The 72,089-nt window shown below is 36.2% G+C and overlaps 3 protein-coding genes, 1 long non-coding RNA gene and 1 other non-coding gene across 6 annotated transcripts; 2 read left to right on the plus strand and 3 right to left on the minus strand.

The window, feature by feature from the left end:
• Nucleotides 1-10,849: 10,849 nt before the first annotated feature.
• LOC112731415 (small nucleolar RNA R71) lies at nucleotides 10,850-10,957 on the minus strand. The gene has a single exon (XR_003167194.1). It is a non-coding gene; the product is annotated as a small nucleolar RNA R71 (small nucleolar RNA).
• A 13,592-nt stretch (nucleotides 10,958-24,549) lies between these two features.
• On the plus strand, nucleotides 24,550-32,427 carry LOC112727698 (coatomer subunit delta). 2 transcript variants are annotated; one of them, XM_025777563.2, is made up of 12 exons: nucleotides 24,550-24,684; nucleotides 24,839-24,889; nucleotides 25,568-25,607; nucleotides 26,287-26,510; nucleotides 26,940-27,179; nucleotides 27,274-27,436; nucleotides 27,614-27,918; nucleotides 30,087-30,282; nucleotides 30,377-30,530; nucleotides 30,834-30,896; nucleotides 31,002-31,098; nucleotides 32,133-32,427. In XM_025777563.2, the coding sequence occupies exons 2-12, from the start codon at nucleotides 24,887-24,889 to the stop codon at nucleotides 32,220-32,222; spliced, it is 1,575 nt and encodes a 524-aa protein (XP_025633348.1). In that variant the 5' UTR covers nucleotides 24,550-24,684; nucleotides 24,839-24,886; the 3' UTR covers nucleotides 32,223-32,427. The 2 variants fall into 2 exon arrangements, with proteins under 2 accessions (XP_025633348.1, XP_025633349.1); XM_025777564.2 differs by having other exon boundaries at nucleotides 27,036-27,179.
• Nucleotides 32,428-34,319: 1,892 nt separating this feature from the next.
• LOC112730237 (uncharacterized) lies at nucleotides 34,320-35,204 on the plus strand. Its single transcript, XM_025780335.1, has one exon. It carries the CDS (start codon nucleotides 34,320-34,322, stop codon nucleotides 35,202-35,204), a length of 885 nt encoding a protein of 294 aa, XP_025636120.1.
• Nucleotides 35,205-36,448: 1,244 nt separating this feature from the next.
• Nucleotides 36,449-38,096, minus strand: LOC140177334 (uncharacterized). The gene is made up of 2 exons (XR_011869163.1): nucleotides 37,129-38,096; nucleotides 36,449-36,975 (listed from the first exon to the last, which is right to left on the minus strand). It is a non-coding gene; the product is annotated as an uncharacterized lncRNA (long non-coding RNA).
• Nucleotides 38,097-39,705: 1,609 nt separating this feature from the next.
• Nucleotides 39,706-42,635, minus strand: LOC112727699 (large ribosomal subunit protein uL13w). Its single transcript, XM_025777565.3, has 4 exons — nucleotides 42,170-42,635; nucleotides 40,691-40,807; nucleotides 40,459-40,546; nucleotides 39,706-40,002 (listed from the first exon to the last, which is right to left on the minus strand). The coding sequence occupies exons 1-4, from the start codon at nucleotides 42,439-42,441 to the stop codon at nucleotides 39,859-39,861; spliced, it is 621 nt and encodes a 206-aa protein (XP_025633350.1). The 5' UTR covers nucleotides 42,442-42,635; the 3' UTR covers nucleotides 39,706-39,858.
• Nucleotides 42,636-72,089: the final 29,454 nt, after the last annotated feature.

Consider the following 72,089-nt stretch of genomic DNA (forward strand, 5'->3'; position numbering starts at 1 on the left):
TGCGTGCTCTGAAGTTTTTTCATCCTTTTGTATGAATCTTTTCACCTTTCCTATTGCTTTAATGTACTTAGGGCTTCTGCATGTTATTTCTCGTTTGTGCTTTTGATGATAATTTGTTTGATTCTGGAAAAAAGGTTGTGTCTTTGATGATTTCTGTTTGGTATGCTCGGTGTTGGTGTTTGTTCTTTGCTGATGATTTTTTGCTTGATTTCGAAAAGGTTTACGCCTTTCCGCTTGGCCATTTCTGATAAACTGTAGAAATAGTGCTTTCTTCTGATAAACTGTATGAGAGTGGACCTTTTGCATTTTCGCTTTCTTTTGTTTTCTTTCTGGATTTTATTTTGATGAGTGCTGAGATGTAGGCCGTAGAAATAACTTGAAAACCTTGCCTGTTTACTGCCTCCAAGGGATGCCCCAAGACTTTTTGTCATGAGTCTTGGGGTTTTCCCTTTTTTGTTTATCCGCCCGTCGAGATGATTTGCCCCCTGTCCGAGATGTTTTTAAGTAATCCATTTTTCTTTTCTTTTTGTAGGATTTAGTTGACCTCATGTCTTCCCGAAATAACGTTGTAGAGATGCCTTCCCAAGTCCCTGCGGGTATGGCCGATTGGGTGGACTCCATGGTTCTCATGTGTGTCTCGCTGGTTGATTCTGAGTTTTGTGCTCAGCTTAGGCAGTTTCATAGTGTTTGTAGTGATTCTGGTGATGAGAAGAACTACGAGCTTGTTCCTCCTTCTTCTGACGAGAGAGTCTGCTTCTCGACTCGAGTTGTTGACAATCGCCCCTTCTTTTATGCTTACGATTTTTTCTTTGGTCAACTGGGTATTACCCTTCCTTTTACTCCATTTGAAACCGACCTGTTATGGTCTTGTAATGTTGTCCCTTCTCAACTTCACCCTAATTCCTGGGGTTTCATAAAAATTTTCCAATTGCTGTGCGATGGTTTTGGTATTCCTGCTTCCCAATCTCTCTTTTTCTATCTGTTTGTCTTGACTAAGGCTGGTGTGGTAAAAAAGAAGTCGGCCTGGGTCTCCTTTCGTTCTACCCAGGGGAAAAAGGTTTTTTCCATGTTTGACGAGTCGTTCCGTGATTTTAAAAACTACTTTTTCAAGGTCCGAGCTGTTGAAGGAGCTCGACCCTTTTTTCTAGATGAGAATGACGAACCTGCTTTTCCTTTGGAATGGCAAAAAGATGTGAGGGTTTCCAAGTATTCGTGGGAAATGTTGGACGAGGCTGAGCGAGCCTTTGTGACTATCTTGGAAGAACGCTGGGGTCAACCTCCCCATCTTGACACAAAGAAATTTCTAACCAATCCTTCTCTTCTTCAAACTGAACTGGGTATCTTGTATTTCTTTTATTATTTTGTTTATGTTACTTGTAGATGTCTTTTCCGACTTATCCGACTTGTAGCTGAGTTTTCTGTTTTGTTTGCAGAGGCCATGAAGAATAATGAATCCATGAAAGCTTATAAGAAGGCACAGAGGGCGACTGCTGCCAGAAATGCTGCTGCCTAGGCGGCTGGGGAGGGATCCTCCTAAGTGCGCGAGAAGCCATCGGTGCAAAGTTCCGCCGGGGTGAAGAAGGTGATCCCTACACCCCGAGTTCGTTTGGCAGATCCTCACGTCACCTCTGCTGCTCCTTTTGTTGCTCGTCCCAATAAAAAACAAAAGACTGCTGAGCCCTTTGACCTCGATGATCCAGATTTTAATGCTATTGAGTTCGTGGATCAACAAATCGGTCCTTATGGCACTCTCTCCATGGACGATGTGTCCATCCTCCATCACTTGGAATTCATGGCCCGAAATCATGTGAAGATGGCGTACATGTCGGCTGCCATATATCAGACTGCTCAGAATCTCCCTCTCCACGCTACTAAAGTATTTATGGAGGAGGGAAAACAGGAGTTTGATCGAATGAAGGAGCTGAAGGAGGAGCTTGAGACGAAGGTAGCCAAGCTGGAGAAGGACTTGAAGAATGAGGAGGCGAGTTCCCAGTCATTGGTGGCTTCTTTGAGATTGGCTGAGGACGCAGTCCTGATGCACAAGGATAGTTATGTTACCTCTTATCGAGAGGTGCTGCGCCTGAGGGAGGAGCTCGACCATGCCCGGGAAGATTATTCTGAGCTTTAGGGTCATCTCATTGGCAGCGTGACTGCTGCTTACGAGAACTTGAAGGATCAAGTTCGGGTCATTGCTCCCGAGGCCAACCTCACCCTTTTTAACCTGGATAATATTGTCAGGGATGGCAAGATTGTCCCTGATAATGAGGGTGATGATGATGATGTCGTTCCTCCTGTGTCTTCTACCAAAGTGTCGACCTCTTCGGTTCCCCCCGCTGTGCCCGACCCGGATTGCCAGATCTTGAATCGGGAGGATAGAACTGTGGATGCTGTGCTGATCCAGACTCGCCCTCCTTCTCCTTGTCCTGATGCTGCCAAGAAAGCTCCTGATGCTTGTTGATCTTTTCTTAAAATTTTGTGTAGTTGGCCCAGCTTGTGGGCTTTTTAGAACTCTTTTATTTATTTGCTGATACTTCTTAGTTGCTTATCTAGCAACTTTTTATTTAAAAAACAAACAATAGCCCGCTATCTTTTTTATAGTAGTCTTTGGTGGCCTTTCGAGGCCTTATAACTCTGTAAAAAGTAGTCTTTTGACTAGGCATCTTTTCTGTTTTCTGCTGATGTCGAAATCTTGCGGCTCGACCTTCTTGGGTTGTTTTTGTCATGTTATTTGTAGCTTGAATCCTTTGAGGTCATGGTTGTAGGGGTCCAACTTGTTTCTTTGGTTTCTTTGCTTTGTATGCTTTCGTTGGTCCCCTTCTAAGCTATTCTCGTAATCCTGCGTCTTGGACCTTTGCTAGGTCTCCTTCAGGGATTACTTTTATGACTTTCCAGTTGTAGGAGTCCGACTTCATTAGGTCGGTCTTTTTTTTTAAGTTATTTGTAGTCCTCTTTCTTGGATCTTTGTCAGATCTCTTTCAGGGACTACTTTGATAACTTTTAAGTAGTAGGAGTCCAACTTGGTTATACCGGTCTCCTTTAAGTTATTTTTGTAGTCCTCTTTCTTGGATCTTTGTCAGATCTCTTACAGGGACTATTTTGATAACTTTTTAAGTAGTAGGAGTCCGACTTGGTTATACCGGTCTCCTTTAAGTTATTTTTGTAGTCCTCTTTCTTGGATCTTTGTCAGATCTCTTTCAGGGACTATTTTGATAACTTTTTAAGTAGTAGGAGTCCGACTTGGTTATACCGATCTCCTTTAAGTTATTTTTGTAGTCCTCTTTCTTGGATCTTTGTCAGATCTCTTTCAGGGACTATTTTGATAACTTTTTAAGTAGTAGGAGTCCGACTTGGTTATACCGGTCTCCTTTAAGTTATTTTTGTAGTCTTCTTTCGTGGATCTTTGTCAGATCTCTTTCAGGGACTATTTTGATAACTTTTCATTTTGGGCTGACTTTTTCATGTCGAGCCCTTCTAAGTTAAAGTAATCCTCTTTAATAGGGTTGGCCAGACCTCTTTCCAGGGTTTACTTATAACTTGGGTTGACTTGGTCCGACTTCTCAACGTCGGCCAGTCTTTAAGTTATTATTTTAGCAATCCGTAAGACCTCGTCAGGCTCTTTTTTAGATCACTTTCGATAACTTCTTACATTATTCTGTGTTCATCTTTGTCGATTTGTAGAAAGTGGTTTTCATCTCTAGATCGTCCTTTGGGTGAATCGCGTTTTCACCTTTATCGGACGGTTGTCTTTGTCGTGATCGTGCAGTGAAATGGTTTTTCACTTTCTGCCGATCTGTTGCTTTATGATCGGACGATGAATACTTCAGATTAATGCATCTTGAAATCTTTGTAGAATGTCTAAAATGTATTTTATTCAAAGAAAGAATGCAAATATATACATATGGGATTGTCTGAGTCTCAACTTGGTGCCTCATTAAAAAACCTTTTCAGGAAAAAGAGTGCGTCCAATGATGAGATCCTTTATCCTTTCTAACTGTAGTACCTTCTGAGGTTGCAGGCGTGCCATGACCTGTGAAGCTCTCGTCCATCGAGTTCGGACAGTCTGTAGTAGCCCTTTCCAAGTACTTCTACAACTCGGTAGGGTCCTTTCCAGTTTGCTGCCAGCTTTCCCTCTCCTGGTCGAATTGTTCCAATATCATTTCGAATTAGGATGAGATCATTCTCTGCAAAACTTCTTGGAACTACCTTTTGATTATATCTGGAAGCCATTCGGCATTTTAGAGCTTCTTCCCTGATCCGGGCTCTTTCTTGTATTTCGGGTAACAAGTCGAGCTCTTCTCTCTAAAGTTGGGGGTTTGCTCCCTCATTGTAATGAACTACTCTAAGTGACCCTTCTTCAATCTCTACTGGAATCATCGCCTCTATTCCGTATGCTAATCAGAAGGGGGATTCTTTCGTGGTGGAATGTGGCGTTGTTCGGTATGCCCACAGGACCTGTGGAAGCTCTTCTGCCCAGGCTCCCTTTGCATCTTGTAATCTCCGTTTTAATCCGGCCAATATGACTTTGTTAGCAGCTTCGGCCTGCCCATTGGCTTGTGGATGTTCGACGGAGGTGTACTGGTGCTTTATATTCAAGTCGGCTACTAGTTTTCTGAAGCCTGCATCTGTGAATTGGGTGCCATTGTCTGTGGTTATTGAATATGGAACCCGAACCTTGTGACAATGTTTCTATATAAGAATTTCCGGCTTCTTTGAGCGGTGGCATTGGCCAGGGGCTCTGCCTCGATCCACTTTGTAAAGTAATCTACCCCTACTATGAGGAATTTAACTTGTCCTGATCCCTGTGGGAATGGACCGAGAAGATCGAGTCCCCATTTTGCAAACGGCCAAGGCGAGGTCACGCTGATGAGCTCTTCTGGCGGGGCGATGTGAAAGTTGGCATGTTTCTGACATTGTGGGCATGTCTTTACAAATTCTGTGGCTTCTTTCTGTATAGTTGGCCAATAAAATCCCGCCCGGAGTACTTTTTTGGCGAGAGCTCGTGCTTCGAGATGATTGCCACAAATACCGCCGTGTATTTCTTCTAGCACTTCCTTTGTGTTGGAGGTTGGTACACATTTTAGTAGAGGTGTTGAGATTCCTCTTTTGTACAGGATGTTGTTTATGATGGTGTAGTACTGTGCCTCCTTTTTTAACCTCTTTGCCTCCTTTTCTTCTGTGGGGAGCGTTCCTGTTCTGAGGTAGTTGGCTATAGGGGTCATCCATCCTTGGTCCTGATTTGTTATGGTCAAGACTTTTTCCTCTTCCGAGATTGACGGGTTCCGCAGCATTTTCTGGATAAGGCTTCTATTGTTGCCCCCTGGTTTGGTGCTGGCTAGTTTTGAGAGTGCGTCAGTTCGGGCATTTTGTTCGCGGGGTATGTGGCAGATCTTATATTCCCTTATTTGTCCGAGCTGTTCCTTGGTTTTATCTAAATACTTTTTCATGGTGGGATCTTTGGCTTGGTAGCTCCCTGTTATTTGTGATGTAACCACTTGTGAATCGCTGTAAATGTTGAGTTTTTAAGCTCCGACTTCTTTAGCCAGCTTCAAACCAGCTAATAATGCTTCATATTCCGCCTGGTTGTTTGAGGTGGGGAACCCGAACTTGAGGGAGAGCTCAACTTGGGTTCCTTGGTTACTTTCTATTATCACGCCCGCACCACTTCCAGTTTTATTTGAAGAACCGTCCACTTAAAGATTGCATTCTGTGGGGGTTTCTAGGGCATCTGTGAATTCTGCGATAAAATCGGCCAGATACTGTGATTTAATGGCCGTCCGAGCTTCATATTGGAGATCAAACTCTGACAACTCGACTGCCCATTGTAAAATTCTGCCTGCTAGATCTGTTTTCTGCAATATTCCTTTTATGGGCTGATTAGTTCGAACCTTAATGGTGTGAGCCTGGAAGTACAGGCGGAGTCGTCGAGACGTTAGGATAAGAATATAGGCAAATTTTTCTATTTTTTGGTAGTTCAGCTCGGATCCCTGTAGTGCCTTGCTAATGAAATAGACGAGTTGTTGCCCATTTTTGTCTTCTCTGACTAGTGCTGAGGCTATTGCCCGATTCCCTACTGCGAGATATAATATGAGCGGTTCTCCTTCTCGTGGTCGAGATAGGATAGGTGGCCGTCCTAAGAATTCATTGAAGTCTTTGAAGGCTTGCTCACATTCTGTCATCCATTCGAACTGTTTTTCCTTTCTTAGAGTGGCATAGAAGGGGAGAGATCTTATCGCAGCTCCTGCTAAGAATCGGGATAGGGCGGCCAATCTCCTGTTGAGTTGTTGTACTTCTTTGACACAGGTTGGGGTTTTCATGTTGAGTATGGCTTGACATTTGTCTGGATTTGCTTCAATTCCCCTTTGTGTGAGCATGAAACCTAAGAATTTGCCTGCTTCTACTACGAAGGTACATTTTGCGGGATTGAGTCGCATGTTGTGTTTCCTTATCGTGTCAAATACTTGAGCCAAGTCGGATAATAATGTATCTTCGGTTTGTGTTTTTATCAACATGTCGTCCACATAAACTTCCATAATTTTTCCAATGTGATCTGAGAAGACTTTATTCATTAGCCTTTGATAAGTAGCTCCTGCGTTCTTGAGACCGAAAGGCATCACGATGTAGCAGTAGTTTGCCTTTGGTGTTAAGAACGAGGTCTTTTCCTGATCTGGTGGGTACATGGGGATTTGGTTGTATCCCAAGTATGCGTCTATAAACGAGAGATATTTATATCTAGAGGAAGCATCTACCAGGGCGTCAATACTTGGGAGTGGGTATGGATCTTTTGGACAAGCTTTGTTGAGATCGGTGTAATCGGTGCACATTCGCCACTTCCCATTTGATTTTTTCACCAAGACAACGTTGGCTAGCCATAGCGGGTATTTATCTTCTCTTATAAATCCGGCTTCGAGTAGTGCTTGTACTTGCTCTTCCACAGCCTGGGATCGCTCTGGCCCAAGCTTTCTTCGTCTCTGCTGTACCGGTCGAGATCCTGGGTGGACCGCCAACTTGTGGCACATTAGCTTAGGGTCTATGCCTGGCATGTCCGCGGCTTTCCATGCAAAGAGGTCGACATTATCTCGTAAGAATTGTATTAGAAATTCTTTTAAATCTCCTTTGAGAATTGTGCCGATATTAGTTGTTTTTTCCGAGGTGTCCCCGATCTAAATTTTTTCTATCTCGCCCTCTGGTTGGGAGCGAAGATCTTCTCGTCGTTGGACTCCGCCCAACTCGATTGCGTGGAACTCTGCTCCTTTATCTCTGAGGTTTAGGCTTTCGTTATAACAGCGACGTGCCATCTTTTGGTCAGCTTTTATCGTGGCTATCCCTTTTGGAGTTGGGAACTTCATACATAGGTGTGGGGTCGAGACTATTGCGCCGAGTTGGTTGAGTGTTGTCTGACCTATGAGAGCATTGTAAGCTGAACTTACATCGACTACGATGTAGTCTATTTTGAGGGTCCTGGATTGGTCTCCTTTTTCGAAGGTTGTATGTAGTGATATATATCCTAGTGGTCGAACCGGGGTATCTCCTAACCCGAACAGACTGTTTGGATATGCCTTAAGCTTTTTTTCTTCTAAGCCGAGTTTGTCAAAGGCTGTCTTGAATAAGATGTCGGCAGCACTCCCTTGGTCTGTTAAGGTGCGGTGTAGGTTGGCGTTTGCCAATATGATGGTGATGACCATGGGATCGTCGTGTCCTGTGATGATGCCGGACGCGTCCTCCTTAGTGAATGTTATCGCTGGGATGTTGAGTGCTTCCTCCTCTCCTTCGACATGATATACTTCTTTGAGATACCTTTTGCGGGAAGATTTGGAGATCCCTCCTGCTGCGAATCCGCCATGTATCATATGGACATGTCTTTCTGGTGTCCGAGGTGATCGTTCTGTTCGCTCGGTATCTTCATCCCTTCGTCTTTTTCTTTGATCATCATCTCGGGTGGCCAGGAATCGATCTAATTTTCCTTCCCTTACCAATTTTTCTATGATATTTTTTAAGTCGAAGCATTTGTTGGTGGCGTGTCCTTTGACCCTATGATATTCACAATATTCCTTCCGATTTCCTCCTCCCCTTTTTCCTTTGAGGGGCCTTGCTGGGGGAATTTTTTCTGTATGGCAGACTTCTTTGTATATTTCGACTAGGGATGCTCTGAGGGGAGTATAATTATGGTATTTTTTAATTTTCTCCCCTTGTCGGTCTTCTTTTCGTTTAGATTCTTTGTCTTTGTCACGGTAGGAGGCCCCCGATTTTAAGGTCTCTCCTAATCGAGCGTTTTCTTCCATGTTGATGTATTTTTCTGCCCGTTCCTGCACTTCGTCTAAGGAGGTCGGGTACTTTTTTGATATAGACTGGCTGAAAGGTCCCTCTCGTAGGCCGTTGATAAGTCCCATGATGGCGGCCTCTGTGGGTAAGCTTTGTATGTCCATGCATGTTTTGTTGAATCTTTCCATGTAGCTGCGGAGGCTCTCCTGATCTCCTTGCTTGATCCCTAGTAGACTGGGGGCGTGTTTAGCTTTATCTTTCTGGATGGAGAATCTGGCGAGGAACTTTCTGGCCAGATCGTCGAAGTTTGAGATGGAGTTGGGAGGTAAGCTGTCGAATCATCTGATCGCCATCTTCGTGAGGGTTGTTGGAAAGGCTTTGCAGCGAACGGCATCTGAGGCATCGGTAAGGTACATTCTACTTCTGAAATTGCTGAGATGATGGTTGGGATCGGTGGTGCCGTCGTACAAAATCATATCCGGAAGTTTGGAGTCTTTTGGAATTTTGGTTTTCATAATTTCCCTGGTGAATGGATCCTGTTCTTTGCGTGAGCTCTCCTCAGGAGTGACCCGAGGGGCTTTTAATTTGAGATCGGCTTCTAATTGCTGTAACTTGTCTTCCAATTCTCGACGTCGCCGTATCTCTCTTTGTAGATCCTTTCCGACCTCTCGTTGTTGTTGAGTTTCTTTCTCGAGTTACTTTAAACGGTCTTGAAGTGCATCTATTATCCCTGGATTTGATGAGTCTTTGTCTCCGTTGGATTCCGGAGTATCCTTTAGCGTGGTGTCCGCGTTCTTGTGCGGTGTTCTGTTTTCCAGATCTGAATTGTGGTCGTTGTCATGGCCGTCCGCCATGGTGTTGGGATGACTTCCAGGTCCCCGGCAACGGCGCCAATGTTCCGAGGGTTACCTGAAACTGGAGGTCGATCTCGGACGAGATCTTCTATACTGGTCGGAGCCGACGTGTCCGGTCGGTGGATGACGTCCGGAGCGGGTGCGTCCGATTTGCTGGATTGGCTGTACTGCTGATCCTTCGTCATCGAAAGGTGGGAGGTACCTGCAAGAGACTCCGATGCTTAAGTTAGCATGGGTATTAAGCAGGTTTTTTGTAGAATCAGAGTATGAGTTATACCTGGGTGCTCCAGTGTATTTATAGTGGTTGTAGAGTGACCTTTCTAGATAAGATAAGTTAGTTATCTTATCTTATCTTTATCTTTGAGTTGAGGTCAGCTTATCTTCAAGGGAACCGTCCTTATCTCTATAGGCTTGGACGGCCTGTGGATTTGGGTCGTGTTCCTCTATTTGGGCCCTTTATTGGGCTTTCCTGTCGATTTGGCCAACCTCTTTGAGAAGAGGTCGAATAGCCTGACCTGAAGAGGTCGGTCGCTTTGTCGCCAATCATCCCGGGTCGGGTAACTCGACCCAGGGTATGAACAGTTTTCAAAATCAAATCTTTTTAATTTTCTTTTCAAATCTTTTTCAAATTAAAATTTCAATCATATCTTTTTCAAATTCAATTTCAAAATCTTTTCTAACTTCTTATCTTTTTAAAATTGATTTTCAAATCTTATCTTTTTGTTTCAATCATATCTTTTTAAATTTCAATCATATCTGTTTCAAAAACAAATTTCAAAACTTTTTCAATCAATCTTATCTTTTTGTTTCAATCATATCTTTTTCAAAACTACCTAACTAATCCTCTCTCTCTTATTTTCGAAAATTCCCTCTCTCCTTTTTCAAAATTCCTTTTTAATTAACTAATTGTTTTAATTTTAATTTAATTTCAACTTCAATTTTCGAAATCTAACTTTCAATTTTAAATTTTTATTTTTAATTAAATTTCGAAATTTTCTCTCTCATCTCCTTCTATTTGTTTATTTATCTACTAACACTTCTCTCCCATCCAAAAATTCGAACACCACCTCCCTCTCTGTGTTCGAGTTTTTCCTCTTCTCTTCTTTACATTACATTCTTTTCTTCTTCTAATCACACAAAGGAATCTCTATACTGTGACATAGAGGATTCCATATTTTCTTTGTTATTCCCTTCTTTTTCATATGAGAAGGAGCAAGGACAAGAACATTCTTGTTGAAGCAGATCCTAAACCTGAAATGACTCTGAAAAGGAAACTAAGAGAAGCTAAAATACAACAATCCAGAGACAACTTTACAGGAATTTTCGAATAGGAAGAGGAGATGGCAGCCGAAAATAATAATAATACAAGGAGGATGCTTGGTGACTTTACTGCACCTAATTCCAATTTACATGGAAGAAGCATCTCCATCCCTGCCATTGGAGCAAACAATTTTGAGCTTAAACCTCAATTAGTTTCTCTGATGCAACAAAACTGCAAGTTTTATGGACTTCCATCTGAAGATCCTTTTTAGTTCTTAACTGAATTCTTGCAGATCTGTGATACTGTTAAGACCAATGGGGTTGATCCCGAGGTCTACAGGCTTATGCTTTTCCCGTTTGCTGTAAGAGACAAAGCTAGAATATGGTTGGACTCCCAACCTAAGGATAGCCTGAACTCTTGGGATAAGCTGGTCACGACTTTCTTAGCCAAGTTCTTCCCTCCTCAAAAGCTTAGTAAGCTTAGAGTGGATGTTCAAACATTCAGACAGAAAGAAGGAGAATCCCTCTATGAAGCTTGGGAGAGGTACAAGCAACTGACCAAAAAGTGTCCTTCTGACATGCTTTCAGAATGGACCATTCTGGATATATTCTATGATGGTCTGTCTGAGTTATCAAAGATGTCACTGGACCATTCTGCAGGTGGATCCATTCACCTAAAGAAAACGCCTGCAAAAGCTCAAGACCTCATTGACATGGTTGCTAATAACCAGTTCATGTACACTTCTGAAAGGAATCCTGTGAATAATGGGACGCCTATGAGGAAGGGAGTTCTTGAAATTGACACTCTGAATGCTATATTGGCTCAGAATAAAATATTGACTCAACAAGTCAATATGATTTCCCAGAGTCTGAATGGAATTCAAGCTGCATCCAACAGTACTCAAGAGGCATCTTCTGAAGAAGAAGCTTATGATCCTAAGAACCCTGCAATAGCAGAGGTGAATTACATGGGTGAACCCTATGGAAACACCTATAATCCCTCATGGAGAAATCACCCAAATCTCTCATGGAAGGATCAACAAAAGCCTCAACAAAGCTTTAACAATGGTGGAAGAAATAGGTTTAGCAATAGCAAGCCTTTTCCATCATCCACTCAGCAAAAGACAAAGAGTTCTGAGCAGACCCCATCTAGCTTGGCAAACATAGTCTCTGATCTATCTAAGGTCACTCTAAGTTTCATGAATGAAACAAGGTCCTCCATTAGAAATTTAGAAGCACAAGTGGGCCAGCTGAGTAAAAGAATCATTGAAACCCCTCCTAGTACTCTCCCAAGCAATGCAGAAGAGAATCCAAAAGGAGAGTGCAAGGCCATTGAATTGATTACCATGGCCGAACCTGTAAGGGAGGGAGAGGACGTGAATCCCAGTGAGAAATACCTCCTGGGACGTCCAGTGATCAACAAGGAGTTTCCCTCTGAGGAACCAAAGGAATCTGAGACTCATCTAGAGACCATAGAGATTCCATTGAACCTCATTATGCCATTCATGAGCTCTGATGAGTATTTTTCTTCTGAAGAGAATGAAGATGTTACTGAAGAGCAAGTTGCCAAGTACCTTGGTGCTATCATGAAGCTGAATACCAAATTATTTGGTAATGAGACTTGAGAAGATGAACCTCCCTTGCTCACCAATGAACTAAGTGATCTGGATCAACTAACATTGCCTCAGAAGAAACAGGATCCTGGAAAGTTCTTAATACCTTGTACCATAGGCACCATGAACTTTGAAAAGGCTCTGTATGACCTTGGGTCAGGGATAAACCTCACGCCCCTCTCTGTAATGGAGAAACTGGGAATCTTTGAGGTACAATCTGCCAGAATCTCACTAGAGATGGCAGACAACTCAAGAAAGCAGGCTTATGGACTAGTAGAGGACATGTTAGTAAAGGTTGAAGACCTTTACATCCCTGCTGATTTCATAATCCTAGACAATGGGAAGGAAGAGGATGAATCTATCATCCTTGGAAGACCCTTCCTAGCCACAGTAAGAGCTGTGATTGATGTGGACAGAGGAGAATTGATCCTTCAACTGAATGAGGATAACCTTTTGTTTAAAACTCAAGGATCTCCTTCTGTACCCATGGAGAGGAAGCATGAAAAGCTTCTCTCAGTACAGAGTCAAACAAAGCCCCCACAATCAAACTCTAAGTTTGGTGTTGGGAGTCTATAAAATTGACCTGATCACCTGTGTGGCTCAGTGAGAGCCCACTGTCAAGCTATTGACATTAAAGAAGCGCTTATTGGGAGGCAACCCAATGTTATTTAATCATTGTTTATTTTATTTTCTCTTTGTTATTTCATGATTTATTAGGTTGACGATCATGTGGAGTCACAAAAACTACAAAAAAATCAAAAACAGAATGAAAAACAGCATTGAAAACAGAACACCCTGGAGGAAGGGCTTACTGGCGTTTAAACGCCAGTAAGGAGCATCTGGCTGGTGTTCAATGCCAGAACAGAGCATGGAGCTGGCGCTGAACGCCAGAAACAAGCATGAAGCTGGCGTTTAACGCCAGAAACATGCTGCACATGGGCGTTGAACGCCCAGAATAAGCATCACTTCGGCGTTTAAACGCCAAAAATGCATGCAAAGGCATTTTGCATGCCTAATTGGTGCAGGGATGTAAATCCTTGACACCTCAAGATCTGTGGACCCCACAGGATCCCCACATACCTCCACTCACCTTCCCACCTCAGGATCTGTGGACCCCACAGGATCCCCACATACCTCCACTCACCTTCCCTCCTCATAATCCTATATCACCTCAATCTCTTCCCCATCACCTCTTCACCACTCACATCCATATCTTCTTCTTCTTCTTCTATTCTTTCTTCTTTTGCTCGAGGGAGAGCAACATTCTAAGTTTGGTGTGGTAAAAGCATAGCTTTTTTTTGTTTTTCCATAACCATTGATGGCACATAAGGCCAGAGAAACCTCTAGAAAGAGCAAAGGGAAGACAAAAGCTTCCACCTCCGAGTCATAGGAGATGGAGAGACTCATCTCAAGGGTCTATAGCTCAGTGGTAGAACATTTGACTGCAAATCAAGAGATCTCTGAGATACCTCAGGGGATACATTTTCCTCCACACAATTATTGGGAGCAACTAAGGATGGAGCACCAAGAGCATTCCATCATCCTCCATGAAATTAGAGAAGATCAAAGAGCTATGAGGGAGGAACAACAAAGACAAGGAAGAGACATAGAGGAGCTCAAAAGCACCATTGGTTCTTCAAGAAGAGGAAGACGCCACCCTCACTAAGGTGGACTCATTCCTTAATCTCCTTGTTCATTTATTTTCCTGTTTTTCGATTTTTATGCTTTATGTCTGTTTATGTTTTTGTCTTCATGATCTCTAGTATTTAAGTGTCTATGCCTTAAAGTTATGAATGTCCTAGGAATCCATCACCTCTCTTGAATGAAAAATATTTTAATTACAAAAGAACAAGAAGTACATGGTTTCGAATTCATCCTTGAAACTAGTTTAATTATTTTGATGTGGTGACAATACTTTTTGTTTTCTGAATGAATGCTTGAACAGTGCATATGTCTTTTGAAGTTGTTGTTTAAGAATGTTAAATATGTTGGCTCTTGAAAGAATGATGAACAGGAGAAATGTTATTTGATAATCTGAAAAATCATAAAAATGATTCTTGAAGCAAGAAAAAGCAGTGAATACAGAAAGCTTGCGAAAAAAATGGCGAAAAAAATAGAAAAAAAAGAAAAAAAAAGCAAGCAGAAAAAGCCAAAAGCTCTTAAAACCAAGAGGCAAGAGCAAAAAGCCAGTAACCCTTAAAATCAAAAGGCAAGGGTAATAAAAAGGATCCAAGGCTTTGAGCATCAGTGGATAGAAGGGCCTAAAGGAATAAAATCCTGGCCTAAGCGGCTAAACCAAGCTGTCCCTAACCATGTGCTTGTGGCGTGAAAGTGTCAAGTGAAAACTTGAGACTGAGCGGTTAAAGTCAAAGTCCAAAGCAAAAGAAGAGTGTGCTTAAGAACCCTGGACACCTTTAATTGGGGACTTTAGCAAAGTTGAGTCACAATCTGAAAAGGTTCACCCAGTTATGTGTCTGTGGCATTTATGTATCCAGTGGTAATACTGGAAAACAAAGTGCTTAGGGCCACGGCCAAGACTCATAAAGTAGCTGTGTTCAAGAATCAACATACTAAACTAGGAGAATCAATAACACTATCTGAACTCTGAGTTCCTATAGATGCCAATCATTCTGAACTTCAATGGAAAAAGTGAGATGCCAAAACTATTCAAGAGGCAAAAAGCTACAAGTCCCGCTCATCTGATTGGAGCTAAGTTTCATTGATATTTTGGAATTTATAGTATATTCTCTTCATTTTATCCTATTTAATTTTTAGTTGCTTGGGGACAAGCAACAATTTAAGTTTGGTGTTATGATGAGCGGATAATTTATACGCTTTTTGGCATTATTTTTACATAGTTTTTAGTATGATTTAATTAGTTTTCATTATATTTTTATTGTTTTTTAATCAAAATTCACATTTCTGGACTTTACTATGAGTTTGTGTGTTTTTCTATGATTTCAGGTATTTTCTAGCTGAAATTGAGGGACCTGAGCAAAAATCAGATTCAGAGGTTGAAGAAGGACTACAGATGCTGTTAGATTCTGACCTCCCTGCACTCAAAGTGAATTTTCTGGAGCTACAGAACTCCAAATGACGCGCTTTCAATTGCGTTGGAAAGTAGACATCCAGGGCTTTCCATCAATATATAATAGTTTATACTTTGAATAAGGATTGATGACATAAACTGGCATTCAACGCCAGTTCCATGCTGCATTCTAGAGTTAAACGCCAGAAACAGGTTGCAAAGTGGAGTTCAACGCCAGAAACAGGCTACAAACTGGCGTTCAACTCCAAGAGAAGCCTCTAAACGTGTAAAGCTCAATGCTCAGCCCAAGCACACACCAAGTGGGCCCCGGGAGTGGATTTCTACATCATTTACTCAATTCTGTAAACCCTAGTAACTAGTTTAGTATAAATAGGACTTTTTACTATTGTATTAGACATCTTGGGACGTTTAGTTCTTAGATCATGGGGGCTGGCCATTCGACCATGCCTGAATATTTCACTTATGTATTTTTCAACGGTAGAGTTTCTACACACCATAGATTAAGGTGTGGAGCTCTGCTGTCCCTCAAAGATTAATGCAAAGTACTACTGTTTTTCTATTCAATTCAACTTATTCCGCTTCTAAGATATTCATTCGCACTTCAATATGATGGATGTGATGATCCTGACAGTCATCATCATTCTCATTTATGAACGCGTGCCTGACAACCACTTCCGTTCTACCTTAGATTGGATGGATATCTCTTGGATATCTAATACAGGGGACCGAGTCCGAGATATTAGAGTCTTCGTGGTATAAGTTAGAACCCATGGATGTCCATTCCTGAGATCCGGAAAGTCTAAACCTTGTCTGTGGTATTCCGAGTAGGATCTGGGAAGGGATGGCTGTGACGAACTTAAAACTCGCGAGTGCTGGGCGTAGTGACAGACGCAAAAGGATCAATGGATCCTATTCCAGTATGATCGAGAACCGACAGATGAATAGCCATGCCGTGACAGAGCATCTTGGACCATTTTCACTGAGAGGACGGGAAGTAGCCATTGACAACAGTGATGCTCAACATACAGCTTGCCATGGAAAGGAGTAGGATTGATTGGATGAAAACAGCAGGAAAGCAGAGATCAGAGGAATGAAAGCATCTCTATATGCTTATCTGAAATTCTCACCAATGAATTACATAAGTACCACTATCCTATTTTATATTTTATTTAATTTTCATCCACTATAATTTCTTAATACAATTTAATCCGCCTGACTGAGATTTACAAGGTGACCATAGCTTGCTTCAAGCCGACAATCTCCGTGGGATCGACCCTTACTCACGTAAGGTTTATTACTTGGACGACCCAGTGCACTTGCTGGTTAGTTGTACGAAGTTGTGAAACAGATATAAGATCATGAACGTGTGTATTGAGTTTTTTAGCGCCGTTACCAAGGAATAGAATGATCACGATTTTGCACACCACACAGACAAGGTTTAGACTTTCCGGATCTCAAGAATGGCCGCCAATAATTCTAGCCTATACCACGAAGGTTTTAATCTTATATTAGAAACCCAAGAGATACACATTCAAGCTTGTTTACATGTAGAACGGAAGTGGTTGTCAGGCACGCGTTCATAGGTGAGAATGGTGATGAGCGTCACATAATCATCACATTCATCATGTTCTTGTGTGCGAATGAATATCTTAGAGAAGAAATAGGCTTGAGTTGAATAGAAAAACAATAGTACTTTGCATTAATTCATGAGGAACAGCAGAGCTCCATACCTTAATCTATGGTGTGTAGAAACTCTACCGTTGAAAATACATAAGTGATAATGGTCCAGGCATGGCCGAATGGCCAGCCCCCAAGTCTAAGGAAAAATGTTCCAAAGATCTAAAAATGATCCAAAGATGTAAATACAATAGTAAAAAGTCCTATTTATACTAAACTAGTTACTAGGGTTTACAAAGATAAGTAAATGATGCAAAAATCCACTTCCGGACCCACTTGGTGTGTGCTTGGGCTGAGCGTTGAAGCTTTCACGTGTAGAGGTCTTCCTTGGAGTTAAACGCCAGTTTGTAACTTGTTTATGGCATTTAACTCTGCTTTGCAACTTGTTTCTGGCGTTTAATGCCAGAATATGGCATAAAGCTGGCGTTAAATTCCAGTTTGCGTCGTCTAAACTCGGGCAAAGTATGAACTATTATATATTGCTGGAAAGCCCTGGATGTCTACTTTCTAACGCAATTGAGAGAGCGGCAATTGGGTTTCTGTAGCTCCAGAAAATCCACTTCGAGTGCAGAGAGATCAGAATCCAACAGCATCTGCAGTCCTTCTTCAGCCTCTAAATCAGATTTTTGCTCAAGTCCCTCAATTTTAGCCAGAAATTACCTGAAGTCACAGAAAAACACACAAACTCCTAGTAAAGTCCAGAAATATAATTTTTATTTAAAAACTAATAAAATTATATTAAAAAATAACTAAATCATACTAAAAACTATGTAAAAACAATGCCAAAAAGCGTATAAATTTTCCGCTCATCAGCAATGCACCAAAATGCGACAACATGTGTAACAATGCCTGTGAGGTATGCCAGAATCAAGAAAGTAAAGGCTGAACCGATTATCACACTACTCGAGAAAGTTAGAATGTATGCCATGAGGACAATTGCTAGGAACAAGTTGAAATTGAGGAAGTTAGATGTTCTTATATTTTTTGGGTGCATTTCATTGCTTTGAAACAGGGATGCCCTGTGTCCATACTTGTGCTGCATTGGCTAAGGTAGACAGGCAGACTGAAATTTTTTGTCATAAAATAGATGCATACAATGATAGATATGCATTCCATATTAACCTTATTTCTGGCCAGAAATTATGGAAGAAGTCAATCTACAACAGACCAAAGCACCCAAATTTAAGAAGATTCTGGGAGTACCCAAGAATAAATGAAGAAAGGATATTGATAAAGGCCCAGTAGGAGGCAAGAAGCAGAAGACCACCAATACAAAGAGGGTATATAAAGAGGATTCTTGTCGCCATTGTGGTGGTAAGGGTCATGACAAGAGGAATTATGCCAAGAAGAAGGTTGACGATGAGGCTGCAGCTGTTGTATCTGGTGAAGCTGATACAGGTACTCAGTAATAACCTCCACCTACTGCAACTGATGTACAAGATGAAGGCAATGCTACTGGGATTGAGTTTGTCATGAGTCAACCCATTGTGTCAGAAAATAAAGACTCTTAACAGGTTTTCAATTATTGTTCTCTTTTCTTTTTGCTTTATATATTTTCTTTCATCGAATTAAATATTATTCTATAGGTTGCAACAGTTGTTGTGCAATCCTAGGAAAGGGCAGCAAAGCTTCCACAAAAAAGAAGACAACCTCGTCCCTCAACTATTTCACCATCACCAACTGCACCAGCTTTGATTCATCCACCAGCCACCAGTGCTCCTCTATCAACTATTTTAACTGCTCTTCCACCACCCACTGTTTCAGTTTTAAATACTCCACTACCAACAACTACTTGTATTGATCTAATGGTTGGTGTATCTGTAGCTACAGCTTTAAGGTTGCGTAACATCCTGCGGTTTGTTTCAACCCTGGGGTTCAAACCACCAAAAAAATCCAAGAATTGAACATTTAGATATTTTTCGGTTGAGACATTTTAGTTTTAAACATTGAATTTTATAGTTTCTGAGTTTCATGTATGTGTCAGGGTGTATGTGTTTTGGTTTGAGTTAAATATTCTATGTTGTTTTTTTATAGTGTTTAGTTTGACATAGACAAGTTTGAAAATAGTTAACATTATGTGAATATTATCATTGAATGTTTAAAATTTTATTATTTTTCTTTACCTTCATATTCCTTCATTTTTAAATTATAATTAGCAACAACAACGACAAAATAGAACATTGTGTTATCATTTCTATTCATTTGTTCACAGGGTACAACAATCACAACCATCATATTTAGGCTTTTCTATTACACAATATCCAAATGGCCTTCACCACTTTTATGCTACATAGACAATAATCACAATTACTGACATAATAATAATAATCAACAACAAACAAAATGCCAGTTTTAGATCCCTAACTTCAAACTCCAAGCTTCCAATCTTTCAGGCAAATTTCATTCTCCACTCTTCTATTTCAAATCCAAGATTATATCTGCTATTTACTTCTTCTTCATCCTAAACTTTGTCAGCCCACATAAGGAGACCACACCACCTCTTGCCGACATTCTACAACCACATTTCATGCCCATGGAAAAGAAATGTTACAAATTGAAAGAGCAACGACACTAGCTATATACATTAACAAAAATCACTTACATTGTAGTTTGGACAACTATAAAATAGTCTCTCTGGGTTCGCATCTGTTCCTGACCATTTGAGGACGGGTCAACTGTAACACCTTACCCTTCAAAGTCTTATGCTTAAGACATAAATCGATGAGGGTTTGGTGCTATGACACAAGACCGAGATATAAATACTTATGTATAGAAGAAGATATTAAACTAGAAGCCTATAGGAGAATTTAAACCTCGGATAAATGACAATTCGCCAATCGTTCACACTCATTAGCATACGTAAGTGCATCGAAAAGAGGTAGATAATTAAAAGCTTAAGGAAAGAATAAGGGTAAAGAAACATATATAAGTATATATAAATATCTACTAGCCTCGGCCCGCGAAGATTAGCCAGCTAGAATTACAACAATAAAATAGTTAATATACGTAACCTATCTCTCCAAGAATACATCATAAGCCTCTATAGGCAAGTATTTAAAATAAATACATCATATAAGTTTTTTCCAAAAGGAGAGATTCTAAAGTCAAAACAAAAGCAAAAGTCTTCTTCGCCATTTTTCAGATAAGACTCCTGCTCAATGAGAAGAGTTGGGACCTGCATCTGAAAAATAGAAATAATATATGGGTGAGAATCCAACCCACCGGGTTCCTAGTAGAGTAAAAGTGTCGAATCGATATAATATAAGGTAACAGAAACTCTCAAGGCAATCTTAATCTTCAATGTTTTATTGATATAAGCCTAAGGTTCCCACTAAACCAGAAAATGGCAACTTACCTAAGGGATTTTGAACTATGCATTTATTCTCAGTTTTCCATAAACTTCCAATCATCACATCAGGAACAACCCTCAGTATCACCATTTCCAACATAAGGGATCTCTTAGTTTTTCAATCACATACAAAACAATACAAAGAATACAAAAATAGAGAGAACAGATAGAGCAATTAGGTCAAATAGCATATAGATACAATTAATCAACAAGGCAAGCCAAATACAAGATAGAAACCCAATCAATACACACAAATGCAAATGATGCATGTTTATCCTATGGCTAATGAGCTCATCTATCGGTTATATAGCCAAAACCCGACATGTTCAATAGCGAATCCTAGACAGTCCCTCGGTGCGTGCATCCCAAAGAGGTATTCACTTCTCTTGGAGAAATTATCCAGAAAGGTCTAAGTGTTCGGCCACATCTTACGACGAAGGGTCAACAAAGTCTCAAAACTCAACCAGGACCAAGTGGGGTGAACCAGTGCATCTACCTAGGGAGTTTCAGTCTCAACCCGAAGCAAGTGGGTGAACCATTGCATCTACCCAGGGAGGTATCATATCAATCAAACTTATTTGCATCATCCAATCATATCAACTAATTCTTTCAATCACTTCCAACTCATTTTGACTCAATAATTTTTTTTCTAATACTTTTTATCCTCTAATCCATCGTCTCTATACTCATTATAGGGGTTAGAAAAGTTTACAAGTTTTTCGGGAAAGCCAAATAGTAAAAAATAGAGTTTAAATGAGAAAACAAGACTTGTGCGTACGCATCACCCTTGTGCGTACGCACAAATCAGAAGTGCATCCCAGCTTGTGCGTATGCATGACTAGTTGTGCGTATGCACAACTTGTAAAATTTCTCTCGTGCGTACACACGACCCTTGACACCTGTTCTAACCTGTGCGTACGCACCACCATGTGCGTGCGCACACATACCAGAAATTTTGGTTTTTCTGCAAACTCTCAAATTTCAGATTTTTATACCCAATTTCAAACTCTCATAACTTTTTCTACAAAATTTTGATTTCCTTAATTCTTAATCTAATTTAAAGCTCTCATCACCACCTTTAATTTAAGACAAATTTTATCCAAATCCAAACTCCAAGCACCAAGTTATGTTCCGTCGAAGTTGGCTAAAAATATATTTTTACCAAATTCACACAATCCTTCAATTTCATCAATTCTCAATTCAATTTAAGTCTAAACCATTTCTATACATCCAAACACTCATTTATCAATCATCAACCATTCCAAACCTAAATCAACCCACTTCCAACTTATTTAACACCTTTTACAACGAGCACACACAACACTCATATATCAAAATTCACCATCAACCAAGAATCAATTATCTCATTAGCGTATAACAATTCACACAACTTATCTCCACTTATCAAACAGGGAATTTCTCACCCTATCACGGCATCCGTCCCAATTTTCTCACCAAATTATCATCATAATCAATAGCACCACCCAATTCACAATATCACAACCAATTGAATCATGCAATTATCCAACATATTACAGTTTCCACTAAACCAAAAAATCAACCATAACATTACATGGTATTTACCCGAAACTTAAACCTATACCTTAATGTTGCAATTTTAAACTTTTCCTTCCAAACTTTCCAAGCCTCAAGTTGGTTCACACTAATGTCCAGGTTCAAATTCCACAAATCCACCGAATCAAGCTTCCAATTACTCAATCTAACACTATATCATATAATTTGCTACAATGTTAAACCTAGGGCTCATATAAATTGATAAACCAAGAGGAAAAAAGAGATCCTTACTTTTTACCCACTGAAATTTGTAATGGAAACCACCAAGAACACAATTTAGAAAACTGCTATAACATCAAAATCACCAAAATCTTTAATACCTAAGCTCAATACACAAAATCAAATTTGAATGAGAAATTGGAGCTAAAATTTTGAGTTACTCACCAAACTAATCAAATAGAATTGAAGAGGAGGAGATAAACTTTGCGTGGCCATAAACGATGCGACGATCGGAGTTTCGGAACAAAAGTTATTTAGGTTTGAAGTTGAGCTAAGGTTTTCTTCTCTCTTTTCTCTCTTCTCTCTCAACGTGCTCTCTCAATAAAAAAGGGAGAATATGTGCTGAAATAAGTGTGTCAAGAGTGTGGTGTAGGTTTATATAGTATGGGCTTGGGCTTTGGGTCTAACATGGGGCTCCTTTGGTGATTTTTGGCTCGTTTAACCTAACCTTGGGCCAAAACCTTTAAGATAAATATTTGGGTTCCATTCTAAATATTTTTTTATCATTTTCACATTTTTAATTTTTCTCTCTCGCAGTACCAGACAAATTTAAGCTGATACCAAAAATTTTAACGCTGGTACGCATTTTTTCCAAAATCATTATATTTTCACGCTCAATTTAATTTTCTTAATTCAAATTTTACCAGTTAAATTTCTAAATTATAAATTCTAACATTTTTACATATTATGGGCGTCTTAATCCCAATTAACGTAGTTTTTATTAATTAATTACTTAAATTTAATTTTCTCGGGTCTTACAACGGCTATCATACCCACACTTATCTAAAAGTCGTTCGTGACTATTTCTAGCGGTTCTCTTCCCTTAGCTTTTCTCAAATAGTCTGTTATTGGAGCTACCAACAAGGTTGCTACCTCCACCCATCATGATCCATTCAAATCATGCTTAACAACAGCAAAAAAGAAGAAGAGCAGAAAAGAAGAAAGAGAGTAACTTCTAATAGTGGACACAACTATCTGAAACTCAAATAGGGGATTAGGGATATAAACCACTACAGGGACTAAATTGAGTTAAATAACGATAATAGTCACGTCATATAGTCATTACTTATCCAGCATGGCATCCCTCCGTACATGTCATCACTCTGTTAAGGAATATTTCCTAAAAAGTATTTCAGGAACGATCGTGAGTCACTTTTGTTAAATTCAAGGACGATTTTGGGGACAATCTAAGTTTAAGAACGACTTCGATTTGCAAGTTCAGGGACCACTTTAAGATTTAACTCTATTTAAAATTATTAATTTTTGCACATCACAAATGCTCAAAATGAATATGCTCACTATAGGTAGACCATAAATAACACACTTAGGCTGCGTTTGGTTAGTGTATACCAAAGGACATAGACACTGAGACATAAATAAAAAAGACATAGACATAAAATACATGTATACATATTTTATGTTTGGAACATAAACACACAAGACACATAAATTATTAAAAAGTCTATAATATCCTCATCATCTAATTTCACCACCACCATTACCAGACTCTTCATTAACCTCAAAAAATAATTAACAAAAAATTTCAATAATTTCAACAATAAATTCAATCATTAATGGCAGCAAGAATTCTATTTAATAATCAATTCATTAATTTTTTTTAAGAAGAAAAATTAAAACAAATTTAAAAAAGAGTGGGCAAAGAAAAAGAGTAGGAGAGATATGGCAGTGAAAAGGCGACAGGGGAAAAGCGAAAGTAGCGGACTCGAAGAGGGAGAAGAAAAATAGCGAATCTGGAGATAATATGAAAAACGGATCTGAAGACAACCATGGCAAAAGGCGCGGCGGCGGTGATGGAATAGAAACGAAGAACGAAGAACAAAGAGAAAGAAAAAGGAGGGAAGGAAGAAAGGCAACGGTTGGTTGGAGAAAGGGAGGAGAAAGGTGAAGATGGTGGTTTGGGTGTGAGGGAGAAAAGAAAGAAGAACTAACGGAGAGAGAGGGAAAGCGTGAAAAATGGAAGAAGGAGAAAGAAGATCTGTAAAAGACATAATTGAAAAAAAAAAGAAAAAAAAATTGTGTCTATGTCTAAAAATTTGTGTTCCACCCCTTGTCCAATACACAAATTTTGTATATTTGTATACTTGCGTGTCCATCCGTGTCTACTAAATATTCGTGTCTCAGCCAACAAACAATAAATATGTACCACCATGTTTATATTTTAGTGTCTATGTCTCTCAAACCAAACACTGCTCTAATGACTAATATTTTTTTCTTCTTCATCTACCATATAAAATAAAAATATTTAGATGCCACTAAATTTAAAAAAAAATAAAAAAGATGTTTAGCATTTTTTTTTTTAAGCAAAAGTAAAATTATTAAAATATCAAAAACATTTTTTTTTACCAAAGATAGGAGACTCAAACCCGTAACCTCTTAATTGAATATGGGGAGATTATGTCATTTGAGCTATAACTCATTGGCATCAAAAACATTTTTTTAAAATTACAATTCTTATTATTTTTAAAAGACTTTTTTTTACTTAAATTTTTTTTAACATAAATAAAAACTATTTTTATATTATTAACCCAAATATAATTAATAATTAAAAAAATTATATAAAATATCCAAATATTAAGTTTTTTTTTAAAATATCTTTTAAAATAAAACCACTTAAATAATTTTTTTAACTCTCACAAACAAACTCTTACAAAAGAAGTCATATACTCCGAACGTGCAACAACCCCGGTGTTTCTTTTTTGTTAAGTTATTGTATCTAAACTCAGTGTATGATTTGTCCGACTTTAATTTAATTGCGTGTTTCAAGTTCCCAGATCCGCATTTTTCTAATTTTCAGATTGTGTTTTTGGAGTAACGTTCTCTCTCTCTCTCTCTCTCTCTCTCTCTCTCTCTTTGTGATCGTGTCTTCCAATTCTGCGTGCGTCACAGCATTTTTGATAACACCATTTCGCATTACATCATCTGATACTGACTCTCTTTGGATTTATATTTTTCTCTTTGGCAGCTTTCAATTCAAGGCAAGAAGCACATTCCGCATCCTAAAGATTAAAAGATGGTAACACTTCTTATAACTGCATCTCTGGACTTGTTTGTGTTTTTACCAACTGTTTAATTGATCATTGTAATGTATCTATGTATTTATTCAAATATTTTTACTTATGTTATTTTCATAGAATTGTTTCGAAGGTCTTCTAGCTACCCTAATTTCGTTAAGGTACTGATGAAGTGTTTATTTACGTGTCGGTGATATGGAATTAACAATGTACCTTGTTATACAGATTTATTTTTATTATTTCTTGGATGTCTACTGATAAATTTGGATCCTTTGTTGTTTACCACTTTGATGTCGAATTTAGCTTTGAATCTTTAACCGACTCGTCCAAGTTGCTCGAGTTGATTGTATGAGCAATTTAATTGCTGACTGAGTGCAGCTAAAATGGTGACATTGATAGTTAGAAGAGCAAATTTCAGCTATTATCCTAATAATCATGGATAGTTTAGAGTAATAGTTATTTTAGATTAGGCTAATAGGCGACCGCTTTGGGAAAAAAAAAATTACATGGCTGTGTGCCTATCTTCTTTTATTCTTTGTTTTTTCTTTTTTATCTCGTTTTCTTTTTTTAATGTGAAATTGAGAATGCTATATTATATTCTTGTTGTCTTTTATGTGTTCTTGACTTCGGTTTACTCCTTTTAAATAATTATTTCAAGTGTTTCTCTTTTAATCATTCAGGTTGTCCTTGCTGCATCCATATTGCACAAATCTGGTAAAGGTGAGTACATTGTGGCCCTCCATCCCCAGGCTCTTTCCATAGTTATTTTTTAGCTTATTTGTTTGCTAGTTTATCTGGCTTGCCTCCTATTTATGTTTAGAACCTGAAACATGTGAAAGCAATTTTTGTAACAATAACTATCTATATCTAGACATGAGTTCATCTTCCTTTACACTAATTGAATTTTGAACGGAACCTATCATTTAGCATTCAGGAATCAGGATACTTAAGAAAGTAGGATAAGTATCTACCTTTGGTATTTGTTTTGTGTTCCGTCATTGCTGTTTGTTTCAATAATATGGTTTAGATCATGGTATTGAATGTTTAGAACCAATGTTTTGGATAAGCCTGATTTGGGGAACATATTTTGTTAAATGATGTCTTCTATCCCTGTAAACCATCTGCTGCTAACTTCCATACCTATTTAAACCTTTTCCTACTTCCTTGATTCAATCTTTTACCAGTGAATAAATGTGTTTCTTAATGTTACATCTTGGTAATTTTGCGGTTGTTTTGTTTTTCATTTTATTTTATATTTTATATTTTGGGTATCCTAGATTCATTTTTAGTTTGCAAACCGCAGATAAGTCCTGAATTGATGTTGAGTCTGGTATTGCTAAATTATTTTGGATTCAGCATCAATGCCCTTATGCTGATAAGCCTTTTACTTCTTTTGCAGTTTTGGTTTCTAGACAGTTTGTGGATATGACTCGCATGAGAATTGAGGGTCTTCTAGCAGCATTTCCCAAGTTGATAGGAACTGGAAAACAGCACACGTATGTTGAGACTGAGAATGTGCGTTATGTTTACCAGCCAATGGAGGCACTGTACCTGCTTCTTATAACAAACAAGCAGAGCAACATACTGGAAGATTTGGATACTCTAAGAATTTTGTCGAAACTTGTATCCTTCTTCTGAACCTATATGTTTGGTAGATATTAAGTATGTCTTAAATTTCAATTGGTTAGTCTTCTGGATATGTGCAATGTCAGTTTTGTCCTTTAACTTATACAGCTTGTTCGCCTAAATCAGTTATTTCATTGACTTTTTCTATGCCTTGTATTCTAAGTGTCCTCTCTTTCTGTTGTTTTCCCTTTTAGTTCTAACTTTTAATGGTAAAATATTTTGGTACATGACTTTGCATTCTTACTTCGGAGGTTGCATTTAGTAACATTAATCTTTATAGTAAGGTTCAGAATGGTTCACATTTGACCAAATGGTTTTTGGGATGGGAGGATATTTTAGCTTTGATCTCTGATTTGGAACCATTGATGAAATTTCTGTCAAAATTTAGCTTACAATTAGTTTATTCCTTAATCCTTAACATTTTAGGTACCTGAATATTCTGACTACTTTGAAGAAAGTATTTGCAAATGTGCATTTGACCTGATTTTCGCATTTGATGAAGTAATCTCTCTTGGGCACAAGGAAAATGTGACTGTTGCACAAGTTAAGCAATACTGTGAGATGGAGAGTCATGAAGAGAAGCTGCACAGACAGATGAGGGAGGACAAGATTAGAGAAGCAAAGGATGAAATGAAAAGGAAAGCTAATGAGATTGATAAAAACAAGGTATGACTGGATGTGATTTTCTTTTTAATTTTTGTTTATTTAAATTCTAATAGTGTGCATCATTTAATCAAAAGGCAATTCATGTAATATACAGATTATAAAGAACAGAGGTGATAATTATAAAGGAGGGTTTGGCCCATTACAGTCAATGGGCTCGGGAATATTTGAGAATAGCTTTAATGATACAAGCATCTCCAGCAGTGGAACTGGTTCCAGATTGAGTTCTGATGTTGATTCCTTTTCTACCAAGTCTAAAGGTCTGCTTTCATAGTTTTCATGAATGCTTCTAGAATGCTTCAAAATATATTTAGTTAAAAGGACATCGAGCATCATCTAGTTCGTAAATTTGCAATGTATTCTATGTTTGGATTTACATGTTGCACTATCAAGAGTTTGTTCTTTTCATTTATGTAATCCCTTTTTCTGTTCCTTAGCCCGCCCAACTTCAGCTGCCACTGCTCCACCAAAGGGTCTTGGAATGACGCTAGGTAAATCTAAAAGGACAAACCAGTTTTTGGAATCACTGAAAGCAGAAGGTGAGGTCATTGTGGAAGATGTTCGGCCAACGCTTGGCAAGTCTCAGGCAGCTGCTCCACCACCTACTGATCCCATCACTCTAACGGTTGAGGAGAAACTAAATGTCACACTAAAAAGAGACGGTGGAGTAAGTAACTTTGATGTTCAAGGTTCATTGTGTCTTCAGATTCTTAACCAAGAAGATGGACATGTTCAAGTTCAGGTATCACTTTCTCTGTGTGTGTCTCAGCCTCAATGTCTGTCCACTGGGCTTGTTTCCTGCTGGTTTGACTAATCTAAATAGTCTTTTTGAGTAATTAATTATTCTGACTTTTATCCAGAAACAAGAAAAGAGAAATTACTTATGCTTTTTCACTAAATCTCACTGGTAGTCGTGTAAAGAAGTGCATGCAGGGACGGATGTACGTGTGAGGTTGTGGGGGCAAACGCCAATTTGAAATTTTTTTGAGTAGTATATGATAATAATATTTATTTTTTCCCACTAAATTATTGAATTTGGCCCCACAATAATTTTTTATTTAATTTTTTGGTACTTCATAATTAATTTAAAAATTTCATATTAGATGTCATTAAAATGATAAATTCTCAATTTAAATGAAATTTGTGTTTCTTTTTTCCAGAAATCGACTCAAAAGAATATTATTTATCTTTTTTTTATATTACTTTTAATTTTTTTCGTAACAACTGCATTAATTGAAAGAACTTTTTTTACTATGAATCTCAATAAGAATTGGCTTCTAATTGTATGAGAAAAAAACTTCTAAATAAGAATTTATTGATATATATATATATATAAGAGTAATACTATACATTCAAGTCTTTCTATGAACTAAGTCTAACCAAGTTAAACAATAAGATTTAGAATAATGCTAGTCATAACTGATTTTTGTTATCTTAGACTAATTTGGTTGGATTTGGTTAACAAAAAAACTTAAATGTGTAGCATTATTCTATATAAAAAGAGAGATATTTCGATTGTATTGTAAAAAAAATTACTCAATTTTTTTTTAATATGAAACCTAAATAATAAAATTCTAAATTATATGTTATTATTTAAATTATTATTTTAGTGTTTTAATTTGTAAATTAAATATTTTAAAGACTAATCATGTTATATTATATGTACATAGAAAATAACTACTTGTATACATATTGAAATAAAAAATATAAATTAAAAAATATATATATAAATAATGATTAATGAATATTTTGATAGCTAATTTTTATGTACACATAATATTTTTATTATAAAAATTATTATTATATTATATATATTTTGCCCCACTATCAAAATTTTCTGGATCCGTCACTGAGTGCATGTGTAACAGTTATTCCACTCGGTAATTATTTTGCTCTCTGATGTTGTTTAGACGGTTTCCTCATTCACTGTTGTCATGTTTGGCATACTTTACAAACGTAATTAGCAGTGACACTTTAAGTAAACTATTAAAGGGAGGAAGAGAAGGGAAAATAAAATGGGAAGGGATCAAATAGCAGTGTAATTATGTCAAAAGAATTAATTCTAGAAGAACAAATGTTAAAATAATTGCGTTGTGTTTTGTCTATAGTTTGAATATTCTAAAGTAGATTTAAAGAGTTATTGTTTTCTATATAAATAATCTAAAATTACATTTAGATTTTAGAGATATAATTATAAAAAAGAGATATAGCATAATTAGGCTGAGTAGGTGAATGGTTGATACTGTAGAGGTGATAATGAAATTTCATCTGATAGTATTTTCACTTTTTAATGGACAAAAGAATCTTCATATTTACTTGGGTTTCATCAAAAGTAGTCTTGAAATTTCCAAAAGTAATTTTGAAGATCTAAAATAGAACTAAATACTAAATGTTACTGTACATTGTCATTTTATTACTATCTAACTTATGTTTGGACAGCCTAAAACATTTAGATGGACAAAAAATAGAAGAGGAAGATAATGAGCGTTAAAACTCCTATTCCTATAGAGTGGTAACAATGTGAGTCCTTTGGTTGATCATCAAATTGCTTTTTAAAGCATTCCTATGCTTTGATATGAAATCTTTTATAAATGAACACAAAAAATTAAGATATATTTGTATAGTTCAAGTGCAGTTTCCATTTTTCAAAACTTTATTCCTCTGTTTGCCACTTGAAGTTATATTTGAAGTGATTCTCCCTGCAATTTTAAAATGATATATGCATCAACTAAAGTTGCTTTTATTCATGTCCATTCATTTGTACCATAATTCCAACATATGTTGTTCTTGCTCTGATTGTCTTTTAATTTGTCTCATTATTTTCTTTCATGACTGGTTTTGAATGGATACATTGATAGGGGAAACAATTCAAAATAGTTGATAACATGCATTTGTGCGTTGTTTTAACAGGTTCAGACTGGTGAAAATCAAGGTGTTTCATTCAAGACACACCCCAACATGAACAAAGAATTATTTGCCAATGAAAATATACTAGGCTTAAGGGACGCCAATAGGCCTTTCCCTACTGGTCAATCTGGCGATGCTGGTATTGGCCTTCTTAAGTGGAGAATGCAAAGCACTGATGAGAAAATGGTGCCACTCATAAGTCAGTTATATCTTAATATCTATAATTGATGTGCTTTATTATTTGTTGTTCTGTGCTCTAAAAACTTATGGTTTGACATGTATGTCTCTTGCAGTAAACTGCTGGCCCTCCTCTTCAGGAAATCAAACTTATGTCAACATAGAGTATGAAGCTTCATCAATGTTTGATCTGCAGAATGTTGTGATCTCAGTACCTCTTCCTGCTCTTCGAGAAGCACCATCTGTTAATCAGATTGATGGAGAATGGAGGTATGGGTTTTTTAAGGCTTCATAATCCCAGGGACAACCTTGACTTGTGTGTTGAATTGAAGTTTTCATTGCATGAGTTTGTTGTTTCATTAGAAATGTTTTTTGGTTTGTTTTAAAGATTTGCAATCCTTAAAGAACTGATTAGATGCACATGAATTAGAGTGATCTATAAAGCTAATGTTTCTATCATTGGAGGGCCCAAATCATCACTATATGATTTTTCTCTTTTTGTGGTTCTAAATGATTTTATTGTGATAACAATCTTGCTCCTTTTACTTTTCCCCAATAAAATTGGCTTTGCAGGTATGACCCAAGGAATTCCATTTTGGAATGGTCTGTTATTCTGATTGATAATTCAAACCGCAGGTATGTTGCCATTAAGAGTGACATTTTATTAAAAAATGAATTATGCTATGTTATTATCTTTGTATTATCGAATTTCTTTCCAACTATAATAACATTATTTGGCAGTGGATCGTTGGAGTTTGTTGTTCCACAAGCAGATTCATCATCTTTCTTTCCCATAGCAGTCCGTTTTATGGCCACTAACACATTCAGTAACCTGAAGGTTTGTTTCGATTTTATGTTTTCCGCATCTGATTTTAATTGTTGCCTTGGATATATCATCTTATTTCAACAATATGTCAAATTGATCCAATTGAAACTGATACATTTATATGACTGGGAAGGTCTATATCATGGATTAATAGTGTATCTTTTCCTACTTTCCTTCAATTCCTATTTACCATCATCATCTTCTGTATTGACTTCTTTCTAACTCTAGGTAATATAATATAGCCTCATAGAAATCTTCTAACTGATAAATGAAATAAAAAGTTGATATAATTTGTCTTGAAAATTTTAAAACTAATGAATTCTTTTTATTTGCTTATTTGAGGATGTATAATTTCTCATCATTTTATAGTTGGCACACAATAGCTGAAAATTGAGGTTTAAATAAATGTTTTGTCCTTGCTTCCTAACATATAACTTTACTCCCTACAAAGTTTTTATTTTGGTCTGATCTAAATATTTTTTGAAGATCAGCATAAATGGCCTTTGAAAATTTTATAATGTTGTTTTCATCCTTGTTCGCATTATTTGGGGACTTCTCTTATTTTGTGTTGTCAATTAATTCATAATATGCACACTTATGAAAATTTGGAAATTGGGACTAGAGCCAAAACATTCTACAGAGCAAAACAGAAATGAAGTATATTTATAAGAGTTTGATTATTATGCTATGCCTCGATGCCGTAAGAGTTTATATTGTCGTTCAATTATTTTTTGGTTTTTCACGGTATCCTCCAACCCGACAGGCTAATAATTAATCTGTCGCAGATTGTAGCTCCATTTAAGCGTTTGCCAGCCAATGGGTTGCTACGTTATTGTCATTCAATTACGAGTATTTGTAGGTCTTAAGTTAATGGATGGTTGATTGGAACACTTCCATTATGTGAAGCCTTTTTACATTGATAGTACATCGATATTAAATCCTACTTTTTAGGACCAAAAAGATAATTAAGCTGAAAACCCTGATTTAATGGTTGGGAATATTTTCATTTGACACATAACCCTCTCCCTTGTGTGTTCTGTCTGCAGGTTACCAATATCATACCAGTAAAGGGTGGTAACCCCCCCAAATTTTCTCAGAGAACGCAATTGATCACAGAAAACTACCAAGTTGTGTGATTGATATTTTAGTCCAATCTACTCAATAACAGTTTTCTTTTACAATAGATGATTCATGATTCATACTTAGGTTTTCACTTGCCAAGAGAAAGCACAAAGTAGGATTTATTGCAAGTAATGAGAAACTTAGAATGTCTCTTTTGTATGTAGAGGCAAATAATTATTCTTATAGCTTATAATTCAAGATTCATCTTATATGCCCAAATGTCTCCATTGCTTTTTATCTTAGGTATAATAGATTCTGTCATATAAATATTTGTCAACTAAATAATTATCAATTTAGTTCATAAATTACTAATCATGATTATGGATTTCTTGTAAAATTTACATATTTGTTGAGCTAATAATAGAAATTTGATGGATTAATAATTGAGAAATATTATGAATATGAATGTGAATAGTGAATTTTATTTTAGAGAAAAATAAAAGTTATTCATATCCTAGTCTAAAAAATAGCCCGACCCAAAATGAGGATGGTCCAATTCTCGTAAGGACTCCATCTCTATCTATCCGATCTCATAAAAATCGAATTGAACGGTGCCAATCCTGCTCTACCTACGCGAATCAATGAACTAACTCTAACAATTTCTCCCATACTTTCAAAAGGGATATCTCAACAACCCCGAGTAGGGGATGATTATCCACTATCAAAGGTGGAACTATTCCAAAGGGTAGTTAGAGACTCTATAATTATAAATATCCGAACTCTCTCAAGTATACTCAGAACTCAAACTATTAAAAACCTGCTTAAACTTTTGCTAATTTAAGCATTAGAGTTCCTTGCAAGTACCACCCCCACCTCCTCACAAGGAACTCGAACGGCAGCATCTCGATACTAGCTGAATTCGGATGCTGCCTCGAAAGAAGTTTGGACCTCATGTCCAGGTCCAAAAGCAATCCAATTTCAGGTAACTGTCGAAACATTGGCGTCGTTGCCATGACTTGAAAGGCTACACCCAACCATAGCGGACGGTCAGTTTGAAGACAGACGTACAACATCCAAATCAGAACCGAAACCTCACAACGATTATCGTGCAATAGTAATACCCCCTCGACAAGATAGAGCGGGTGGTACTAGTAGGGAGGGAACGTCGGAAAATCCTCACCTAAAAGAATCAAGTCAGAGATACATCCACCAGAGAATGAGGAGCATCTGCATCCGACAGAACTCATTGGACACCAAGAACGACCGGAACAGCTCGAATAGGAAATAGAGCGACAAAGAAAAGCTGGGAGAGATCTAAGAAGAGAGGTATGACGATGAAGAAAACTAGAGAAAAGAACTTTTGAAGTTAGAAGCCGAATTGCAAGGTCGGAATAATCAAGCGAATCGGGAAGAAATCCATTTTGGAGGGGAAGATCTATTTGTTGAGGAGATCATGCGGGTCAAAGTTCCTAGAAATTTTAAAAGTACTAACATAAATCTCTATGATGGAACAATCAACCCGAGATACCAGGCCACCTGAGTAATTTCAAAAGTCGGATGTATTTGACTGATGCTTCAGATGCAACTCGTTGCAAAGCTTTCCCAACAACGCTGACTAAGACAGTGATGAAATAGTTTGATAGTCTGCCACCCAAGTTTGTGACCTGCTTCGACGACCTCGCAAGAAAGTTTCTTACTCGATTCTCCATCCAGAAAGATAAAGTGAAGCACATCCCGAGCCTTTTGGGAGTCAAGCAAGAGGTCGGAGAAACCCTCGTTTATATGGAAAGATTCAACAAAGCTTGTTTGGAAGTCCAGAACCTACCCACAAAAGAAGTAATAATAGGACTAGTCAATGGTCTCAGAGAAAGCTTTCTCCCAATCCATATCAAAGAGGCACCCGACCTCCCTGAACGAAGAGTGAGCAGAAAAGTACATCAACATGGAGAAAAAATGCCCGTCTAAGAGAACTTGCTCCCAAACAAAATCATCCTTATCAAGCTCAGGACAAAGAGAAAGAAGCAAAGAAAAGGATGGGTACAGCTCGCACAAGCCTCGAAGGTACCATAACTACATCCCCTATGAGTTTCTTTTGTCGACATTTATAGGGAGATCTACAACACTAAAAAATTTCCATTTCCTCGCCCCATAAAAAACAAGGCGGAAGTTGGATGGAATACTGTGAATATCATAAGATATATGGGCATTCCACCAACGATTGTTACGACTTGAAAAATATAATAGAAAAACTGGCCAGAGAAAGTCGGTTAGAAAGGTACCTGGTAGAAAGATCTGACGATCAGGGGAAAAGAAAAAAAAAAGAAGAGGAAGATAGAAGTCAACGAGATCAGCCAACACGAACTCCTGACAAACACATCCACATGATAGTCGGAGGATTTGTGGGATGTGGAGTAACCAAGTCTTCCTGCAAAAGACATTTGAAAGGAGTTTATCAAGTTGAAGAAAAGGATGAAGTCCCCGAATTGCCTATTATTTCCTTCACAAAGGAAGATGCACAAGAAATAACACTAGGGCATGATGATCCCGTTGTAGTCACAATGATACTTGCCAATACAAATCTTCACAGGACTTTGGTAGACCAAGGAAGCTCGGCCGACATCTTGTTTACGCCTGCCTTGGACAAGCTGGAATTGGAAGAAAATGAGTTAAGAGCATACCCTGACACTCTTTACGGGCTGGGAGACACACCCATCCAACCTCTTGGTTTCATTCCGTTGCACACCACTTTTGGTAAAGGAATGAAATCTCGAACTTTGAGTATAGACTACATTGTAGTTAACGTAGCCTTAGCTTACAATGCCTTGATAGGTCGGACGACGTTGAACCGACTTGCTATAATCGTCTCTACTCCTCATCTTTGCATGAAATTTCCGATTTCAAAGGGAATAACCCCCATAAGAGGAGATCAAAAATTGGCAAGGAGGTGTAACAATGAAAACTTGAACCTGTGCGGATGTACAAAAGGAAAAGAGATCAATACTATTGAACTCAGAGGTGTCCAAACACGAGAAAAGTTGAGGCCACAACCTGATTGAAAAATAGAAGAAGTGCAAATAGGAGACCAAGATGGAAAAACTACAAACATAGGAGCCAACTTGAACGACAAATTGAAGACAAATCTTGTCAAGCTCGTCGTCTATCCGAGCTCATGACCTATACAACAAAAACGACAAAAGCTCAGCCTCGAAAGAACACAAGTCATTGAAGAACAGGTACAGGCTTTGTTAGATGCCAGGTTCATAAGGGAAGTGATGAGCGAAATTCGAAGCCCATGGATACTAGCAAGTGCACTAGATCGTATAAGTAATACCACAGTGAATGGATATCGTTCCCACGAAGATTAAAGGATTGAACAAGTAAATTTCTGATTAAAAAGCCTAATTAGATTAATAAAACCTGATTGATGATCGAAGAGGGCAAGAGAGTGTCTTGCTGAGAGCCTTGAGAATCTTGAATGTTAAATGCTTGGATGCCACGAATAGTGAGCTTGAATGATGAATTAAGAGAAGACAGTAATGATGAGAGCCAAGGGCTTTGGAGATGCTTATACTTTTAGGAAAACCAATCTTGTTTATTTATCTTGAAGTTTGCAAAGATCTTTCACGACAAAATCTTTAGTAACTAATTTCAAATTCCTTGACTCCTTAGTTTCTCAAGTATTAGTTAGGCGTCAATTAGTTAATCAAGAGATTAAGCACAAAAACTTATTTTAAATTTAAATAAGATTTAAAATTAGTCCTTAGGTCAAATTATATGTCACGTATTCAAGATAGTCTTGTCCAGTTAAATCTTAAAAGAAAATATAATTTTCAAAAGTTGTTTTAATCCGAATTATATATTACTTATTCAAAATTAGAGTGATTGAAAATCATGTATGTGTCACACACTAATTGAACTACTATTTCTAGCCGAATTTAAATAGTCATGTGAAAGAGTTTCAAGCTTTGATTCAAATATCAAAATTTTCAATTATACTAAAAGAATCCAAGAAGAATTAGCTTATCTTTCGATCCACTAATCCGAATGAAGAACGAATAACTCAATCATGAAATAGATCAATGCAAGACTTCGAAATAAAATAAACGTAAGTTAATTATCCATAGAAAACATAAACAGAGCTCCTAACCCTTTGACAAAGGATTAATTACCCATGAAGAAGTAAGAAAAACAAGAAGAAGAGCGGTAGTCCGAGAACTTGATGATCTTCTCAGTGAGCTATGCTCACTTATTTATAGCCTAAATTCTAAAATTCAAAAATAGTAAACTAATCATATCCTTCAGAGAGAGATAAGATAACTACTTATTTTCCGGAGAAAAAGATAAGATACTGACTTCAATTTCAAATTCAAATCAAAATCTAAACGATCAAATCTCTTATGATTCTAGACAGAATCAATAAATAATCTTCTAGAGTCTTCAATCTTCTGGATGTGATTAAGACTTCTAATGATGTGAATAATTAAGTTTGGGTCTTAATTTGTGGAATCTTGGACGTTGAGAGTTGTAGTTGATTCGGGCTTGTATTAGTGAAAGATTGAGCAAAAAACCCAAAATTTCACTTGCATGAAGGAGATCCGCCAGCCGTGGATCACTGGCCGCTGGGCGTGTATCAAAGGAGTGCTGGGTCCGCCGGGCATGGATCAGAACTGTTGGGCGTGCATGCCTTCCGCCAAGCGTGCGTGTGTTATACACTGACGTGTATGTCTTCATTTTCCTTGGGCCACGCTTCTTGGGCCAAGCTGTTATTTCTTTTATGTTTTTCTTGTGAAAAAGCCTTATTTTTGCTACTTTTTGAGTCCAAAATTCCTGAAAATATAAAAACACTATTCAAACTCCAAATATTTGATTATTTATTAAATTATATTAGAAAACATAAGAAATTTAATTAAAATCTAAGAAAATAAATAAGAAAGAATTTAAAAACAGCTTAAGATGATGTGTCATCAGGAAGTAAAATACCCTTTATGGTTGGCAAATATAGTGCTTGTGAAGAAACAGAATGGAGAATGGAGAATGGAGAATGTGTGTCGACTATATCGACTTTAATAAGGCTTGTCCTAAATATCCATACCATCTTCCTAGCATCGATGCATTGGTGGACTTGGCTTCAGGATATAGATACTTGTCTTTTATAGACGCTTATTCGGGATACAACCAAATTTCGATGTACAAGCCGGACCAAGAGAAAACATCTTTCATCACTCCAAGAGATAATTATTGTTATGCGGTATAATGTCACTCGAATTAAAAAAGTCTGGAGCCACTTACCAGAGGTTAGTGAACAAAGTATTCTCCTCTCACCTCGAAAAACTGATGGAAGTCTACGTCAACGATATACTTGTAAAAACCAAGGAAGAAAACAGCATGTTGTCTGACCTCATAGAAGTATTCAACACAATAAAGCAGCACGGGATGAGATTAAATCCCACAAAATGCACTTTTGCAGTAGATGCCGACAAGTTCTTGGGATTCATGCTCACTCAGAGAGGCATCAAAGCCAACCCAGAAAAATACAAAGCCATCCTGGAGTTGAAGAGGCCGACCTGTTTAAAATAAGTCCAACAATTAAATGAGGCTCTAATTGCTTGAGCCCGACCTATCAAAAGGCCAGTCTTAAGTAGGGGCACTATTCATATCCTAACCCAAAAAATAGCTAGGCCCAAAATGAGTAAGGCCCAATCCTCATAAGGATTCCTTCTTTGTCTACCCGACCTCATAGAGGTCAATTGAACGACGCTAATCTTGGCCCTACCTACTCGAATAAATGAACTAACTCCTACAATCTCTCCCATACTTCTAGAAGGGAGATCTTAACAACCCCCCAACAACGGGGACGATTGTTCACCATCAAAGGTGGAACTACTCTAAAATGTGGTTAGAGACTCTACAATTCTAAATACCTGAACTCTCTCAGGTATACTCAGAACCCAAACTACTAAAAACCTGCTTAACCTTTGCTAACTTAAACATCGAACTTTCTTGCAGGTACCACCCCCTACCTCCACAAGAAACTCGAACGGCGGCACCTCGATACTAGCTGAAGTCGGGCACTGCCTCAAAAAAAGTCTGGACATCATGTTCAGGCCCAAAAACAACTCAATTTTAGGTAATTCACGGAACAGAAGTCATGAGAGCATAGCACCTCACCTTAAAGAGATAGGTGAAAACCACTTTTAATATTATAAAAAAAAAAAGAGATATAATTGAAAATATAAAGAGAAGATGAAATATACCATTTTCTTGAAGTAATAGCATATATAGTCTCCTAAAAAAATAAGGTGCAAGTTCATAATATAATGCTGTAAATTAAAAATAATTAGAATATATATATATATATATATATATATTATTGCTTTATAGTAATAGTTGATTTCGTCAAAGACTTCAATGTATTTTTTTAGTGGAGTCCTTGTTGATTCTTTCTCATTTTTGAAAATATATATGTATTTTAATAATTCTCAACAAATTTTAATCATCATATTAGTTCCTAACATTTTATTGTTAAAAAAAATCAATTTTCACATCAAAATTTGATAAACAATATATATATATATATATATATATATATATATATATATATATTAACAAATCAATCTCTATGTCATCAATTGATCAACAGCAAACTTTTATTTCAGGCATTATTGAGGGAAAAAAATGATGAATGAAAATGAAACTTCACCCTAAAATAACACGAGATAAAACCTATTTTTAGTATATTAAGGAGTAAATGTTCTTAAGGATAAAATAATGTATAAAAAAAATAAGGGAGGGTATATGCAAAACTAGATTTGGCTGTGAGAAACAAAAAGTATGTCATTCTTGTTTTTGGATGCAAAATATTCTCATCCGTCTCTAGTTTTTTTTATTTGCACTTGGATTTCGATCTGAAATGTCATGGATATTAGACATCGTAGTAACTTTACGTTGTTATTTTCTGTTGGTGAAATTAATGTTTTTCTTCATTGGAAATTAATAATTGAAAAGATAATTTTTAGACGAATGTTGCGACGGATGTGTACTATTTGAACTGTTATTACCCACTTAACGCAACCAAATTCCATGCCCAGACATTTAAAAGTTTCTTTTTAAAAAAATGGACAATTTGGCGAGGGCATTTCCATCTAATACGAAGAGCCAATGAGCTAATTAATATTAATTAACAAAACTAGTCCAACAGAAAATACCCCAACTCAATTTGACTCCAAATGAACAAAACTAATCCAAAGGCAATACCCTAAATCATCTGTCCTCCTTTCCCTTCCGCCATAACCAACCCCATCCGACATACACATCAAAATTGTGCATCCTACAAGTGCGATCAACTACTTTTCATAGCAAAAATTTTCACTTTTACCATTTTATGATAAATTTACTATTGTCCCTCATATCTACCTTGTGCAATGGACATTCAATGTTTCACACCAAATTCAAACTAATATTGATAGTAGCCAATCAAAAATGGTCTAAAGGGAATTGATAATGATATGTAGCATTCTTGAAGGCGTGTGTACCATATAACCCAGTACGAAACGAAGATTCTACAAAAGCAAAAATAAATAGCTTCCAAGATTATCATATCATATTCCAGGGTTCAACGACAAAATCAACAGCCAACAAAATTGAAAAAGGTAGTTCAATTAGGTATACCTCAGAAAAAGAAAAATAATCAAAACACTAGAATAAGACTACTCAGTACTTGACTGGAGAAAGGATATCAAGTTGGGACCCAAGCTTCTCCTCAGCAACCTTCTCAGCTTTCACCCTCAATTTGTTGAGCTGCTTCTTTCTCTCGTACAACAAATGTGCCTTCTCCTTTCTCTTCTTCTCCAGCTCCTGTGATTGATAAGATGCAAACATAATTCTTTCCCTTTTTGAAAGCAAAAGATTAAAGCAAATAGAACATTCTTCCATTCAATTTTATTTGTCAGTCACTACTTAAAACATAACTGAATAAATATATCTGGATAAAATTCTATCTATCTAGTTACATTGATTTATGTATCAAAGTGTTGATGTCGGTTACAAATCAAAAGGAAATGGGAATAACAAATTTCAAACAAATAATTTCCATTCACGTTTGAGCTGAACAAAAAATGTACATAACAAGGCAGAACATTTTTCTTGATTACACATTCCAAAACTATTGAAAACTCATTGCAATAAACATAAATGACGAATAAAAATAGCAAATCTTGGGGAAATTGAAGTACATCAATTTCTAGGGAAATGGACAAATAAAATATGAGAACAAGCATAAAGGAAGCAGATGCTCAGAAAGCAATGACTTACAGTGATGGTATCGTAGTAGTTCCATCCAACCTCAGATGACAATCTACCAAGCAAGCAGAATTTGTGTCCCTTCTGAAGCCTCAGAACCCTGATTCCATTTATTAGTTTAATCATCAGTATTCATAACAGGAAGGATAAATAATTAAGAAAATTATGAGTAATACTTACTGAACTGTAAATTCTAATTCATTATTAATTTATTATCAAAACTACAAAAAAGTATAGAACTTACTTCAGAGCATCAGGGATGACCATCCTCTTTGTCTTGTCATAGGGAGGAGGGATTCCCTCAAAAACCTTCAAACGAGCAAGTGCAGCTTCCCCACGCTTTGTCTTGTGTGGTATCATACTACAAAACAGAAATTTCACCATCTCAGAAACTTTTCTCACGAGTAAAATAGATTATAGATTCTTCTTTGATAACATAATAATTGAGTTACTTCCCAAGAAATTTTCAGCAGGTCATGATTTGAAAAAAACATATATATTAAAAAATGCATATCATAAAGATACATAAGCTAACAACAGACATTTTATACAAAACTAACCATGACCACAAGACACTACCGAATCTACCAGATGCTCTCATCAAATAACCAACCATAACAACTACCTCCCAATGACACAATATACAAGCTCAAATACTACCGCTTCAAAACCAGGTTTCTTTCTGACATTATTAAAACTTTTACTTTTCGAGGGTGGCTTATGAAAGCTGTCTTTTAAAAGATAGCATTTTAAAAGCTGCAGCACTTGCATTTGGTAAAATCAAATTAAAAATGACTTTTAATAACACAAACAACACAATTATATTTGGTAAAACAGCTTTTAAAAATTAAAAAGATTATAATAAACATATTTATAACGAAAAAATAATTTCTTTTTTCAAATTATTTAAAATTTAACATAATATTTTAAGATAAAAAATTCATAATAAACATAAACATAATAAATAAACTCTTTATTTTTTGACTTTAAAATTTTATATAAGTATCATAAAAATTTATTTTATCCTAATATGTGATAAAGATGTATTTGTATTGAAATTTATGAAGATTAGGTTGAAAAATAAAAAATACATGAAGATTGTGTTAGAATTTGTGAAAGTTGGGATGAGAAGTTAGAAATTTACGAGGATTCCAATGGCAATATAATGGCAGAAAATATGTGAGTGAAAATAAATAAAATTTTGTAAGCCGTAAAGCACCCCTAACTTTTAAAAGCCCGGAAGCACAAGTCCAACACAAAATGAGGTGCTTGTGCTTTACCAAACCAAGCCTTAACCAGTATACTTCTACAGCTTTTTTTGACAAGCAAAGATTTTGTTTAGCAAAATAAAGAATTAAAAATTGAGAAACTAAATAGATCATCTACACACTACCAAACAACCAAACCAAGAGCAATCTCTGTATATAAATAGGCATAAAAGAAAACTCTTCAACGTCAAACCACTTTCCTTCAACAGATTCCGTTAGTCCAAATGCAACAAAATAATCTAAGAGAAGAGTATAATCATCCACGGATCATTCATTCAAACAATAAAAACCGAAAATCAAATGCCAAATAGTGCCAACAAAAATGCATTCTTCCCTTCAAGTTATATAACTTCATTCCATAAACTCACTCGATTTAAAAACCTTCAAACAAAAGGTAATTATAAACAAAAACTGCCAAAACATTTGAGGTGAAACTAGGAAAATGACGAGTTTACCCTCGAACGGTGCGCCAGAAGATCTTGGAAGGAGCACGGAAATGGATGGGACCATGAGAGGGCTTAGTGTTCATCCTCTTACGGAGGAACCTCATGTACTTCATTTTCTGTCTCACGAGCCCACCGGAAATGCAGATCTCCTCGCACCTAACCACCACAACCTTCTGACCGTTCAGAAGCTCCTTCGCCACTATTGATGCCAGACGACCAAGCATGTGGTGCCTTGCATCCACCACCACCCGTGATGCGCATATCCCTGAACCCGACACCATTGTGGCCTTCTTCTTCTTCTACCTTCTTTCTCTTGAATGCTGGGATGCGAGAGAAGAAACCCTAATTCCTGAAAGGCTTTTTATTTTGCTGCAGCTGTGGAGTAAAATATATATGAGTGAAGGGGAGAGGGGGAAACGAGGAACTAGGGTTTTAGGCTTTTTTTTTAGTTTGGGTGGGGATTGTGTGTGTGAGTATGTTGGGCTTTTTTGTTTTATTTTCTTTACTGGCAGCAAGCAATAAAGCCCTGCTCGATTAAAAAAAATCAATTTTAGATAGGGCTGCACACGGATCGGATCGGATCGGATACGATATCCGCATTTTTTTAGGCCGGATCCGATCCGATCCGATCCGCATATTTGCGGATCGGATCGGATCGGATATTGGGTATATCCGCATAATTAAAAAAAAACTATTTTAAGATTCTATTTGACTATTTTTACAAAAAAAATCCAAAAAATTCATTTTTTTATCTGTTTAAGTCTATTTACTCCTAAAATATTATTAATAATAGTTCTTTTGAATAACAAAAACAAAATAATAACACAAGATTTAAGTTTAATTATTCTAAGTTGAAGTACAACATAAAAAATTAAAAATAAAATATCATAAAATTCATAAATAACACACTAAAATTCATATCACATTAGGGTTTATTTTCTTAAACTATGCTATTTATATGTGATGTGCGGATATGCGGATTTGCGGATCGGATCCACGGATATCACTGCCAAATCCGCAATCCGATCCGACCATAGTGCGGATCCGATCCGATCCGATCCGATGGCTCTGCGGATCGGATAATATCCGCAAAATTCGGATCGGATGCGGATAATTACCGCGGATATTATCCGATCCATGTGCAGCCCTAATTTTAGAAGGGATATGACCATTTTTAAAGGATGCTAATTTCGTGAGGAATTCTAAATCAGTTTTTAAAGAATTGTTAAATATATTAGTCTTTGACTATGTTTGCGTATTAGACACACATTTCAAATATAATATTTACTGATATTCGTTCGATATACGTATTTTTTTGTTTAATTGTGTATTAATAAAAAATAAAAAAAATTTTTAGACATATTTAAATACACTAAAATATTATCACGTATTAGCATGTACATCATTATTCTTAATATGTATTTTTGAAATAAATAGAAATAGTATATATTATTAAATTATTAAAATAAAAATATTTTAAATATTTTATATGATTAAAAAAATATATTAATAATAATTGAAAATAATTTATATTTTAATACAATAAAATATCAAAATATTATTATAATTTATCTAAAAAATATTTTATGTTTTATTATATGTCGTGTCTTGTGTTGCATGTGGTATCGTATTCTATGTGTGTTCATGTCGGTATTCATGTATCATAGATCTTTGACAAATTATAATTATTAAATTAATTTTTAAAATTCATTCTCTCCACATCAAATTGTTTATATTGATGAAAAGATTGATTTATGAATATTACAAATTTTTAGAGATTATTATATTAAATAACAATAAAGATAAATTTGACGTGAAAATTAATTTGTCTAAAAACATATAAGATTAAAGATTAGTTTGATAATTAAAATTTGTTAAAAATTAAAGTGTTAAACTCAAAATTCTTTGAGAATTGAATTGAGATATTAATCTAATTTTATAGACTATATAAACAAAAGGATAGAAAAATTTCAAATCATAAAACGTAATAGGATTTTTTTTTTAATTTTCTTTTGTCTTAGGCATTTTAAAATTTTTTTATTTTTAAATGTTTGAAAAAACTATACGTATTTTTTAATTTATGTTTTTTTAATGATAATAAATTTTTTAATGTATGTAGTCAATTTTATTTATGAATAGAAATAAATTATAATTGTGGACAAGCTTTGGTTTTGATGTTAATAAGTAAATAAAAATATAAAGTGCTTCTCTATCTCTCAAAGAAAGAAGGATATTGATATGTATTCATGAATATGTGGGGCCTTTTTCAAATTGTATTGCAAGGGTGGAATCTCTTCAAGTTAGACACGATTTTGGTAGTGTATTGTAAACATGAACGTAATGGCATATATTTATTGTTTGTTTGTTGAGGAATAAATTTTAATAAATACAGAAATATGCGGAAGCATATAAAATATATATTTTATTTTTTATGTATTTTTTTAAAGTTGTAATATTAAGACAAAATTTATGAGATATGAATTTTTTTTTTTCTATTTTTAACTAATTTTTAAAAATTTAATTTTATTTTTTATCTAAATCTAGTCCTTTTTATTTCTTCTCTTCTTTTCTCTTTTTCAAATTTTTTTTTACTATCTCATCTACCGTTGCCTTTTCCATCCGCCATGGTCTGCTCTCTTTACTATTTATATAGCAGTAATGATCTCTCTCTTCTGTTTGCTGCACCATTCTCTCTTCTACCTCTCTTTATTCTCTTTCTTCATCCATTTTCTTTTTTCTATTCTCTTTGTCTTTGTTGCATAATTGTTCATATTTTCTTTCTATTACCTTGTTGTCTTTGTTGTATAGTTGTGCCTCTCACCATTTTTGCTAGTGTTGTGGTTTATTCGTCTCTGCTTCTACCTCATATACCTTTTTTTTTCTTCTTCTATGTTTACATCTGTTTTATCTATCACTCTTTTTTCTTCATGTCTGCCTTATTTTAGATCTATACCGCCTCCACCCCATTTTTATCATGTCTCATAGATTCGTATCGCCATCATTTTGCCACCTCAACCTTTATCTGTTCCTAGGGGCGAGTGGAGGCCTCGGCCCTCTTAGTTTTTTTTTTAAATAATAGTAATAAGTTATTAAGTATAATTTAATTTTTTAAAAATTTATTTAGTATTTAGTCTAGTATAAATAAAAGTCAAGTCCAACTTAAATATTAATGATTTCCAATATCTAAAAAGTAAGTAACAATATAAAAAACCAGTTATGCTACACATACAAGTCTTTTTGGTTTACAAGTCTTACAAGTTGGGCCAAACCCAACAGAAGCTACACTCACCCACAAAAGCGTATTAATATGCGCATCACGTTTTCAAAGCGCTCCCTCACTATTAAGAACGACTCTTCTTCTTCTTCCTCAATGAAAATCATAACTGTCATTTTTTTTTTGCGTTTCTCCTCCTCCTCCTCTTCTTCCTTCTTCTTCTCCTTTTTCTTTGTGTTTCTCCTCCTTTTTCTTCGCGTGTTTCATATTCATCATCGTGTTTCTTCTCCTTCTTCTTTTGATTTTGCAATATTATGTATTTTTTCTTCTTTGTTTGATTTTTTCCTCCAAAAAAAAATTATGAGAATATGAAATAAGAAGATGAAGATGAACAGCAGAAGATGAGGAGGAGGAAGATGAAGAGTTCTGAATTATGCAGAACTTATCAGAATAAAAATACACCCAAATATCTTCGTTTTACACCCAAATTTGCTGCAAATACAGAATGAGTTATGTTACATATACACTAAAATCAACCACCAAAGTCAACCACCAGTATAAAATACATACTAGAATACAAATAATATATTGAAAATAAATTAAAGCATACATATATTTATACACAAATACATTGGTGGTTAATTTTAGTGACTGATTTTAGTGTACAAATAGCATTTTTGTACAGAAAAATATTTCCTCTAATGCTGCATTTTTTTCTTCTTCTTCTTTTCCTTATTTCTTTCTTTCTTTTAGTTAAATGAATGTAAGTTCATCCTCTTCCAAGTAATTTTGCAGCATTATGTGTTTCTTCTTCTTCTTTGTTTGAACAAGAAGAAACCTGAGAAGGTAAAACAAAAAGAAAAAGATGAATAAGAAAAAAAGAAGAAGAAGATGGTGATAATGATGAAAAAAAAGAACCAGCAGAAGATGAGGAGGCGGAAGAAGAAGAGTTTTGAATTATGCAGAACTTATCAGAATAAAAATATACCCAAAATTTCTTAAAATACACCAAAATATCTTCGTGTTACACCCAAATATCTTCGTTTTACACCCAAATTTGCTGCAAATACAGAAATGAGTTATGCTATGTGTACACTAAAATCAGCCACCAAAGTCAGCCATCAGTATAAAATACATATTGAAATACAAATATACATTGAACATTAATTAAACCACACATGTATTTATACACAAATGCATTGGTAGCTGATTTTAGTGGTTGATTTTAGTGTACAAATAGTATTTTTGTACAGAAAAATATTTTCTCTAATGCTGTATTTTTTTCTTCTTTTTTTCCTTATTTCTTTCTTTCTTTTAGTTAAATGAATGTAAGTTTATCCTTTTCCAAGTAATTTTGGAGCATTATGTGTTTCTTCTTCTTTGTTTGATTTTTTGTTTTTATTCTTGTTAAGAGAGTAAAACAAGAAGAAACTTGAGAAGGTAAAACAAAAAGGAAAAGATGAATAAGAAATAAAGAAGAAGAAGATGGTGATGATGATGAAAAAAAAAAGAAGTAGCAGAAAATGATGAGGAGGAAGAGAAAGAGTTCTAAATTATGCAGAACTTATCAGAATAAAACTACACCCAAAATTTCTTAAAATACACCCAAATATCTTCATGTTACACCTAAATATCTTTGTTTTACACCCAAATTTGATGCAAATACAGAAATGAGTTATGCTACGTGTACACTAAAATTAGCCACCAGTATAAAATACATACTGGAATACAAATATACATTGAAAATAAATTAAACCACACATATATTTATACACAAATACATTGGTGGCTGATTTTAGTAGCTGATTTTAGTGTACAAATAACATTTTTGTACAGAAAAATATTTCCTCTAATGCTACATTTTTTTCTTCTGAATTGAACCACACCTCAGCCACTATTGGATTCAAAACAATAAAAAGGGGAGAAGACTTGTAAAGACTTGTATGAGAAAAAAGCTTGTATGTGGAGAACAAACTGCTCATCAATACCATAAAGGGGCTGCAAAATACACCATATTAAAACAAGCATAAACTATAGAATGCAAATAGAACTATAAAACCATCATAAAAAATAACAAAATTCAGATTCATGAATCATCATTAAACAGAAACTAAAACAATTCAACTAAAAGAATGAGACAATTCACCCTCAGTAAGATGAAAAGTCATAAACTGTAAATACACCCAAACTTTCCTAAAATACACCCAAATATTCCCGATTTACACCCGAACATTTGATATAAAATGCAGAAAATTCATTAGAACTAGTACATTAGATTCAATTCAAATAAGGAATAATAAACAGCAAATTTTACAGACAAGGTTCATGCATTATTCAACTACACAATTATAAACTACTAACTGGATTCAAATTCAAATTCAATTATTAACTGGAATTAAACCATACCTCAGGAACTTCGTTAGATTCAAATTCAAAATCCACTTCGCTCTGGTTCAGTTGATAATCTGAAGTTGAATCATCCATTATCTTCAAAACGATTTCAGAGCTTAATTTCAGAAACAATGGAAAACGAGAAAAATGAAGAAAGAGAACAGAGAGAGAAACTTACGTAAACGGCAAAGGAGAAGGGAGAGAGAAACGCACGAAAGAGATCGAAGAGAGAAGACAAGAAAACGCAGAAGGAATTCAAAAAAGGAAACGAAATCCTTTCGAAAAAGGAAGTTATATATTTGCGCGTTGATTGATTAAAAAATCTGTTAAGGAGACGCGTGAAACATACATGCCATAAGAGGCACGTTTTAGGGATTAGGGATTTTCAGGACTTGTACAACTTGTATAGTGAAAAGGCTTGTATGTGGAGATTAATCCATAAAAAAAATCTGAAAAAGATATTATTACAAATATTTTTTAATTAAATAAAATTTTTCAAATCCCATAAAATGGATTTTATGATACGAAGAATCGATCACTTCATTAGTACAAAGTACACACATATTTTTTATACTTTAAAATATATTTTCTATTAGTATATTTTTGTAATACATCTTACATTATATAATTTTTTGTATAATTTTTTAATATTATATATATTTTTAGCCTCATAATAATATTTCTGGATCCATCCTTACATGTTCCTCCCTCTCACAATTTCAATCTATGTTTTAGGTTTTTCTTTTAAAAAAAATCAATTGTTTTAATTGGATATTGATTTTAGTATTTTGTTTTAAAAAATAATTATTGAATTGATTATTGGAATTGGAATTGTTGATGGTAGTAATTTAGGCTAATATTGAAGAATTCGTAGTTGTGGCAATAGAGAAAAGCAATGGCAGTGGTGAAGGTTGTGATGAAGTAGTGATAACAGTTTGAAGGGTAAAATAAAGACATTAACAAAAAGCTGCTTTATGTTACAATTTTTTTTTAACAAAAGAGGCTCAACACAATAAAGTGGAGCAAAGGAACTAAGATAACCAAATAAAGACAGATAAAACTGAAAAGCTGGTATCCGTTGTCATCTCCGGCATTGCCATCAACAACCAAACGGATCAACTCCACACCACTCCTTGTAACTCATGAAGGACATGATCTTAATTCCTTCAACACTTGTCTCTACCTGCTGGAAGACTCTGCTATTTCGCTCCAACCAGATGTTCCAAATAACCGCACAAAATCCTATCAGCCATTTTCTTTGCTCTGACTTCCCACCTGTTGCTTCAATCCAGCTCTCATAGAACTCTTTAGTGGTTCCCGGGATGGCCCAAGCTCTACCAGAAAATGTCAGCCAAGCACACCATACCTGCCACGTGAACTCACATGCAAAAAATAAATGATGTACAAATTCTATATTCTTTTTACACAAAACACAAATGTTGTCATGATGATTAATAATTCCAAGTCTGCTCAGCCTCTCCTTCGTATTTACCCTTCCTACTAGCACAAACCAAGCAAAGAGTTCAACTCTTGGTGGAACCAAGCCTCTCCATATGGAGCTTGTGAAGTTGTAACTTGTGATGTCTGCTGGGAGCATCTCATTATGTAGCACCTGCACAAAAGAATTAGTAGAAAACACTCCATTTTTATCAAATTTCCAACTCACTGAATCCTCTCTATCAAGTGATAACCTCATGACCCTCAACCGGTCATGTAATTGATTTAGCAACTCTAACTCCTATTGGAAGAGTTTCCTCCTCCATTGGAAGTCCCATACCCATTCTAGCCCATCCCCTGCTTTATGTTACAATATATGTTGGAGAAAACAAAATGACAAACTAATATATATATATATGTCGTGCGTGCGTGTGTGTGATGACTCCCAATGCATATTGCCAATTATTGAATATATAAGATCACTGTTACTACCTATATTCACCTCCCTCTCTCTCTCTCTCACTCTCTTTCTCTCTCTCCTTACTGTATCTCCGCGTGATGTGTAGTTGGTACTACGCATTTTGTTTTATTCTTTCTTGTGTATAGGGAACTATGTTTAATAAAATTAATACTAAATTATAATATGAAACTTAATAAATTCTTTTAGGATCTAATGATGCTGAGTAAATTTTATGTTGTGCATATTGTCTAAAACATATGTATTGTGTGATATTATTCCTAAAAATTTAGTTATATTTTAATGACTATTTATTTATTAATTTTTCTATCCGATTTATTTCATAGGAATCTTATTTGAGGAATAGTAAGCTTAAAATGGATTTTCATAATAGAATCTGATGAGCGAAAACCAATATTGACAAGTGTAGATCGTTCAAATAATATCACGGTGAGTGGATATTGTTTCCATGAGAATTAAGGGATTGAACAAGTAAATATTGGATTGAATTGCTAATTAAATCAATTGAACCTGGATTAGGGTTGGAATTGTGTCTTGCTTGGAATGTTGAATGCTTGTAGAGGTAGTGATGAATGTGTATTGAATTGAGAGAAAACAATGATTTAGAATGTCAAAGGTTTCGAAGACGCTTACTTTCTAGAAAGATTAATCCTTATGTTTGTCTATTTTGATGCATGCAAAGATATGTTTACGGCAAATCATAGAAAATTAAATTCCAATTCCTTGGTAATTCAATTTATCTTTAATTATTCAATTGCCAATTTCTTGGTCAACCGATTAAGAAAAGAGGTTTAGCACAATTCTAATTTAGTTTCAAATAATATTTAAAAGTAGTTCTAGTTCAAATTATATGTCACATATTCGAACCTAGTCTTAAACAAGTGAGAATCATAAGAAAGAAATGTCACGTACTCTTTAAAATACTATTCCTAGTCAAGTTAAAAAGTCATAAGAAAGAGTTTTCAAGCTTTATTTCTGATATTAAATTTTCTAAAATAATAACAGAATTCAAAATAGAATTAGAATATTTTATAATGCTTCTAACCTTTAAAGAATGAAGAACAAAAACTCAATCTTGAAAATAGATCCATACATAACCTCAAAATAAAACAAAACTTAAATTAATAATCCATGAAAAAAGTAAACAGAGCTTCTAACTCTTAACAAAAGAGATTAGTTGCACATGGAGAAATATGAAAACAAAAGATGAGAAGAAGAAGGTGTGCTATCAGATCCAAAGATCATTTCCCCCTTGTGAACTACGTTCACTTATTTATATTCTACTTCTATCTAAAATTCAAATTCAAAAATTAAATCTTATCTTATCTTTTAGGAAGAATAAGATAATTAATAACAATAATTAAAACTAATTCAAATTAAATCATATCTTTAACAGAATCTTCCATAACCTTGAGCGAACTTGCATCTTTGGGAAAGTGGGCCTTGATTAGCATTGCACTTAGGCTTGTGGCACGGCACGCCAACTTATTGTGGGCTTCAAGGCATTGCACGCTTAGGTTTGGCGTAGCACACCAACTCTTGCAAGGCTTATCAGGGTTTGAAGGCGTTACACGCCTTGTGGTGGCATTAAACGCCACCTTTCTTAGCCTTCAAAGGTGTTGCATGCTAGCTTTCTTCTTCCTTTGGGTGTTAAACGCTAGGATATGGTGTGCAACGCCAACTTTCTTCTTTCTTTGGGCACTATTTTTTCGACGAGAAAGATGATGGTCGTGTATGGCTCAAACTAAACATCTACTATAGACATATGAATATCATTTTGAAGCTCTGGATGTTAGCTTTTTAACACCACTATAACTAGACCTCTATATCTCAAGTTATAATTACTTGAGTATAAAGAAGTCAGAATTGACAGCATTTGCAAATCATTCTTTAGCTGAAATTTTTTTTTGAAAATATAGCCTGAATCCATGATAATTCTAAAACCATTCTAGATTTATGATTAGTTATGAAAACTTCATTTAAAACAATAGAGATCCAAATGAAACATTTCTAGCAAAGTTAGAAAGCTAACATCCAGATCTTTAAAATAATATACATATGTCTATAGTGGACCTGTGTCTAACGCCGCCTCTTCCTACGTTGAACACAGCCATACTCAAGCCCAAGTACTAGCTCGTCTAATGCAGCTTCCATCTAAGTTCAACGCAGATCCATCTCCGTCCAAGCACAACTGTGTCTAACGCAGCTTCCTCCGCGTCTAACGAAGTAGCCACTTGTGTTCAACCTACAGACCACTTGCGTTTAACGCAGCCACACTATGCGCTGAATGCAACCACCAGAAGCATGTCCAGTAATTTGTCCATCATCCACCATGCGTTGAACGTTCCAACCCTTACGTCCAATGCAACCAACACAGAGGCATCAAGAAGTCCAAATTAGGCCTTACGTTCAATGCACCTACCTTGCGTTCAACGCACTTTATCTCAAATCCAACACCACTTCATGGGCCAGCTCCCAGGGTATCACAATCCTTCACTAATCTCTCCAACTTCAAGTGTTTACTTTGTTGACCCAAGATTAAGTTGCAAGCCCATGATTTCAACAAAGTAACATATCAAGTTTTGAATTTCAAATACAAGGAAGATCACTAGTTAGTTAAAAGTTATTAGAAAAGATTTTATTAAGATATGATTTGATTATGTTTTGATTTAGTTTGAATTTGAATTTTAGGTTTTTGGTTTTAGGTTTTTAAAGAAGTCTAGGAACTTGTCCAAGGACAACACATCTTACACCACACTTTACAATTCAGTTTTCAAGCATATCATGAGTAACTAATCTCTTCTGTCAAGGTTAGAAGCTCTATTTACTTTGATGGATTTATATTATTGTTTTTCTACTTTTGATTAATGCATTGATATTTTATTCAAGAAGTGAGTTTCATTCTTCATCCTACAAGGAGAACAAGCAACTATTCAGCAAGTGAACTACATGAAAAAATTTCAAAAACCACCACAAAATGATCCATTTTCTAAGACCTACAATTCAGGATGGAGGAATCACCCAAACTTTAGTTGGATGAACCAAGAACAAAGAAGCTCCAGTGCTTCACATTAACAACAAACCCCTCCCATGCAATCACAAATATATCAAAAAGTTTCCTCCCTTGAAACTAAATTTTCCTCCTTTGAAACCAAATTTTCTTTCCTTGAAATCACCATTGAGAAACTATCTCAATCCACTCCCATCGTAGCCCAATCAACTTCTATTTTCATGCAACAAACAGGGAGCTTCATGGATGAGACAAGAGCTAAATTCAAGAACCAAGATGCTTTCATTAGAAACCTAGAGTTCCAAGTGGAGCAACTTGCTAAGCAATTAGCAACGAGACCCACTAACACATTCTCAAGTGACACTGAGATCTATCCAAGAAAAAAATGTAAAGCCATTAGTTTGAGAAGTGGAAGGGTGATTAACAAGGAGAATGAGGAGTAAGTTGAGAAATCTATAGAAGCAAAGGAAAAGCCAGAGAAGGATGACACTCAACCAAAGGAGAAGAAAACAGTGACTCCTTACCAACAAAGAATCTAACTTTCTCAAAGGCTCAAGGAATAGAACAAAGCAAAGCAATACTCGAACTTTTTGGAGGTGTTTAGGAAGCTCCAAATCAACATTTCTTTCATAGAAGCTTTGGAGCAAATGCCTCTCTATACTAAATTTATAAAGGAGTTGCTAAGTAAGAAGAAAACTTTAAAAGAAGATGAGACAGTGGTGATGACCAAGGAATGTAGTGCAATCATCCAAAAGAATTTTTTAAGGAAGATGAAAGATCCTGGAAGTTTCCAAATCTCCTGCACTATTGGAAACACACTCTTTGAGAAAGCATTATGTGATTTGGGGGCAAGCATCAATCTGGTGCCCTTTTCCATCATGAAGAAGCTACAAATCAAAGAGGAGAAACTAACAAAGATAGTTCTATAAATGGTAGACAAATCAATGAAATATGCACATGAAATAGTTGAGAATGTTTTGGTCAAAGTAGGAAAGTTTTTTCTCCCAGCAGATTTTGTAATTCTTGACATGGAGGAGGATGAGAATGCCTCCATCATCCTAGGAAGGCCATTCCTAGCTACTGGCAGAGCCTTGATAGATGTAGAAAAGGGTGAATTAATGTTAAGAATGCATGATGAACACTTAGTTTTTTATGTTTTCAAAATCATGCATTATTCAAGTGAGAACGAGAATTGCATGAAGATTGAACCAAGTGATCCAAGCCTCCAAGAACCTCTTGATGAAGCACCTCTGAAGGCTCCACCTCCATGCTTGAAAGGAAAAGAAGAAATAGAAGTGGTATAGCAAATTGAAGACACAACCTTAAAAGAAGCTAACAAGAGTTTACAACCTAAGCCTCCCTTAGTGGAAATCGACAAGACCCCCCTGAAATCAAGACTAAGTTTGGTGTTGGGCGTTCATCATCAAATAAGGAAGAAAAAAAGACTCTGAAGAAACCCAAGGGGATGGAAAAACAGGAAGATCCTTTCAAGAGACTTCTCACCAGGGGAGAAAGTGATGTTAGCTCACCATCCATTAAAGCCAACGTTGGAAGATTTCAACTCAAATTGGTGTGAACCACATACAGTGAACAAGGATTTTTCTCTTAATCATATTGAGATCCTTGAAGAAGACAAAGGATGGAAGTTCACAATGAGAGGGGAGAGGTTAAAGAACCATGATCAATCTCTAATTCAGCAAGAACCAACCGTGAAGTTAGTGATGTTAAAAGAGCACTTTTTGGGAGACAACCCAACCATCGGTAACCTTTTATTTTCTCTTTAGTTTCATTTGTTTTATGCTAATAAGCTTGTGCATCACTTATTCGCTTTAACTAGATAATCATGATTATTCATAATTCCATCATCACTGTTTTTCTTTGTTGCTTGAGGACAAGCAGCTATTCTAAGTTTAATGTTGGAGGCTATGTAGAACATAGCCTAGAAGATAATGAAAAGGGAGGTAACTCTATCTTTGAGATTTTATTTCATATATCTTGCATCTATTTTTGTTCTTAGTTGATAATCATGATTCATTCTTCTTCATTTTACCTTACTCTTAAAATTGTTTGTACTCAATATCTTTAAGCAAGCAAAAAAGAGCTTTTGAACGGAAAAAGTTAAAAAAAAAAAATTTTGGGGCAAGTAAGATTAAGAAAAATGGAGGTTTGATAGTATCATTGTGTAATGAGGTTACACATTTGTGAAAACTTGCATGGGAGCTCTAAGACATAGAATAAAGTTCAGAGAAGTATTATGAAGGTTTTCAAAAGTCTATAAAACCAAGAAGTAGCAAGAAAAAAAAGAGAAAGAAAACCAAAGAACAAGGCTCAAGACTTTGAGCACCAATGGATAGGAAAGTTAAAAAGAAACAAAACTCAAAAATTTTCTAGTTAAGTGCTTATGGTGCTGCTGTGTTAGGGAGAGAGGCTTGAACAACTAAATCCGATGGGTGCTTCAACACCCGATACCTTGAACCAACTGGTTTGGGAGTGTTGATGAAAAGTCATCTTAAAAAGCCGCCTTGAGATAGAACATTTAGAGTCGAAGTCAAGTGCAATAATCCCCTAAAATAAGTATAGCTGAGAAAAGAAAATAATGATAACAATAAGAGAAAGAAAGGGAAAAGCTGTCTTCAAGGTGAAAATATATAAAAAGACTTCTATAATATCATCCGAATGAAATTCCTAAGTTCTAAGACTTTCAATTGTAGACATAGCAAGCACTGAAATCCATACATGATCACATAATTCGGAGTTTATCCCATTATCACTTGATCACTTCACTCACTGAAATATCACAAGAAATTCTTCAACCCACTCCAATTAAGAGAATCCTTTGTGCATAATTCTTTTCTTGCTTGGGACAAGCAAGATCTCAAGTTGGGTGTTGTAACGCATGAGCATCTTTAGTTTTTTTATTAATTCTTTGAATAAAGTTAGTGATTTTCTTGTTATAATTGAGATTTTTATGCTTTAACCAATGTTTCTTAGAGTTGCTTTGAGCTTTGGTATGTGTAGAAAATTGTGAAAGATTTTAGGCAAGAATAAAGGAGGAGAAGGACAACCAAAGAACCCCCTAGGAGAACAAAGGAAGGTGGCATGCAAAAGGAAGCAACTTCCCAGAGAACCAAGAAAGGAAATAAGCCTCAGGGAAGTGCAGAGAAAATTTGCAAATACTGTCAACCCTAACCTCCTCATACTCTAGTGAGCATAACTTGAGTTATAGAGATCCAAATGAAGCAGTTCTAGCGATGTTAGAAAGCTAACATTCAGAGCTTCAAAACAATATACATATGTCTATAGTGGACCTGTGTCTAATGCTGCCTCTTCCTGCATTGAATGTAACCATACTCAAGTACACGCAGCTTCATCTCCATCCAAGCACAGCTGCATCTAATGCAGCTCCCTCCAAGTTTAACACAACAACCACCTGTGCTCAATGCACAAACCACCTACATTCAACACAAACACCATGCTTTGAACGCAACCTCCAGAAGCATGTCTAGTAGCTTGTCCATCACCCATGCATTGAATGTAAGAACCGGAAATAGTTAACGATTAATTAACGTAAAATAAAAATAAATTAATTGCCCAAAATAGGTTCAAAAAATTTGAAATGTTAATTAGAAAATTTAAATATGATTTTTGGGCTCAGTAGATTTTTCTGAGTTGGAAAATGTAATTTTCTTCAGAAAATTGCATAAAAATGCGTACCCGTAAATTAACCGGTAGTACCAGCTTAAATCTGTCTGGTACTGTGCGAGAAGGATAAAAACTGTAGAAAAACTTAGGAAAATAATTAAAGTTGAAAATCGGGCACTAATTTTAAATATGCTTAAGTAGGGGTGGAAAAAGGCCAAGCGGCCTGTCAGGGGTCTGCAGCCTGGCCTGTGTTTGGCCTGGCCTGTTATAAAAGAGGCACAGGCTCAGACTCTTTTAAAAGCCTTAATATGTTAATAGGACAGGCTCAGACTCACTAATTAGCCTTATTGGCCTGTTAGGCCTGCCTGGACCTATTAAAATATAATTAAATATATAAATAATTTATTTATTATTAATAAAATTATGATATATTTTAAATTTATTATATTTTATTATAAATATTTTTGTATATTTTAAATACTTTAAAAGATTAAAAATTCTTGTAAATATTAAATATGACATATTACAAATAATTTTTTTTAAATAATATTTTTATTTTTTTAAAAAAATATCAGGCTTTTTAACAGGCTTCAAGCCAGGCCAAGCTGAATAACAGGCCATGCCTAGTACTTTATAAAGAACCTATAACAAGCTACAAGCCAGGCTCAAGCCAAGTAACTACATGACAAGCCAGGCCTGTTCAGAGCAAAGCCTGGCCTGGCCTGGCCTATTTCCACCCCTATGCTTAATTGAAGGCCATTCAGCCTCCTACACAACCTAAAAGCACAAAGAGCAGTTGCTGAATTGAGAGAGAGGAGAAGAGAAGTGTTACTATTCACATAAAACTTCCGGTGGCCATAACTCGAGCTACGGTGCTTCGATTTGCGTGCCGTTAGTGGTGCGTGTGTACGCAAACCCCACATTGTTCGTACAGCTGCAGTACCAGCAAGTGCACTGGGTCATCCAAGTAATACCTGAGCGAGTCAGGGTCGATCCCACGAGGATTGTGACTTGAAGCAAGCAATGGTTGTCTTGCAGGTCTTAGTTAGGCGGAATCAGAAGGAGTTGGATTATATTATGTAAATCTTGAATGATTATATGTCATAAATACTTGGATGTTAAGTAGAAATAATGATAGGAATAGAGTTGAGAGTTGGAGTTGCTTTGTCTTTCTGAATTAACTCTGGTACTACTGTCTTTTTTGCTTGTGAGTGATCTTCTTCTAAGGCAGGCTGTAAGTAATCAAAGCCATTGTCCGTGGTCATTGATCTCCTCTGCTACAGGTCAAACGCCATTGCCCATGGTCATTCAATCTAACGGAGGGTGAAGCTCTAGCAAGTCATTCTCTTGGCGATCCTACTCAAAGTACCACAGATAAGGTCGAATCTTTGGATCAAAGAACACTGCTTCTTTGGATTCTATCCTATACCACGAGACCCTAATCTCCTCGGAAATCGGTTGAACTGGTGTCTCGAGAAGATCCCAACGAAGTCGTGGATTAACCGTCTCAGAGATGTATAACATAGCTATTGGCTCGTGCTTTTCTTCCAGGTACTCACACGAACCCAAGTAGACGCAGGTGTTTGTCAGGCACATTCATCTTAATATGATGAACAGAGCTAATTGGTTAGATCATCCTATTCACCATGATGAAGATCGGATATACATCTTAGAGATAGATCAAACACGGATCGAAGAAGAAACATTAATACTTTTATTAATTCATAGGACTTAGCAGGGCTCTGATAAACCCCATATTTAGGGTTTATCTTGTGTTGAATTTAGAGGGTTTTGTCAACCTTTCTCCCATTTATCCAATAAAATAGCATGATTTTGTAAATTCTCCTTTGATTGTGCTTAAGAGTGAAAACATGTTTTTTAAGTCCTTAATTGTTTAATCTTGATTTACCTTTGATTCCATTAGATGTCTTGATATGTGTGTTAAGTGATTTCAGATTTAGGAGGCAAAAATTGGATCAAGGGAATGAAGGAAAAGCATGTAAAAATGGAGAACTCATGAAGAAATGAAGGAATCGCAAAAGCTGTCAAGCCGACCTCTTCGCACTTAATCGACCATAACTTGAGCTACATAGGTCCAAATGATGCGGTTCCATTTGCGTTGGAAAGCTAACATTCGAGGCTTCGAAACGATATAAGATTTGTCATAGTTGCTTGATAAATCACTATTTAATAGTTTATCTTATGCTCAATTGAGTGGTTTTTATCAATTCTTTACCCACTTATTCATACTATTCGCATGTTTAATGTTCTCCTTCCTGATTTTGTGCTATGATTGAAAACATGCTTCTTTGGACTTATATTTGCTAATATTAATCCTCTCTTATTACCATTCGATGCCTTGATATGTGTGTTAAGTGCTTTCAGAGATTACAGGGCAGGAATGACTTAGAGGATGGAAAGGGAGCATGCAAAAGTGGAAGGAATACAAGAAGTTGAAGAAAATGCTAAGCTATCTAGCCTGACCTCTTCGCACTCAAACGGTCATAACTTCAGCTACAGAGGTCCAAACGACGCGATTTCAGTTGCGTTGGAAAGCTGACATCCGGAGCTTCGATTTGATATATAATATGCCATAGTTTCTCTGATACTAGGCGACACGAACGCGTGCTCCATGCGGACGTATCGCAGTGACGAAAATTAGCGTGGCAGATTTCTTCTCCAGCTATTTCTGGGCTGTTTTCGACCCAGTTTTCGGCCCAGAAAACACAGATTAGAGGCTATAAAGTGGGGGAATCCATTCATTCATAATCATCAACTCATAATTCACAATTTTAGGATTTAGATGTAGTTTTTAGAGAGAGAGGTTCTCTCCTCTCTCTTAGGATTAGGATTTAGGATTTTTATTATGTTTAAGCTATGATCTCTTCATTCCAGGTTCTATGTTCCTTCAATATTTAAATTCTACTTTTATTTACTCTAATACTTTTATTTGTATTTGATTTATGTTGCCCAATTGACTTATGAACCTTTCCATGTTAAAGTTGAATTTATGTTTAGACGTAATTTGATGTGTTTCAGATTTATGAATGCTTTTAATTTAATTTAGAGTTTTCCCTTTTGGCTTTGGTTGAGTCATTGGAGACACTTGAGTTATCAAACTCATTGTTGATTGAAAATTAGAATTCTTCAAGAATTAATTCTAGTTCCACTAACTCTAGCCTTTCCCAAGGAAAGACTAGGACCTGAGGAATCAAAATTAATTCATCCACTTAACTTACCTTCATAGTTAGAGGTTAACAAAGTGGGAGAAAAATCGAATTCTCATAACAATTGATAAGGATAACTAGGATAGGACTTCCAGTTCTTATACCTTGCCAAGAGATTTTATTATTGTTAATTTATTTTAGTTGTCATTTAAATTACCTGTCCCTTATTTTAAAAACCCCAATTTCAAAACTCATAACCAATAATAAGAACATACTTCCCTGCAATTCCTTAAGTTTGCTTAAGTGACAAACAAAACTTTTGTAAAGAAGGAATTCTTGTCGGTCTAGAAGCTATACTTACAACGGGAATTTATTTTTAGAAAATTCTAGATCGCGCGAGAGTTTCGCTCTTTCAAAATGGCGCCGTTGCCGGGGAATTGCGAACGTGTGTCTTATTATTGGTTATTGTAAATATTTGCTTTTTGCTTGTTTATTTGTTTTTATTTTTGTTTTTATTTTTGCTTTTTCGTAAATTAAGAGGTTATTGGTTTTTACTTAGTTATTAAAAATTTTTTCAAAAATTTGTTCTTGGTGTTCATCTTGATCTTCAAGTTGTTCTTCATGTTCATCTTGACCTTCAAGTTGTTCTTAATTGTTTTCTTCGTTTTGATCTAAAAATTTTAAGTTTGGTGTCATTTTATTGTTTTTCTCTTTCCTCATTAAATTCAAAAATTCAAAATTTAAAACTCAAATTTCGAATTTCAAATTTCAATTTTCAAAAATTCAAATAAAAAAAATTTAAAATTCAAATTTCAAATTTAAAAAAAATTAATTTTCAAAATTTAAATTTCAAAATTCAAATCTTTTTCAAAAATCATATCTTTTTCAAAAACTTATCTTATTTCAAAAATCAAATTTCAAAATTCAATATTTAAATTTCAAAATTCAAATTTCAAAAATTTAAAATTCAAAATTTCAAATTTCAAATTTCAAAATTTAATTTTCAAATTTCAAAATTTAATTTTCAAATTCAAAATTTAAATTTCAATAACCTTTTAATTTAAAATTTGTTTTTATTGTCGTTTTTAATTTTTATTTACTATTATGAGTTCTCACTCCTCTTGCTTTGAGTTTGGTTCCAATGTTGTTGCAAGGAATGGAAATTATAATAGGAACATGCATCAAGGTCAAAACAATCAGAGATGGAAGGAGCCACGAGGATCTGATCAACCTTTCCGGCAACAACACCTTCCACAGTACCACAGACAAAGACCATTCCGCGATGCATACCAAGATGATAGATATGATGGACCCCCATCATATGCTTATGAACCACCTCCCCAACATACCTTTGAACCACCAAACTCACAAGCCCCTTTACACCATTTACCTCCATATGACCCTAACCCACATCCACCATACCAACCACCCTATGAACCAAATGAACCATACATAGATCCACCCCAACCTCCATTGGATAACAATACACTCATCTCTAACATCATTGGTCTCACCTCTACACTCCAAAATCTTATATCCCGCCTGAACCAACCATCTACCTCCAATATTCAACCCTCAAGCTCTAGTGCACTTTCTTTTCAACCACATAATGATCTTTTCATCCCATCACCACCCTCCATGGGAGAGCACCAACATCCATCAATCCAAGAGCAAGATGATCCCAATTATGCTATTGATATGGAACAGGAAAGAAGGAATCATCTTCGCGAATCCATACTTCATAAGGAGCTAGAGGAGGCCCTACGGGTAAAGGTAGGAGAGACCCTTGAAGATGAAAGAGTAGTTGAAAGGAGTTGTCATGGAAAGAAAATCATCGAGGATGAGTACAATTTTATACTTAAACAACTGGACAAAGCAGCAATTATTAAAAATGAAGAAGTGGTTGCAGACTTAGGAGATGCAGATCCTCCATGGGGAAGTCAGGTTATAGAGCCTCCTTCCAAGATGGTTGCATTTGATGTTGAGGAGGGTGTACAACCTCCAAAGCATGTCATAGTTAAGGAATTGGAAGAGGTCAATCAAGAGATGGAGATTCAAGAAGAAGAAGCACAACCTCCTATGCCCTTGGAAAGCAGTGAAGAGGAGATTGAATTGGAAGAAAGCTACCAAGAGGAAGAGGTTGAAATTGAAGAAGCTTACAAGGAGGTGGAAGTTGTCAGAGAAGAGCACAAGGGAGTAAAGCTTGTAGGTTCATTAGAAACACCTCTCCCAAGGCCATTACCGTCCAACACAACGTTCAAGTGGGTGAAATTCTTATCCTTGACCTTTACCTTCCCACTTGAATACGGGCTACTGGAGACGGATGGTCAACTTAGAGCTCTTTGTGGCATTAAGAGTAAGAGGAAGATGGTCAGTGGTAAGAATTGTCCTGCTAGGTTCATTATGGTTGGAAGCTTTAAGTTTAAACGCAAAGGTTGGTGTAGAGCTCAACTGAATGGGTCTAGGAAGCTGTTTGGCCGCTTTAGTGAGAATTCAGATTGCTTACTGCGCGGTTGGAATACTAATGATCAACAAGAAGACGGTGCAAAAGCAAGATTTGGGACCCCGGAATTTATTCTGGCAATCAACACTCTTGGGGCCTTGTCACTTGCTTTAACTTATTTGAAGGCTTTCTGCGCCTAGTTTGGGATCCCGGAGGTTACTGGAAGCACAAACACTGGCGGGGATTCCTGGATGAATACAAGCATAAGCCACCATAACAGGGAGCTCACCAAATGTCCAACTTAAGGACTTTAACTAAAAGTGCTAGGTGGGAGACAACCCACCATGGTATGATCGTTCCTGTTTCAGTTTTATTTCGTTTTGTCTGTTTTTATATTATATTATTTTCATTGAACCTGAATACTATTCATAGCATTTGCATCAGCACTGCATACTGCATTAATAAAAAAAAAAGCACACGACGCGGCAGCGTCGCTGACGCGTCCGCGTCACAAGTGCATTAGGAGAAAAGAAAAGTGAACAGAGAGTCACGCGAGAGCGTGGCTGGAGGCGTGCCTTTGGCACAAATTGAACCACGCGACCACGTCGCTGACGCGTTCACGTCATGTGGGAAAAATGCCTCCCAAGCATCCGCGTCACCCACGCGAACGTGTGGCTCTGTAAAATCGACGTAAAGGGGTGAATGGCAGTATGTTGGGCTGGAACCATGCTAGAAGCACAAGCCCTATCACGCGACCGCATGCCCCACGCGTCCGCGTCATTCTCAAAATATGGCCATCCACGCGATCGCGTCAACCACGTGACCGCGTCACCCAAAAATTTGGCAAAAAGAGTTTTGAACAGAGAGTTGCGCGAACGCGAGGCTGCACTCGCGCCACTAGCACAACTCGAGTCACGCGTCCGCGTGCCCCCACGCATCCGCGTCACCTGACTTTATCGCGCACCACGCGACCGCGTCACTCACGCTTCCGCGTCGCCTGTGCCGCACAACTTATCCAGATCGGCGCCAATTGTCTTATATTTTCTTTTCAAATCCTAATCTCTTCTATCTTTTCTTTTTTTTTCTTCTTTCTTTCTTACTTTATTTCTTTCACTTCTCATTCTTTTTCTTCTTCATATCTTTAATTTAATTTATTTGCATACTTTCATTCATTGCATTCTAATTTAGTGCATATTTTTATTTTCTTTTCTAAATTCATTATTTTTTCTTTGGTGTTGAATTTTCTTATTTCACTATTGCATCTTCTCTTAAATTATTTTAGGTGCTTAGAGACTTATTTTATTCTGGTTAGGCAATATTATTTAAATCAATGCCAATCTTTTATACCTGTATTAATTTTGCATTGACATGAATTTACGTTACCTCTCTTTACCCACACTCTCCCTCATTGTTGCAAAATTTTGCACCACTAGTATACCATGTGCTTCTATTATTTTTTCACTTGCATGTTGTAGCTACCATGTAATTGAGACCCTTATTATTTGGCATTAACCAACCCATGTTTTATTTATTTTTTTATCTTTGTTTTGGGTTACTTTTCTTCCTTTTTTCTTTTAGGATGGCCACCAAAAAGAGAACCGGAAGACGTTTACATGGGAGAGACAAACAAGTTCCTACGCACATTCCTTGATGAGAAAAGCGTCAGTTGAAGCAACCCGTCCACTTGCACATCTTAGCATGCACCGAGGACGGTGCAATCTTTAAATGTGGGGAGGTCGATACCGATCTCCATGGGTTAGTTATTTTCTTCTCAACACCAATATTTTATTTTGTTTGTTCATTGTTGCATTTGCATATTTGATTGCATGTTTGTTTGATTTTATGCATTTAGTCACTACTTTGAAGTAATATTTTCTTTTTCAAGAAATTTTTATAGTATTTCACTAATTTAAAAATTAAAATTTTCTATGTGTTAAATTTGTTTGAAGTTGTATTTGGAACATGGTTTTTGAGCCAAAGAACACACACCCGTGAGATTTTGAGCTTATTTATATGGTTACATTATTTAACCATAAATTTTTATTCTTGTGTGTTTTCTTCTCTATAATTGCAATCTTTGTTTTGTTCCATTCTATATGTCCATTATTTAGTGTATTTACATGCTTGCATATGATTGAGGCCATTATTTGTTATTAGCTCACTTATCCCAAATAAGCCTACCTTTTACATCACCCTTGTTAGCCACTTTGAACTTTTTAACCCCCTTCTATTTCATAACCACATTACTAGCCTTAAGCAGAAAAACAAAATAAAAATCCCAAGCTGAATCCTTGGTTAGCTTAAGATAGATATTGTGTATGATTTAAGTGTAGGAAATTTTATGAAAACATGGGATGATAAAAAAAAAGGGGAATTAATTTGAATAAGTTATTTGAAAATTTGGGAAGCATGCTCATGAGAAATCAAAATAATTAAATTACCATGTGCATTGAAAAGAAAAAAAAAATTATATTAAGTAATTAAATAAGGGGATACAAAAAAAAAGAAGAAAAATAATATTACCCCAAATGCAAAATAAAAAGAATCAATGCACATGGGACAAAATTCAAAAATAAGTTTGATACTTGAGCATGTAATACAAAAGTGGAAAAAAAATTTGGGTAGCTAGGTAAAGTATTTTAAAATTGTATAAAGTATGTATATGTTAGGTGAGATCTTAGACTAATCAAGGATTCACTTTATAAAGCTCACTTGGCCATACCTTTACCTCAGCCCCATTACAACTCTAAAAAGACCTCATGATGTTTGCATTAGTACATTAAATATTTGTTGATTGGTTAGATGAAGAACAGAGTTTAGAAAGCATGACTAGAGAAGAGTAGAGTGAATTACCCTATACACTTGAGAGATTAGAGTGCATATACACTACCAGTAAGGGTTCAATGCTTGATTCTATGTTCCCGACTTTCATGAGCTATCTTCTTACAAGTTTACTTGTCTTTTATTATATAATTTGAATTAGTGGAATTTGATTCATATTTGTCTTGGAGAACTTATTTATTTTTAACCAAGTAGGTAGAAACATTCTGCATATAGTTGTATTCATACAGATAAGTTGCATTTCATACATTCTATCATTCCTCTTTACTCCTTTATAGCTTCTCTTGAGCTTAGCATGAGGACATGCTAATGTTTAAGTGTGGGGAGGTTGATAAAACACTATTTCATGATTTATCTTATGCTCAATTGAGTGGTTTTTATCAACTCTTTACCCACTTATTCATACTATTCGCATGTTTTACGTTCTCCTTCCTGATTTTGTGCTATGATTGAAAACATGCTTCTTTGGACTTATATTTGCTAATATTAATCCTCTCTTTTTACCATTCGATGCCTTGATATGTGTGTTAAGTGCTTTCAGAGATTACAGGGTAGGAATGACTTAGAGGATGGAAAGGGAGCATGCAAAAGTGGAAGGAATATAAGAAGTTGAAGAAAATGCTAAGCTGTCTAGCCTGACCTCTTCGCACTCAAACGGTCATAACTTGAGCTACAGAGGTCCAAACGATGCAGTTTTAGTTGCGTTGGAAAGCTAACGTCCGGGGCTTTGATTTGATATATAATGTGCCATAATTTCTCTGACGCTAGGTGACACGAACGTGCGCTCCATGCGGACGCGTCACAGTGACGAAAATCAGCGTGGCAGATTTCTGCTCCAGCTATTTCTGGGCTGTTTTCGACCCAGTTTTCGGCCTAGAAAACACAAATTAGAGGCTATAAAGTGGAGGAATCCATTCATTCATAATCATCAGCTCATAATTCACAATTTTAGGATTTAGATGTAGTTTTTAGAGAGAGATGTTCTCTCCTCTCTCTTAGGATTAGGATTTAGGATTTTTATTATGTTTAAGCTATGATCTCTTCATTCCAGGTTGTATGTTCCTTCAATATTTAAATTCTACTTTTATTTACTCTAATACTTTATTTATATTTGATTTATGTTGCCCAATTGACTTATGAACCTTTCCATGTTAAAGTTGAATTTATGTTTAGACGTAATTTGATGTGTTTCATATTTATGAATGCTTTTAATTTAATTTAGAATTTTCCATTTTGGCTTTGGTTGAGTCATTGGAGACACTTGAGTTATCAAACTCATTGTTGATTGAAAATTGGAATTCTTCAAGAATTAATTCGAGTTCCACTAACTCTAGCCTTTCCCAAGGAAAGACTAGGACCTGAGGAATCAAAATTAATTCATCCACTTAACTTACCTTCATAGTTAGAGGTTAACAAAGTGGAAAAAAAATCTAATTCTCATCACAATTGATAAGGATAACTAGGATAGGACTTCCAATTCTTATACCTTGCCAAGAGATTTTATTATTGTTAATTTATTTTAGTTGTCATTTAAATTACCTGTCCCTTATTTTAAAAACCCCCAATTTACAAAACTCATAACCAATAATAAGAACATACTTTCCTGCAATTCCTTGAGAAGACGACCCGAGATTTAAATACTTCGATTATCAATTTTAAAGGGGTTTGTTACTTGTGACAATCAAAACGTTTGCACGAAGGGATTTCTGTTGGTTTAGAAACTATATCTACAACACGACTATTTTTATAAAATTCTTTACTAGCAAAAATCCTAACGTCATCGCGACACGTATGCTGACGCATACATGCACTGTAAGCGCACGCGTCGTTGCTGCCATATGATCCACTTAAAGCAATATGTGGCCAGCGAATTTTAAAGCCTTGTGGGCCCAATCCAACTCATTTCTGATGCTATTTAAGCCAAGGATTAAAGGGGAATCAATATACTTTACATACTTTAGATACTTTTGATCATTAGTTTGGTTTAGAGTAGTTTTAGAGAGAGAAACTCTCACTTATCTCTAGAATTAGGATTAGGATTAGGTTTAGTTCTTAGATCTAGATTTAGATTCATGCTTTCTTTTACTTTTGATTCTCAATTCTTGTTGTTACATTCATCTTCCTCTATTCTTTTGTTGTAATCTCTTCTATTTTGTTTACATGCTTTGTTGTAGATCTACTTTTGTTCCTTCTCTTCTCTTTCAATTCAATTAGAGGTAATTCATAATAATTGTGTTCCTTTTGATTGTTGTTATTGATTTCTTACAATAATTGTTGTTAGATTTTATTGTTGTTATCCATTTACTATGCTTTTCTTTAGTGCCTTCCAAGTGTTTGATGAAATGCTTGGTTGGATTTTAGTGTAGATTTTGTTCCTCTTGGCCTAGGTGGAGTAATTAGTGACACTTGAGTTATCTAATTCCTTTGTTGATTGACAATTAGAAGTTGCTAATTGATTTGGATATCACTAAAGCTAGTCTTTCCCTTGGGAGTTGGCTAGGACTTGTGGAATCAAGTTGATTCATCCACTTGACTTTCCTCCATGGTTAGAGGTTAACTAAGTGGTAGCAATGGACAATTTGTGGTCACAATTGAGGAGGATAACTAGGATGGGACTTCTAGTTCTCATATCTAGCCAAGAGCTTTGTTAGTTGTTAGTTTATTTTCTTTGCCATTTATATTTCTTGTCTAAAATCTCAAAACCCCAAACATACTTCATAACCAATAGCAAGAACACTTTATTGTAATTCCTAGGGAGAATGACCTGAGGTTCAATACTTTGGTTTATAAATTTAGGGGTTTGTACTAGTGACAAACAAATTTTTGCATGAAAGGATTATTGTTGGTTTAGAAACTATACTTGCAACGAGAATTCATTGTGAATTCTAGACCACACAAAAGTCCAATCATCAAGCTCATCCCCTCAATCTAGGAGGTTTAGAAACTCATACTGATGTAAAACAATGTAAAACACGAAAATAGTGTAAAAGGTCTGATGATGTTTTGAAAACTGATAAAAGGTACACTTTAAATACTAAACAGATTATTAGTAAGGGTAAAACAATCTATCTAGTGCTAAAATCCACTTCTGGGGCCCAATTTGTGAGTGTTTGGGATGAGATTTGATGAAATCCACGTGCTTAGGCTTCCTTGGGCGTTGAACTCCAGTCCTAGCACCTTTTTGGGCGTTGGACTCTAGCTTGGAATCCCTTTCTGGCGCTGGATGCCAAAACTGGTCAGATGGCTAGCATTGAATACCAGTTTTGGGCCTTCTAATCTGAAGCAAGGTATAAATTATTATATATTACTGGAAAGCTCTGGAAGTCAGCTTTCCATAGCCATTAAGAGTGCTCCATTTGAACTTTTGTAACTCTAGAAAAGCTCTTCCGAATGCAGGCAGGTCAGATCTGGACAGCATCTGCAGTGCTTTCTCTGTCTCTAAGTCAGACTTCTGCTCCATCTCCTCAATTTCAGCCAGAAAATACCTGAAATTGTCCAAAAACACAAAAACTCATAGTAGAATCCAAAAATGTGAATTTAACACTAAAACCTATAAAAACTTAATAACAACTAAACAAAAACTAAAAACTATATGAAAATGATGTCAAAAAGCGTATAAAATATCCGCTCATCACAACACCTAACTTAGCCCGTTGCTTGTTCCCAAGAAACTAAAAACACAGTAGGATAGAAAAGAGAATTAAGATACAATAAATTTCTAAGTTTCAAATAAAGCTTAGTTAAAATCAGATGAGCGGGACTTAGTAGCTTTTTGCTTCTGAATAGTTTTGGCATCTCACTATCCATTGAAACTCAGAGATGTTGGTATTTTTAGGAACTTAGAATCCAGATGATCTTATTGACTTTCTTAGTTAAGCTTATTTTGATTATTGAACACATCTTTTTAGAGTCTTGGCCGTGACCCTAAGCACTCTGTTTTCCAGTATTACCACCGGATACATTTATGCCACAGACACTTTAACTGGGTGAACCTTTTCAGATTGTGACTCAGCTTTGCTAGAGTCCCCAGATAGAGATGTCCAGAGTTTTTAAGCACACTCTTTTGCTTTGGACCACGACTTTAACCGCTCAGTCTCAAGCCTTTCATTTGACACATTCACACCACAAGCACATAGTTAGGGATTTAGAGCCGTTTAGGCCATGATTTTATTCCTTTGGGCCCTCCTATCCATTAATGCTCAAAGCCTTGGGTCTTTTTACCCTTGCCTTTTGGTTTAAAGGGTTCTGGCTTTTTCAATCTGCCCTCCTTTTCTTGCATTTTTGGGCAGTAATGAATTTTTCTGCTTTTTATTTTTTTTTTTTGCCATTTTTTCTTTCTTTTTTTTTCCATGCATAATAATTTTTTTTTCTTTTGTAACATGCTTTTTCTTTTTCTTTTTGCTGTTTTTTCTTACTTCAAGAATCAATTTTCAGATTTTTTAGATTATCAATAATATTTTTATTTTTTCCTTATTCTTTCAAGAGCCAAGATTCATAAATTTCAACTTCAAATATGCACTGTTTATTTCATTCATTCAGAAAATAAAAGCAAATGACACCATATCAAACTAATTTAACTAATCTTATGTTAAACTTGAAATTCATGCATCTCTTAGTTCTTTTCAATTAAAAGTTTATTTAAGCAAGGTGAGAGATATATAGAACATTTTACAACTTTTAAGACATCAAATGAAAATGATCATGCAACCAGGACAGGAAAACAGATAAATAAACAGACAGAAAATAAAAAAATAACAGGAAAGGGAATAAAAAGAGAATGAGTCCACCTTTAAGGTTGGCATCTGGTGCTCCTCTTTAAGGATCTAATGTGCTGCTTGATGTCTTCTATGTCATCCCTTTGCCTTTGTTGCTCTTCCCTCATAGCCCTTTGGTCTTCCCTAATGGCTCTTTGATCTTTTCTTATTTCATTGAGGGTGGTGGCATGTCCTTGATGCTCCATCCTAATTGCTCCATGTTAGTGCTCAATTCTCCAAGAGAAGTTTGCCATTGATCCCAATAGCTTTGGGGAGAAAAATATATCCCTTGAGGCATCTCAGGGATTTCATGATGAGGCGGATACACAGGCTCCTGTGCATGCTCTCTGGTCTGCTCCATCCACTTCTTAGTGATGGGCTTATCCTCCCAATGGAGATTTCTTCATTTATGACAATTCCAGTTGAATTGCATAGGTGACAGATGAGGTGTGGGAATGCCAACCTGGCATTGGTGTGAGGCTTCTCAGCTACCTTATACAGTTCTTGAGGAATCACCTCATGAACTTCCACCTCAGTTCCAATCATGATGCAAGGAATCATGATGGCTCTGTCAACAGTCACTTTCTAACCGGTTGCTAGTAGGGATGATGGATCTTTGGATGAACTCCAACCATCTTCTAGCTATGGGCTTTAGGTCAATCCTTCTTAATTGAATGGGCTTGCCTTGGGAATCTCTTTTCCACTGTGCACCTTCTACACAGATATCTGAGAGCACTTGATCCAATTTCTGATCATAGTTGACTCTCCTAGTGTAAGGATGAAGGTTTCCTTGCAATAGAGGCAACTTGAACGCCATCCTCATACTTTTCGGGCTGAAATCTAAGATTCTTCCTCGGACCATGGCGATCCAATTCCTTGGATTTGGGTTCACACTAGTGTCATGATTTTTGGTAACCCATACATTAGCATAGAATTCTTGCACCATGAGAATCCCAACATCTTGGATGGGATTGGTTAGGACTTTCCAACCTCTTCTCCGGATCTCTCTTCGGATTTCTGGATACTCATTCTTCTTGAGCATGAAAGGGACCTCAAGGATCACTTTCTTTCAGCCACTACTTCATAGAAGTGGTCTTGGTGAGCTTTGGTGATGAATCTCTCCATCTCCCAAGATTAAGAGGGATTGGCTACTGCCTTTCCTTTCCTCTTCTTAGAGGAGTCTCCAATCTTGGGTTCCATGAATGGTAATGGAAAGAAAAAAATCTATGCTTTTCCAACACCAAACTTAAAACTTTGCTCGTCCTCGAGGAAAAATAGAAGAATGGAGTAGAAAAAGAAGAAAATAGAGAGTGAGAGGGAGAGAGAGGGTTCGGCCTTGTGGGGTGGAGAAGGTATGAGAGGTGTGTGTATGGAGGGTGATGGAGAGGGGTATTTATAGGAGTAGGTAGGGCTTGGGTTTGGCCATAGGGTGGGTTTGGGTGGGAAATTTGAGTTTTAAGTGGATGGGGGTAGGTGGGAGTTATGATGGTTTAGGGAAATGAAATGGATGTGATTGGGCTAGGGTTTTTGGGAAAGTGTGTATGGGGAAGTATAAAAGTAGGTGGGGTTAAGTGGGGTAGGCAGGGTGGGTGAAGATTCTGTGGGACCCACAATTCCTGAGAGGGTAGGGAATTCCAGATTCTCTCATTCTCTGCACTGGCGTTTGAATGCCCAGGGGCTGCTCCCTGGTTGGCGTTCAACCCCAGCAATGCTTCCGTCTTGGGGCGTTGAACGCCCAGTGAGGACTTTCTCACTGGCGTTCAACTTTAACACTCTTTACGAAGTGTTCTGTTTTCACTGTTGTGAATTCTGTCTCTTGACTGATGCACATGATCATGACTCTAAGATAGAAAGAAAAACAAAATAAAAATAAAATAAATAAGGTTAAGTAAAGTTGGGTTGCCTCCTAACAAGCGCTCTTTTTAAAGTCACTAGCTTGACCTTTAGCTCCTTAAGGAGGTGAGTAAGGGCTCAGATTTTTGCCCTTTTCAGTGAATTTTCTGCCTGTCCTCTCATGAGTGAGCTCTACATGCTTTAGAGATAGGACACAACTCACTGTATGTGGTAGGACTGGGCTCTTAGTGAAGACAACTCTCATGCCAGGTGAGAGGCCTTCAGTTGGAACTTTCTTGTTCCTCCAACCTTTAGGTACTTTCTTTTTAGTACCTTTGTGCTTAGAGCTTGTTGATGACTGCCCAACACCAAACTTAGAATTGATGTCTGGGAGCTCTACACAGAAAGAGAGGGTTGGCACACTAGGTGTTGCACTGTTATCTCTATCTTAAAGGGAGAATTAGGATGAGGCATCTTGATTAGGATGTGATCCTCCCCCTAACATTAGGGTTAGCTCTCCCTTAGCCACATCAATGATAGCATTAGTTGTGGCTAGGAAAGGTCTTCCAAGGATGACACAGTCATCCTCATCCTCTCCTATGTCCAAGACAATGAAGTTTGTAGGGATGTAGTGGTTTTCAACCTTGACCAAGACATCCTCTACTAACCCATATGGCTTCTTCATGGTCTTGTCTGCCATTTCTAAGGAGACATGTGCA

This window comes from Arachis hypogaea, chromosome 12 (genome assembly GCF_003086295.3).
Source record: "Arachis hypogaea cultivar Tifrunner chromosome 12, arahy.Tifrunner.gnm2.J5K5, whole genome shotgun sequence".
In the NCBI taxonomy this organism is placed as follows: domain Eukaryota; kingdom Viridiplantae; phylum Streptophyta; class Magnoliopsida; order Fabales; family Fabaceae; genus Arachis; species Arachis hypogaea.

Excerpts from the sequence above, each read along its gene's own strand:
- LOC112727698 (XM_025777563.2), top strand. Across the intron at positions 27,180-27,273 it reads ATGAGATTGATAAAAACAAG|ATTATAAAGAACAGAGGTGA; the intron begins GTATGACTGGAT and ends TGTAATATACAG. Across the intron at positions 30,897-31,001 it reads ATTGATAATTCAAACCGCAG|TGGATCGTTGGAGTTTGTTG; the intron begins GTATGTTGCCAT and ends ATTATTTGGCAG.
- LOC112730237 (XM_025780335.1), top strand. The coding sequence starts at position 34,320 with ATGGAATACTGTGAATATCATAAGATATATGGGCATTCCACCAACGAT.
- LOC112727699 (XM_025777565.3), bottom strand. The coding sequence starts at position 42,441 with ATGGTGTCGGGTTCAGGGATATGCGCATCACGGGTGGTGGTGGATGCA. Across the intron at positions 40,808-42,169 it reads TTCTGGCGCACCGTTCGAGG|TATGATACCACACAAGACAA; the intron begins GTAAACTCGTCA and ends TCTGTTTTGTAG. Across the intron at positions 40,003-40,458 it reads ACTACTACGATACCATCACT|GAGCTGGAGAAGAAGAGAAA; the intron begins GTAAGTCATTGC and ends TATCAATCACAG.